Source organism: Triplophysa rosa, unplaced genomic scaffold (assembly GCF_024868665.1).
Source record: "Triplophysa rosa unplaced genomic scaffold, Trosa_1v2 scaffold303_ERROPOS151566+, whole genome shotgun sequence".
Taxonomy (NCBI): Eukaryota; Metazoa; Chordata; class Actinopteri; order Cypriniformes; family Nemacheilidae; genus Triplophysa; species Triplophysa rosa.
In genome coordinates, this window is record NW_026634325.1 from 58,446 (window position 1) to 121,129 (window position 62,684).

General features: G+C 41.0%; 2 protein-coding genes across 10 annotated transcripts; one reads left to right on the plus strand and one right to left on the minus strand.

Moving 5' to 3' along the window:
- Positions 1 to 21,190: 21,190 nt before the first annotated feature.
- LOC130550406 (apical junction molecule-like) lies at positions 21,191 to 27,863 on the plus strand. Of its 3 annotated transcripts, none has more exons than XM_057327862.1 (7): positions 21,191 to 21,911; positions 22,600 to 22,663; positions 22,837 to 23,028; positions 23,589 to 23,788; positions 23,871 to 25,005; positions 25,832 to 25,888; positions 26,007 to 27,863. In XM_057327862.1, exons 2-7 carry the CDS (start codon positions 22,620 to 22,622, stop codon positions 26,032 to 26,034), a joined length of 1,656 nt encoding a protein of 551 aa, XP_057183845.1. In that variant the 5' UTR covers positions 21,191 to 21,911; positions 22,600 to 22,619; the 3' UTR covers positions 26,035 to 27,863. The 3 variants fall into 3 exon arrangements, with proteins under 3 accessions (XP_057183845.1, XP_057183844.1, XP_057183846.1); XM_057327863.1 differs by having other exon boundaries at positions 21,193 to 22,663; positions 22,837 to 22,882; positions 22,967 to 23,028; XM_057327861.1 differs by having other exon boundaries at positions 21,191 to 22,663.
- On the minus strand, positions 24,893 to 60,660 carry LOC130550409 (uncharacterized). Of its 7 annotated transcripts, none has more exons than XR_008962411.1 (8): positions 59,701 to 60,660; positions 57,675 to 57,810; positions 57,406 to 57,505; positions 54,267 to 54,516; positions 54,042 to 54,188; positions 39,396 to 40,276; positions 25,786 to 25,821; positions 24,893 to 25,083 (listed from the first exon to the last, which is right to left on the minus strand). XR_008962411.1 is itself a non-coding variant. In XM_057327865.1 (4 exons), exons 1-4 carry the CDS (start codon positions 40,044 to 40,046, stop codon positions 24,981 to 24,983), a joined length of 720 nt encoding a protein of 239 aa, XP_057183848.1. In that variant the 5' UTR covers positions 40,047 to 40,212; the 3' UTR covers positions 24,893 to 24,980. The 7 variants fall into 7 exon arrangements, 1 of the variants encoding a protein (XP_057183848.1); XR_008962410.1 differs by having other exon boundaries at positions 57,899 to 60,660; XR_008962412.1 differs by having other exon boundaries at positions 39,396 to 40,077; positions 40,140 to 40,276; positions 57,675 to 60,660.
- Positions 60,661 to 62,684: the final 2,024 nt, after the last annotated feature.

Genomic DNA, 62,684 nt, shown 5'->3' on the forward strand with positions numbered 1-62,684 from the left:
GACCTTTAGCTGTTTATATGTTTTCGAAGTTACGAGCACACTACAACATAAACAAACAAATCCAATAACATAGCTTCTGGTGTGTCGGCCCATGACCTTAAGAAAAACATTGATACAATAGACAAGTCAAAGTTCAAAGAGTCAAAGTTCCATTAAGAGATATGTCAGGAGTAGGTGGATCAATTGGGGGTGCTGGACAAGTGGAAAGAGTGTGGTATCTTTTCTTTATACCCCCCTCTGGCTCACTGTCAGAGTCTGAATCGCCATAGATTTGCAATCAACAAATTTAAACTGGATTTTTTTGAGAATGGAGAATGGAACATCAACAAATTGCTTCAAACATAATAAATGGATATATTTAATCAGTCAGACACAAATATTCAAATAGCCTACACTAGTGTGTAAGAGGAATTGTTGATCTGTATTCCTATCTATATTACAGTTAGATAAAATATTTACACTACAAGATGTCTGTTGTGTTCTTCTGTGCATGTTGACCAGTAGGTGGCAGTAGAGGTTGCTGTTATGTGTGTGTATGCGGAGATAGGAGAAGGGAAGTAAGAAGTGTTCCGCCTGCGGCTGCATGCGCTGTACTATTCTGCTACTTAATTTGTTTTAATAAAAGTATTCTTTATTTCCGTATGCCTCCTTATTGCTTCCTACTAAGGACATAACAAATTGGCGACGAGGTACTTTTTTGTTATGAGGATGGTTGCTGTTTCTTCGTTTCCCATGCCGTTTGCCATGTCCTGGAGATCCAGCTATCCCTTTTGACACGTGGCTACGCATGTTCCAGAATTATTTGCTTGTAGTTGGTGCTTCTGGAGATGTGATGGCCGGTTGCACGCAGACGAGCACTGCTTCTACATTGTCTGGGGACTGAAGGCCAGCGATTGTTTTATGCCTTGCCGGATCAAGGTGATTCTATGGAAGATGCGATTGCGGCCTTGAAAGCGCACTGTACTCCTCGACGGAACATAGTGGCTGAGTGCCATGCTTTCAGGAAACGAGTTCAAGCACCGGGAGAATCCATTATTCAGTACGTAGCTGCTCTACGGGACTTAGCGGCTACTTGTGACTTTGCAGCTACGCAGGATGACATGTTGCGTGATCAGCTGGTGGAGAATGTGTACAGTCATCGGATTCGTGAGAGGTTGCTTTTGGAATCTGACTTGACTCTTGAAAAAGCCATTACTATTGCCTCTCAAACAGAAGTTGCTGGTGAACAAGCCAAAGTTTTATCGAGTCATCGTTCTGCACCTGGTTCGTCAGGCCGTGAGTGTTTTCGATGTGGGTCTACGAAACACCTCGCGAATGACCGTAGCTGTCCTCCTGCATCAGCACAGTGGAATCACTGTCAAAAGAGGGGACATTATTCATGGGTGTGTCGTTCGGGACAAGCTCGCTCAGTGTGTGAAATTGACTTGCCTGAAGTGCAGATTCTTTACATGCATGATTCTTTGACGGATAAAATTCGGTGCACTGCTGTCATTACGACCGCGACTACTTCTGTGCCTGTCGAGCTTACTGTGGATACCGGATCGTCTGTTTCTACCTTACCGAAACTTTTGTATGAAACTCACTTCAAGAAAGACGCCCTTCTGCCTCCGTCATTGAAACTGGTGACGTACTCTTGTGATCCGATTCCCGTAATTGGATGCTTACCTGTCACTGTCTCTAAGGATGACATCACCTGCTCCACGTCGTTCTTTGTGGTTGAATCGGGTACAGCTTTGCTTGGGATGGATCTTATTAATGGATTACATCTTCGTTTCGAAGACAATTCAGTTCTGCCAGTGCAGATTTCAACTCCTGTGCTGCGATTGTCTGCTTTGACGCCTTCGGCTGCTGTGGGTTGCGCAAAAGGATTTGTGCACAGAGTAAAGATTTCTTCAGCTGTCACTCCTGTACGTCAGAAACTCCGCCGCTTACCCTTTTCTGTTAGAGATGCCATCACTGAGGAAATTAATTGCCTTCTTGATTTAGGTGTTATCGAGAGCGTGGACGATTCGCCCTGGGTCTCCCCGATAGTAGTAGTGCAGAAAAAGTCGGGTGCTATTCGAATGTGTGTGGATGTGCGAGAACCCAATAAGGCAGTGGTTACAGATAGTTACCCTCTACTTCACATTGATGAACTATTGTCTTTGTTACGGGGAGCGAGTGTATTTTCCACCAATGATTTGGAGAGTGCTTATTTTCAGTTGCCATTGCACGATGAGAGCCGAGATCTGACTGCCTTTATTACTCACAAAGGACTTTTCAGATTTTGCCGTGTACCATATGGCCTCGCTTCAGCACCCTCCACCTTTCAGAAAATGTTGGGAACAGTTTTACAAGGACTTCCGAATGTTGCCAATTACCTTGATGATATCATTGTCTGGGGACGTACACAAATTGAACATGACCACACACTCAAAGCCGTTGTTCAACGCTTACAGGATGCTGGACTGAAATTGAATCAATCGAAGTGTCAGTTCAACAAATCCTGTCTGCGCTTCCTGGGTCATACGGTGAATGCGCAAGGAATTCAACCTGATGAGGATCATCTTTCTGCCATTCTTCATGCACCTGCACCAACAGATGCACCACAACTCCGCTCTTTCCTCGGTCTACTATCCTGGTATAGTAAGTTCATTCCCAATTTCGCCACGTTCGTTGAGCCACTGCGGGCTTGCATCAGACAGGGCTACGATTTCGCCTGGTCAGAGGAGGTGCAGCAATGCTTTGAGGCTGTTAAAAAATCGCTTGTTCACAGCCCTGCTCTCGCATTATTCAACCCAGATTTGCCTACGGTATTATCTACGGATGCCTCTGCCTACGGCCTGGGAGCTGTTCTTGCTCAGGTTCACGAGGATAAGACAGAGCGCATTGTCGCTTTTGCGTCCCGGACATTGTCATCTACTGAACGCAAGTACTTGACCATTGAAAGGGAAGCAATTGCTTGTGTTTGGGCCGTTGAAAAGTGGCGAACATACTTGTGGGGTCATAAATTCCTCCTGCGCACGGATCACCAGGCTTTAACTGTGCTTTTCTCATCCAAAGGAACTGATCGCGCCGGAATGCGTATTGCGTGCTGGGCAGCGTGGTTAATGTGCTTCAACTACGATGTTGTTTATCGGCCTGGAGCTCAAAACAATACGGCCGATTGTCTTTCTCGTCTGCCTTTGCCTGCATCAGCTGACGACAACTTGAATGCTGAACCTCAGTTTGTGGCTTTTCTGTCTTCGGAGATGTCTGCTTTGTCGCCTGCTGAGTTTGCTTCTGCCTCCGCATCATGCTCGGAACTGAGTGCATTATGCGCACAAATAGCTCGCGGGTGGCCTTCTTCTACAACTTCAGTGGATATTCTTCTACGTCCATACTTTCAGCTACGTGACGAACTAAGTGTGCAGCAGGATTATGTGTTCAGGGGACAGCGCCTTGTTGTTCCTGTCGCGCTACGGCACACATTGGTTAAGTTAGCTCACGCAGGTCATCAGGGAATTGTGCGTACCAAACAACGGCTTCGTGAACTGTACTGGTGGCCGGGCATTGATTGCCTAGTTAAAGAGCACATCCAGACCTGTCAACTGTGTCTGTCCTCTGACAAAACTGCCAACACCTCAGCTGCGCCGTTGCAGCCAGTACCTTTTCCGTCTGTTCCGTGGGACAAGTTAGCTATTGATGTGGTGGGCCCGTTTGAAACCGCTGTGGGAGACTGTCGTTATGCGCTGACATTGATTGACTATCACAGTAAGTGGCCTGAAGTTGCTTTCACCGCTTCCGTCACTGCTCAGAATGTTATCGCCTTCTTGTCGTCTGTGTTTAGCAGATATGGCAATCCATGTACTGTCGTGTCGGATAACGGGACTCAATTCACATCTGCTGATTTTTCTAAATTTCTGAAAGAGAGAGACATTCACCACATACGTACTTCTTTGTACCACCCAGCTGCGAATGGAGCTGTGGAATGGTTTCATCACGTGTTAAAAAGCTGCATTCAGTCTGCTGTTCTGGAAGCAAAGCCGTGGAAACCTACAGTCATGGAATTTCTCTAAGTGTATTGTGCTACACCTCATTCTGCTACGGGATTATCCCCGTTTGAGTTGCTTCATGGAAGAAATATGCGAACGCGTCTTAATGTTCTTCATCCTCCCCTTCCGCAGACGGATGCTCCTGCGCTTCTTCAGCGAGTTTCTTTGAAACAACAGAAAATTAAAGCATACACTGATTCTAAACGTGTAGCTCATGCTCCTGGTTTTAAAGTGGGGGATTGGGTGCATGTGCGCATTCCAACTCATGTTCCGAAAGCACATTTGTTTTAATAAAAGTATTTTTTATTTCCATATGCCTCCTCATTGCTTCCTACTAAGGACATAACAATGTCCATTGTTTACTTTGATAATTAAAGTGATAGTTCACCCAAAAATGAAACTTCTGCCATCATTTATTCACCCACTTGTCATTTCAAACCTGTATGACTTTCTTTCTTCTGCAAAACACAAAAGAAGTTATTTTGAAAAACTGCTGGTATAACCAAACAGCATTGGCACCCACTCACTTCTGTTGTATGGACAGTGTCTACACCAAGTGTATTGGTGCCAGTTACCAACATTCTTCTAAATATCTTCTTTTGTGTTCTTTGGAAGAAAGAAAGTCATAAAGGTTTGAAATGACAAGAGGGTAAATGGTGACACGATTTTCATTTTTGGGTGAACTATCAATTTAAAAAGTACACTCAGCATCACAAAAAGTATGCACTACCTAATACAGGGGTGTTCAATGTTGGTCCAACGTCATACATTTTGGGTAAGAGAAAAACCGCAGACTGTGGCTCTGTATGACTAAGGAGTTTGTGGCAAGTCGTAGTTAATAGTGCTTATGTTTTCCAATTACTAAAGTATTACTGTTATTCCTTCAAGCATTTTACAAAGATTCTTGCTGTAGGTGTCAGTGTTTGAAACCTTGGCTTAATTTTTCTTTTTCTGGCAACTTCTTCCTCATCATCTGTTTGCAGCTCCGGTGTATTACAGGTCAGTGATGCCCTCAGTTTCTCTCTTGCTTTAAGATAATCACCTGATCAGACATTACAAAAAATAATTATTTCACATATGCAAACACACATAAAATAATGACTGTGTTTAAAATACATTACTTTAGACAAAGTACACTATTACATCTATTTTGTGGTATACTTCAACCATTTGAGCAATTGACCATAAGCACAAAACATTCTTAAAACTTCTGCAATAAAATCCACCTTTTCTTCACATCTCCACGGAGGGCGCAATGATTTCCAGTTGTATGCTCACTTGCATTTAGTATTTGCTATTAGTTAGAGAATGTTACTAATAATAGTTAATAGTAAAGCTTCAGAAATCAATTTAGCTGTTAAAGGCTTTGACAACAGCTACAGTCAGATCAAAAAAACGTAACAAACATTAGTGTTACAGCCGGTAACACGTTACAGCTTCTCGGTAAACACAGTGTTAGGTTAGCACGTCTTTTATTAGATTCAGCAGCTTTTCCGACCCCTTTAGCGCAAAATGACAAACTTAGCATCTTTTTGAATAAACCTTAGCTTACATTCCATGGGAAAATGTCGGCAGTACTGCCCTGTGAAACAAGGTCTTTGTCGGTGAGGTATTGCCTGGCTCCCTCGGTGTCCACCCTGTGCATTGAGTGGCAGGGAGAAGCAGCATATGGCACCCGACTCGTGAATTAATCTGTAAAAAAAGCGTTTCCAAAACCTGCCACTGTCATCGACTGTTTGGAAATTTAAATGCGGGGCACGCGGTTACAGAATAACGCTTTAGAAAACTCTGGCCCAGTACCAAAACAAACTTGAAGCCAATCAACAGTAAGGGGCGGAAGAGCACTCAGTGCACAGGACGGACATTCGCTGAGCCGAGTTCACTTGTTTGTTTATCTGTAATCGTATTGGAGCTATCTTAAAGGGGCGAGACCCTTTTGGGGTAGGGGCGTGTTTGTTTTGGTGATTTGAAACATTGACAACGGCAACCAGAAATCACTTACCCCGCCTTTAAGCCTGAACACAGTTCGCCTGTTTATAAGCGCATGTCAGACAATGATGCGGTTATAAATCAGAACTGAAAATAGAAACAGAAAATATGTCAATGATAACAGCTTTATTGGGCAATACGCTGCATTAAAAAGAATGTTCAGAGCATACAAGTGCACCTGCAGTGACGTCACAAATATGTTAATTACCGTGTAACTTAATATCCCACAGTTCTGCCACAGTTTTACAAAATCCTAGCGGAAACACTAGATTGATTGAATTTAGTTTCTAAAGCAGATCCTTACCAGTTCTTGTGAGGACTCGAACATCATACTTTTTCCAGCCTGCTCCTGGCTCTTAGAGTTTTTGGACAGCTTTGTTTACACGTTCATCACATTTATAATTCGGCCACCATGTGACACCATTCCAAGTCCAAGTCTGAGCTCACTGGATAGTTGTAGAAATGTTCCAACTGTGTAAAAACTTTAAACACTACATATATTCCCTCGACAGACTGAACAATGTTATGGATAACACAAATGTCTTTGTCTATAGCAAAAACATTGTCACCCGTGGTAACTTTCAATGACCACTGCTCAGTCTGCAGCTGCCTGTACTGTGCTGTAGCTTGAAGGCCATCAGGAACAGGTCCAACATAATGTTGCATTCTTAAAGCTTTACTGGGCAACTCAACAGTACTCCTTTCTTCAGCCTCAGATAACCTTCTAATTATCTGTGCAAGAGGAAATTATGGCGCTCTTAAGAACTTCTTCAGTGTATGGAGGTCATTTTCATATGGAAAAGCAGAACCATGCAGTTGGGCAACAGCCGACAGGTGGACCAAGGCATGCACATTATCCACCAAGGCATCATTTCCATAAAGCTCCCCAAAATGTCTCAGAACTGTTGTGAGTGGCGTGTCTGCATAACTGTTAAACAAGGAACATAGCTGAGGACTGATTAGGATGCTAATACCTGTATACAACAGCATAAAGTTATTATATACATTACAATCTAAATATGGTGCTAGAACAACAGAGCCAGTATACAACAGAAACTGCCTTAGTCCAACGATCTAGCTCTCTCAGAGACCTCGGCTTCCTTGCAAACTCAGCTGGTATGTATGCACGCATTCCAATCAGACTGTGAGAAATCTGATCAACTAGCCAGGATGACAAGCGAAAATTTAAAGGGCCCCTCAGCCAAATATTCAACAACCTACGGGTGACACCTAAACATGCAAGGTGCATGTAATCTAAAGGGAATTTAGACACCATGCCCACATTTAGACCAATAAATCCATGTGGTCCATCGTGATGATGCTCCTCGTCAACTCTGTCTGCAAATGATGAATCAGTCTGCAAAACAAAATCATTTCTGGGGTATGTCATCTTGTTGTTAATATAAACACCTGGCTGGCAACACTTATCACATCCATGGTATCCATTGTGAGCCTTTGTGTTTTTTACAAATGCTCTAGCAGGGGCATCACATATAACCGAAACCAGCGTAATGAAAGCCTTTTTTCCTCTAAAATAGAACCCTTCCTGCAGCTGCTGTAACTCCTGTGTAAAGTCTCTCAAAAATTCATCAGGGGCATTTGGTTTCTTTCTATCACTAAAAAGCCGAATAACAACAGGTTCTTTCATTGGGACACCTAACAAAAGTCCTTAAATGGGCCATAGCTGTAAATTTGAACTCTTAAACAATGCAAGCCATCAATATTTATCTGCAATCTAAAATTAAAGCCATCTGCAACACTTTCAATAAGCTGGTTTAGGGTGTTATGCATAGCTGTCAGAATACCTCTATAATAGTACAAACCACCACATTTTTGTAGGATTTTATATTCAGTTTTTGTTTTAAGGATGGTTCGAGCATCTTTGGGCAGTTCTGGGTGGTACAATCTCAACAAAGTAAGGAGGGCTGTGAGGGCTACTAAAGAAACACCAAACTGTACAGCCCAATTGGCGAAGCTTTCTACAAGGCTAACTGGATCCTTAGCAAGCTCTGAAACATGCTGTCCTTCTGTTACTTCTCCATTATCATCATCGGCAATAGAATGTAAATGCTCATCTATCTGAGGGAGTCTTGAGTCATTGCTGCTGTCTGTGTCATTGATGTTGGAATTCATTTCAGCATTATCAGCTTGAGCTGGTTCTATCAGACAGTCTTCTGCAATGTCATGCATTCGTGTTTCAAGGGCATTACGAGCCCTTCGTCTGACTCCAGAGCTTGTTAAAGTTGGTTCCCTCCTTTTCATCGTCTCTAGAAGTTTAAAAAAAGTTCATAATGACAAAAGATCCTTAGACGGTTTCTTATTTTGTTGAAGGTAACACTGTTAAGAGCTATGGTGCCAAAGAGGAAATAAGAAAATACTGCCACTTAGTAAGTCCTCTAATTTCACAGCAAAACTATATGGTAATACAATATATGAGAGTAAAAATGTTTAGAATGGTGGCTGAATCTATAATAGTTTACAGATTTAAAATCTAGTTATTTAATCCTAACTAAAACACATTTGAATTTAATGTTATTAATCAAGGATGCATTAAATCGATCAAATCAAATGTAACAGTGAAAGCTCGAGGCCAAACACTGATGCACAGTAAAATAATTAGTCATGATCACACTTGACTCATCTGAACAGAATCATCTCGTTGCTGTCAAAATCTCACCAGAGGAGAATTAAACTCCACAACATTATTATTATATCTTCACTTATTAAAAACCACTTTCACTTTATTTCGGACGTGTATAAGAGATCTGAACGGAGGTTTTTACTATAGTTAATATTTTATTGAAAACAAGTTTTGTCATCATTCAGTGTCGATCAGTGTTTGTTTCAGTAGAGCTCTTGACTTTATGATTAAATGAATCTCCTTTTAGCAGTTGCAGTAGTGTTTAAACTCAGAACACTCTACATGACACATGTTAACTATGAGGCTAAGCAATACATTAAATATTTAAAGCAGAAAAAGTATCAAAAGCAAAGTATAGGTACTAGGGGTGTAACGGTTCAAATTACTCAAGGTTCGGTTTGTGTCACGGTCTCAGGGTCACGGTTTCGGTTCGGTTTGTGCTATGTTCAGGGAAAAGGGACTACTGACAAATAAAAGTAAGAACAAATAATCAAGCTACAAGTAACAGCACCAATAAAACAACAGAGCAAAGCAGAAAATAAAATAAGATACTGTATATACACCTTTTAAGGTAGAAATGGATTAAAGTAATCAAATAAAACATAACATTGCATATGTAGAAATTAAATAAAGCTGAATCATAATTGAAGTTACAGAAGCTATTGAGTCACAAGCAGTGAGTGATTTCCTTGACTTTTAACAGACAGCAGGAATGCCGCTGTCGCTTTAAGAGGAATGAAACGGATCCAGTACACTGATACTGTACACATGCGTTGTTTTTCGTCCGTTTCGTCCGTTCACTTAAGACATAACCTACAATGTTTGTTAAGATACTCGACAAGAGGGGCATGTTGACCTACTTCGTGTGTGAATCTGTTTAAGCGCTTCAAAGACAGCTCAATATTTGCGCCATCATGTCTGAGACTTTCCTTATGCGTGCTTCGGATCTTCTCACAGCGCGCAAGCGAGTTTTCTTCTGCATCATCTTGCACTTAAATGTTGAAATGGTCAAGGCTTGAATGAGTGTAGTTTAAACATGTGCTGTTCAGGTCTCACCTGCACTCGCGCGCTCACAACACCCGGGTGATGACAGCAGAAATGACTGTACAGCGTACGTCAATGCTATTGAAATGTGTCTACGTTATTTGATTTGTTGTGCGGTTCAATTTTTTACCGAGTACCGTTACACCACTAATATCTCATTCACACACGACACACAAACATGCATACACACTCACTTGATGCAGAAAGGCATACGCACGCACACCAACACAACGCACATACACACAACCCATACTTTTGAAACAGACACTCAAACCCACACACACCAAGCATAACATAAGGGTCATTCCACGAAATCGGTGCCTTTTGTGAATTACTATAACAACAAATACATTTTTTATTTAAACTGATACCAACACTACATGTTCTTTCATCAATATTACATCAAAATAAAGTCAAATAAATATTATTTAAAATAAATAAAATCGTATTATGCTGGTAAGTGTAAAGTTTTTGGCCTGTCCCTTGCAATGATTTTCGATTTTCAGCAGTACTTTTACCTTGCAAATTAAAGGAAATATGTAAAAAAATATGTACATATTATTCTAAGTGTAGCCTCATTATTAAACAATGTTTTGGAATAAGTATACATTATCAGTTTAAAATATAAACCATTTTATGTATGTCCCTGATTTTATGTCACCACTGTTACTTTCACCAAAAAAAACCTTGTAAAATAATGGTACATTCTAGTGACATCACGTCCAGGAAGTTACATCATCTCCCCAGTGTTATTCCAACAGGAAAAACACAAGTAAATTTGTCTCTCTCTTCAATAATGTTTAATTTTTAATGATTTATGAGGTTTAACTGAGAGGGGACAACATGCAATGTCAACCACCAGAGTGTCCAAATGTTTGTTGGGAATGGTTTCCATTTGATGGCCCCTGTAGTGAAAGAACGATGCTCATTACCACCGTGTTAACTTGTGACTTAAGTTCACTATGTCTCAATTCATTGTAATGTTACATTAAATCTTTACGCTTTTTCTAACCGAAAGGCTGCTTATACAGTCCTGCTCACCATTATTGGCACCCTTGGTAAATATGAGCAAAGAAGGCTGTAAAACTAAATCTGCATTGTTTCTCCTTTTAATCTTTTATTTAAAAAATCTACAAAATTCCAACATTTCATTGAAGGAAAACAATATGAAGTGGGGGGAATATCACATTGAGAAAAAAATGTTTTAATTCCATATATGTTGGCCACAATTATTGGCACCCTTGTATTTAATTCACCCCGCAACCTTAATTTATAAGAAAATCAGCTCTGAGTGTTGTCTTTTCAGTCTGATGAGGTTTGAGATTACATTGAGAGTCATCTGAGTCCATTCCTCCATAAAGAATTTCTCCAGATCCTTCAAATGTTGCTCCTCCCTCTTCTTCAGTTCATATCACTCATTTTCTATAGGGTTCGGGTCAGGGAACTGGGATGGCTATGGCAGGATCTTGATTTTGTGTTCAGCGACCCATTTTTTATTGATGTTGATGTTTATTTTGAACCAATGTAGCAGAGCAAGTCAGGTTTTGATTTTTTTACTTGTTGGTATTTGATATAAAACATGACATGTATCTGAACAAAATGTCCAGAACCTCTGGTATAAAAATAGGTTCACAACAATGAAGATCTGGTGACATATGTAACTGTGGACATGGGGCATTCTTTTATCCGTGTGTGCACAAAACCTATCTTGAGTTATTGCTGCCAAAAAAACTCTTTTTCATGTCATATGGCCATAGACCCCAGTCCTGGTTGAAGGTCCAGTATGGCAGATTAATATGGTGCAGTTTATTTTTGCATGAGAGCAGAAGATTTGTTTCTTGAACAGTGTCCCAAACAACTTGTGCTGATGGAGGTGCAGTTTTCCTTTATTTTTATTAAATGCTTTCTGACCCCAAAATTCAACTGATTACTGCAATTTTCCATCTGAACTCTTTGACGAGTCTTTGGCCACTCAAATTCTTCTCCTAGTTGTGCATTGAGACAATATAAACACACATCCTGTTTATTGAGACAATATAAACACACATCCTGTTTCAAGCTGATTTTCACCATCTCCAGTCCATTTAAAGTTCTTGATCATTGCCCTGATGTTGGAAATGACATTGTTTATTGTTTTAACTATTTCCTTAAAGCCATTTTGTATTTTGTGTAGCTCAACAGAACTATATCGCACATCGGAACTATATTCTTTGGTTTTGTCCATTGTGGTAAATGATTAAGGGGGGTTGGGCTTTGTGTTACTAATATTTATTCTCCTGTGCAACAAGAAGTCATGACTGGACAACATCATGTTTCTATAGTCACCTTGGTGTCACAAGAAAATGTAAATATCAATGGGAATATACTTGGGAGGTATTTTACTCATAAGAATTTCTAGGGGTACCAATAATTGTGGCCAGGGTGTATTAGAGAAAAAAAATTCTCAATGTGATATTCCCCCTACTTCAAATTGTTTTACTTTAATTAAATGTTGGAATATTGTATATTTTTTAAATAAAAGATCAAAAGGATAAACAATGTAGATTTATTTTTACAGCCTTCTTTGCTCATATTTACTCCGGCTTGGAGTCACCTGCTGTCCCTTATAATATTTAGTGGTAAAAAAAACTGTGTTACAAACTGAAATATGTCAGGGAAACGCAGGAAAGAACCCAATTGCAGGCAGCGGGGATGAAGGGGTTAAACAAACAAGCAGTTTATTTAAATAATAAAACACAAAACAAGAACCCACGATGGGGCAAAACACAAACAGGATAAATAATAGTACGGAGACTAACTGACATTAAACTGAATAAACACTTGAAAAACTCAACTAAACTAAACACTTACTAAAGCAGATAAGGAAGCAACAGACGGGAACAAGAATGGGCAAAGACGGTTGACGCTGGACGAATAACAAGACTAACTGGATACAGCACATAGCACACACATACGGATACAATGACAGAGCACAGGACAAAGAAACAAGAGGGTATAAATAGAGAAGACAAAGGAGGAATAACGACATGGGGCAGGTGTGGGACATTAAACACTCAGGGAAAGATAACAAGGAAACGAGAGGAATGGGGCCAATGACAAGACACTGGAGAGAACGTATATTATTGTCAAACGGACAACAATATGTTTCTCTCCACACATAACCAAAGACTTTGTCATGGCTCTGCTACAGGACCAAGAAAAACATGACTAAGGAAGCAGAGCCATGACAGAAATACAGAAAATACCACAAATTAGTGTTGTGGCGAATCGGCCTTCCATCACAGAAAGAAATCTCAGAGACAAGGGTTCCAGATGCCAAGAGTTTAAACTTTACTTGCTAGAGCAAGCAAAGTGAGACACACAGAGTTCATCTGATGATGTCCAAAGAATACATATCTGACTCCATCTTTTATACAGTAACTTCAAGTTGTTTTTCACAGTGTTAACCAATCAATCGTTCACATGATATCACCTTTTTTGTCAGTCCATCCTCTTTCTGAGTCTCTACCATTACATCTTATTTAGGTCTTAACCTGCCACGGTTATATGTCAGGTTTACTATGCTAGGACTTAACCGTGGCGAAACCCTTTTGAAGTTCTTAAAATAAAAGTATACATGTGCTTTTAGCAGGCAAATGTATATCATATTTGTCATTTAATAAAACCTTTCTTGCTTAATGTAGTTTTTATTACCATGAGCTTGTGGTCAAATTGATACTGTGCAACCCAAAAAGATTACTGTTCAAACAAGCTAATACTGAACACATCTGTGTTCGTAACAAGTCAAGCCAAAATGTCTTGACCGAACAATTCAAGATCATGCGAAATCGTCAACAATCAAATCCAGCTAACCCAGTTGCTTAGCGAGGTACGAAGAACCAGGCACATGCAGGGGGGGGGGTTGTGGAGGGCGGCGGTTGGTGCTTGAGCACCTGCCTCTTTGGCTCGTTATGCCTAAAGTGCCCCTTTGTCAAGGCAAAAAATATATATTTTTTGTAATTAAAGGCCATTTTGTGAAGGCCTGCTCAATCAAACTATTAGTAACATTAATGAATAATAATTTAACCCTAAATAAATGACTCACGTGATGACCTTTCACCTGACGACCTCATCTGGGAGGACTCCTCACATTCAGACGCCTTCAATAGATTAGCGCATTTCCAGGATAGCCTACATACTGTTCGCGGCTGCCGGGTAAGTGAGAGGCTACTCGCTGCAGAGCAAATGGGTGGAGCTTATTCGTAGCTCCTCCTCGCTAGACGTCCAACGAGGAGGAGCACACGTCCAGCGAGGAGGGGCTACATCACACAATTTGGAAAGATGGCGGACAGTCACAGACAATTTGAGGTAATGGCAGAATGCAAACACTGAACTTTCAAACATAAAATGAATGTGAATGTCCTTGAATGTGTAATCGTGCATAAGTTGACGCTAGCGTCAAACTCCTAAATACATGTAGGCTAATTTGTGGTTCAGCGAAGCATTTTTAAGTTTTGTTTCCGCTACTGTTAACAGTGTATATTATAACCGATTCATTTCATATTATTTGCATTAACACGTGGACACCACTTATTTTAGCAATGCTTGTTTAACGTAAGGGGTAATTCAGGTCTAAGTGTGCATACAATTATTTTAATGCATGACATAGAGATGAAGAACCACCCGAAGCGAAGCTCACAGATGTGAAAACAGGAGTGTTTAATGCACACCTAGGCACATATTACCCTGCTTATATCATGGTCTTGCCACAATGAATAAGGTTAAAACTGTCATTGATTTTGGAAATACACTGTGAGTATCTATGCAAACTGACTGGAACTACATGTGCAGTAAACGGTTTTAATGCACACCACCTTCCAGCCAATAAGAATCCAGTATTGAGACTGACCATGGTATAATACAGTATCATCAATTTTTTGTTGTGACCGCCCCAGATATATTGTTGTATAATAATTGAATTTATGTTTTATTATAGAAACAGCAGAGAAATGTCATCATATAATACATTCATAGTACACTATATAGCCCACTGTATGTACAATATGATCTTATTCCACTCTTAAATAACAGGGTGCACCACTTCAGCTTCAAGGGAATGACTGTGGAATATTCATGTTGATGGTAGGTGGTCATAATTGCTATACCATTGTTTCTGATCTTATATTAACAAATGCAGTGTTTAGCACACACAGAGTTTTGAGTTTGTATTTTAGTACGTGACCCTTGGAAAGCCCTTCGATTTTTCGGCAGTGAGTTTGATCAATTTTTTGGTTATTTGTTCACAGTATCGGTGCCAATTAGTAAAAGACAATTATTAATGACAATTAATGAGAATTATTCCGATTTTTTACTTGACATATTTGATTAATTAGTTAGACATGCCTGAATCAGGAGGTGGTGGTGCCATCAGTTACTACAGGCATTTCCTCTGGCAAGGTATGATATTGCTAACTATACTTTGAATGAACATATTCATTGTGTGCATTTCTCCGTATAAAGGTCATTTGTAATAAATAATGCACAGTGGAATAAAGTGTACTGTTTTGTTACTTTTTCTATAAAGCCAACAGTCAGTCACCAAACCAATGATCCAACCGGATCTAAACGTTATGGAGGTCACCCCATCTGTGCCAGACGTCATGGAGATCACCCCAGCTACGAGAATCCATGTATGTACAGGGAATGTTTATGTATTGTTTGACTTGTTTATGCAATTACCTTTCCTGTTTCATAAGTGTTTGAGCAACACTTGACATTATTATTCATCTTTATTTATTTGATTATATTATTATCTTTTTGCAGAAAGGACTCGGCTGTGATGAAACAGATTCTGCTCACTGTGACTGGGTGAAGGAGTACCGAACCCACTTTGCTGGGAAAGTTCACCTACCACAGGTCACAAGAATGAAGGAGGTTGATCATTGACCAATAACTGTCTGTCTGGAAAAAAAATAATATCTTGTTCATTCTCTCCTTTGCTGACTCCAGCTTTAATCCTAGTGGAATGGCCTTGTAAACTAACGGTACTGTTTAGCGTGTTGATAAAATGTTTATACTGTATGCTCTCCTACTTGTAAGTCGCTTTGGATAAAAGCGTCTGCCAAATGAATAAATGCAAATGTAAATGTAAATTATTCCTTGTTGGCTATAACAATGCGGGACCTATTTATTGACACCATTTTCTAAGATGGTGGCATGGATCGGGACAAAATCCAGGCTCCCTTCCTTTTCACCTTTGAGAGAATGCAGGACATGTAGTTTTTCATGCAGGAAGTATATGATAAAATAAATATTTGTGTGTCTTGCCTGCACAATCCTGACCTTTAAAAAGCTAACTGGTGGTGTAGATCTGGGTTAATTCTGTAAATGGTTTTGTATTGTCATGGAGTTTTAGGTGTTGTCAAATGTCTTGTTTTTGACCAATTAAAGTTCTGTGGGGGAAAAAGGTCACTTTATCCATGTGATTGAAGGTAATGAGTCCATCCAAGATTATATTCCTTATACATTATATTCACAACTATACTGCTGTGCATGCATTCATTTTTACTTGGCAGCAATTATTTGCAAGTGAAAATAGTGACAGATGATATTTACACTAAGTTTAAATAGCTGTAGGTTCTGTTCACACTAAGTGAATATGGAAGCATTTCTTAGCGATATGCTATTTACACTAACCAAAAATAGCTGTATTTTATTTTGATCAACTGTAAATAGGAGTTAGATGCTATATTGATACTTATAAATAGTGGCAGATACTATTTGCACCTCAGTATTGTTGTGCATTAAACATTATGAAATAATAACCGTGTAAATCATTATATTTAATCATTCAAAGGATGGTACCCAACGTACCCTTAACCTAAACTTTTTGAATAAAAGGTCATTTTAAGTTTAAATTGATTTGATTGGAAACAAATGCCTCCCTGATCTGATATGTAATGGAATTAGGTAAAAGAGCATTTTTGGCTAAAGGTGAATAAGAACCCCTATCTCCAGCGTCAATCCTCTACACACCATACCTTACGCCACTGTGGACGCTGTTTGGAATTACGTCGACAACAAGGTCACCTATTTGTACTCAAATTGACACCCCGTTTTTATTTTTTGAAGTGGAGCTCCTAAATGTTTATTTATAGTATCACTGTAACACTGGTAAAACAGGCTTAGGCCATGTTGTTCAGACATTACTTCTTTTTTCACAAGAAAAAGTTGACAAAGGCGCTTTTTTAGTAAAAAAAACATATATCAGCAGAACGCCATGACTTCGGAGGCACGAAGGCACAATAGTGTCCCAGAGAAACAGAAAGCGCGCAACAGAAGTCTATTCGAATTAGAAACAGAGTTCGTCTTGCAATAACTAATCACATATTTAAAAATTACAATACTTATTTCTCGCTAGAAATGCAATCAGAAGTTGCTGAAAGTGAAAATTAAACTTACATTTATACAAAACTATCCTCCAACGGGCGTTTCGTCCGCCATTTTATTTTTTCGAGTTTGAGCCTTCGCGACCAATCACGTTCCTCGCATGTTGTTATGGAAACGACAGGTCTCTATCATTGGTTTGCTGTGAAAAGGGGGCTTGACGTAGACCGTTTTTTTTTCAGAAAAGTTGAACTTTTTTCAACCTCGAAAGACGCTCTGAGCTGGGAAAGGCGCTCAGGACGTTTTTTGAAAACACCAGTTATTACACAGGATTATAATGTAAAACAGACGCTAGCATGCAGCTTCGAAGTCAAGTCTGAACATGGCCTTATTCTGATTGTCTCATCCTCCGAATTATACTTATCAACGCTTTTTTATTATCATCATTTTAAAAAAATGCAGAAGAGGGTTAGAACAGAATTATATTGCAGTAATCAGGGGTGAGATTATATCGTATTCTGCTAGAACAAATAAGATGAAAAGAATAAAACAAGAGGAGCTCGTTAAAACAATAGCTATGGTGGACTCTCAGTACTTTATCTCTCCCTCCCCTGAATTATATAAAAAGAAGCTGGACCTCCAAACACAATATAATTTGTCATCAACTGAAAAGATGGAACGTCTCCTATTAAAATCACGGGGGTATGTCTATGAGCATGACGACAAACCTGGACGGCTATTAGCACACCAACTTAAGTGCCGCGCCGTGTCTCAACAGATTCCACAAATTCCTAAAGATAATGGTGAACTAACTATGGACCCAGAGGAAATTAACGAAACATTCACCTCATTTTACTCAAATCTGTATACGTCAGAGATAACAAATGACAGCTCTGACATGGAATATTTTTTCAATAACCTCCAAGCTCCTTCTATAAAAGCAAGACATAGGGCTGAGACTGAGCTCCCACTAAAATGTATAGAAATCATTAATGCTATTAAGGCAATGCAAAATCAGCGCCTGGCCCTGATGGGTACCCTATAGAGTTCAATAAAAAGTTCTCTAGTAAATTATCTACAATTTTACTTGATATGTTTAATGATTCTTTATCACGTGGATCTCTTCCACAGACACTAACTGAAGCATCAATTACCCTATTGCTTAAGCCAGGTAAAGATAACACAGAATGCGGCTCATATCGACCCATCTCCCTCCTAAACTGTGACGTGAAGATCTTGGCCAAGGCCCTTGCCTTACGCTTAGAAGCCGCAATGCATGACGTGATCTCTGCTGACCAGACTGGTTTTATTTTGGGGCGTCATTCATTTACAAATATCCGCCGGCGATTAAATATTATTCACTCTCCTGCGCCCAGTGCGGTCCCCGAGGTGGTTATCGCGCTTGATGCAGAGAAAGCCTTTGATGGGGTAGAATGGGGATATTTATTTACATGTTTAAAGAAATTTGGTTATGGTCCTAATTTCATCTCATGGATTAGAATCTTTTATTAAACAGTCAGTTCTGGTCCTTGATTCTGATTGGCTGAGCGGAGTTCATAAAATACCTCAATATATAACGGCTGACCGCACCACATAGCCTAAATATCATTTTATTTACTTTATTTTATGAAACCTTGCTAAGCATATAGAATAACCGTTTTATAAAAGCAATAAGCCCCGTGAAGCAGTGGGTTACAGTGCATTTAATAACAACTGAGGGGGTTTTAATGACTCCGCTTCGCATCGTGCCACAACGCCCTTAGCTGTTATAAAATGCACTGTAACCCACTGCTTCTTGGGGCTTATTGCTTTAATATACCTTACCCAAAGCCTCAGTAAATACAAATGGTAGGCTCTCTCAGTATTTTCAGCTGTCAAGAGGCGCCCGCCAAGGCTGTCCTATCAGTCCACTGCTATTTGCCCTGGCCATAGAGCCCTTGTCTATTACACTCAAATCCTTACCCTCGTTAAGTGGAATCCATAGGGGGGAGAGCATAGAGTATCTCTATACGCAGATGATTTATTACTGTATGTATCGGACCCTGTTCCAAGCGCCCCACATGTCATCCATGCTTTGAGGAGATTTGGTGCTTTTTCTGGGTACAAATTGAATTTTAGTAAAAGTGAATGTTACCCTGTTAATGACCTGGCTCCTCAAATACAAGATAGTGCCCTATCCTTCCAAATGTTTAGGAATGGTTTTAAATATTTAGGCATTAACATTACAAGGGACATGCAGAAGCTCTACCAGGAAAATTTCTGTCTGCTATTTGAGAAAGTCAAATCGGACCTGAACAAATGGAAGACACTTCACCTATCTCTAGCAAGGAAAGGGAATTGTATAAAAATGAATGTGCTCCCCAAATTATTCTATCTGTTTCAGTGTATCCCACTTTATCTCCCTAAATCTTTCTTCAAATCTATTGATAAGGTTTTCATTTCATTTATATGGGGTGGGAAGAAACCTAGAATACGACTAGAACTGTTACAGAGGCCTAAAATGCAGGGTGGCTTAGCTCTTCCAAATCTTTGTTATTATTATTGGGCCTCAAATGTTCAAAAAATTATGCACTGGCTGCACACTCCTGATATAGACTGGTGCCATTTTGAAGCTGCATCTTGCACTCCAACTTCTCTTAGAGCCCTGATCACCTCCAGCTTTCCCATCTCAATCTCTCAATACACCAACAACCCAGTAGTTATAAATACTCTTAAAATATGGTTTCAACTTAGACGTAGCTTCGGGTTTAATAATCTTCTTCATCTAAATCCCATACACAATAACCATCTTTTCCTCCCAGCTAGATTAGACTCTGAATTTAATCTCTGGCAAAGACAAGGCATTTATAAATGTAAAGATATGTATATAAACAGTATTTTCGCTAGCTTTGATGACTTATCACATAAATTTGGCCTCCCACGGTCTAGCCTGTTTCGTTATTTCCAAGTCCGCCACTTTCTCCAGCATCATGATCCCAACTTTCCATATATACTATCACCTTCTGGTTTAGATACTATGTTAGAAACTACTTTCAGCTTTAAAGGACTTATTTCAAGAATCAACAATTGTATATTTTCTTTTTAAAATACAACTCTTGCAAAGATTAAGGCAGACTGGGTTGACGAGCTGGGAGAGGACTTGTAAGAAGACATTTGGGTTAGCGCTTTATTAAGAGTGAATGACAGCACTTCTTGTGCCAAATTAAGTATAATACAATTTAAGATCTTGCATTGCATCTACTACTCCAAAGTCAGACTTGCTAAAATATACCCTAACACAGATGCAAGCTGCGACAGGTGTCGAAACACTCCTGCCGACCTAACCCATATGTTTTGGTCGTGCTCAGCCCTAGCATCCTATTGGTCTGCAATCTTTAAAACAGTTTCAGAAGCTCTTAATATTGACCTACAGCCCAACGCAGTAATGGCCATATTTGGTACTACAGACAGAAGATATTCTACAATAAGGAAAAGATATAAAAACATCATTGCTTTTACAACACTGCTTGCACGCAGAAGAATTTTATTACATTGGAAATCTAAAAACCCACCAAGTGTGTCTATGTGGTTTAATGACCTAACGCAGTTCATACAGTTAGAGAAAATAAAATACACTCTCAGGGGGTCCAGGGACAAATTCTTTTCTGTCTGGGACCCAGTGCTGAAATACTTGGGTAAACTTAAGACTATGCCCACTTCACAGCCCTCTAGCATTGACAGTTGTGTTATTCATCCAGGAGAACTATAGTGTGTAGTACACAACTTTAACAATGGTGAGCCTATGTTGGTATGCGTTTTTTTATTATTATTGTTATCGTTACTATTATTGTCCTTTTTACTTTCTAGATGGGTGTCCTATGTGTTCTGGGGGGGGGGGGGATAATTCATACAAAATAATGATGTAAGCATTGGACCAAAGTTCTTTTGAGTATGTTGTATCTATGTACATACCTTGTACCATCAGTGCTCAATAAAAAAAAATACAGTTAAAAAAAAGAACAGAATTATATTTTTATTATGACAAAACTATTTTTTCTACAACAGCAAAGACAGCAACATCCCCAGCAGCCCCCTCAACATCAGCTAAGATATTTGGAAGAATGTCAGTAACTCGACAGATCTCATTCCCCATTGACTCCCATAGTATTTATTTTCCCTATACCATGGCAGTAAATGGGGGATGAGATCTGTTTGGTTACTGACATTCTTCCAAATATCTTTTGTTGTGTTCAACAGAACAAAAACATTTACACAGGTTTGGAATAATCTGAGGGTCAGTAAATGATGACAGGGTGAACTATCCCTTTAAGGTTTGGACAACTTTATTCACTTAAGTTTCTAATCCCAGCATCATGGCATTTGCTGCTTTATCAATTACAGAAGCATCCGTATTGATACACGTATCAGCAAGGAATGCATCGCGATATACAGTATTGCTGTATTGATGTTTTGAGCACAGCCATATTTAAAGCCTTGTTCCATGTGCCCCTTTTATACGTTGAGCACCTGTCCCTTTAAAGGTCTCTGCTCTGAGCTTGGTACTCTGGTATAGCACTCGACGACGTAACATAATAGAACAGAATACAGCCAATGGCAGACTTCGTAGCAGACGCACTCGCGCAAAAAAGAGATCTTATCAGCCTTAACAATTCTGTCAGTGAAGCAGCTCACTCAACACGCTTGCACCGCTCGCTATTTCACTTTAATACGATTGAGAATCGCTGTTTGTTGTAGGATCTGTGTGAGTCTGAGAGCAGTGCACAGTTTTTAAACTGTATAAGAGCTCAAAGCATCGAGCGATTTCACATTCTGTTCTGAGAACATCTCGCGCGCAGCAGACGCGAAAGCATCAGTGCTTGGTGAGTGATAAACATTCGTTTTGATCTACGTCAGGTGTGTCTGAACTTCATACAAACAAATATAAAGTCTTTTTGTCCCAATATTTGAAGATTAAGTTACTAAAAGATGATTGTGACCGACAGCACAATAGGTACAATGTTTATTTATAGCACGATTAACCGCGTTTGTCGCCAAAAGCACATAACTATAAAAATACTTAACGATAAGCAATAATCAGTCTGTAAATCAGATATATTAAACAATGAGCACACATATGTTGTAAGTGTAGAGTTATACATTGGACACATGTGATATACGCCGGTAAGATCTTAGCAAAAACACGAACGCCTCTATTTGAAAGTCTTGTCTTTGAAACACGAAGCAGACCAGAATCCGCAGTATTCACAATATTGGTATCATTGTGTTAAATTGAGTACAAAATGTCCTCAGTTAAAATCATTTGTTGTTGTGTGTGTGTGAGTGTGTGTTTTGTAATGAATCGTACTGAAAATATGAGTGTAGAAGGCAGAGAGAAGTTTGTAACCGTTGTGTTGTGTTGTGTTGTGTTACTGTTGGTAAAATGTTAAACGTGTGCAGAACCGCCACTATTGCAGGTCTTTCTCACATGTGACACTTCTGGACAGTTTGCCGCTGTTCTTCTTTTCTCTTCTTGTACTGTTTTGCTTATGTTGTGCTTTTCATGTACAGGTACAGATCAGTCTTGTGAGATGATGTCTGAGACGATGAATGCAAGCAGCTCCTTCACTACAGGGTAATATAAGATATTATTCAACATACAGAATCACTTACAACAAGTCTAATGAGACAGGAACTGGATTTTTAGAGACAAAAAAGTTGTAGGTTTAGCCATGTTAACTACAACTCAAATCACGATTTGTATGTTCTAGAAACAGTTTGTAAACAATATGTTGTATGTGTTTATAGAGCTTCATCTCAGCGTCCTGTACCTGATTCTGCTGATACGTCACAGGTTAGATTTATGATCATAAGTACTGCACATTTAAAACATAAAATGAATGGACATGCATTAAATCTTTGTTTGCTATATTTACAGCAGTGTCGTGTGTACAGATACATAGAGATGGGGCCAGTGCAACCAAGCAGATTAACGCGTCCGTGAGTTCAACACTTTCTCATTTAAACATTTGTAAGACATGTATAATGGCTGGAATACACTACAAAACTTGCGTTGCCAGATCTTAGCCAGCAGATAATAAAGTGAATCGAAATTCTTTATATTGAAAAAAAAGACTGAAATATCCTTTGAAAGCCCACTTAATAATAACTTCAATATAGTCTGTAAAGTTCAATAACTAATCAAATCTATGGCAGTATGAGCCTCTGTCAAACAACACGAAGCATTGTAAGAGAGCGCTCGTACAAATATATAAAATAAACAATGTTTCTGCAGACTGTAGTTTTGTGCAAGTTGCAGAATATAATAAAGAGTCTTTTGTGGCAGTAATACTACTTTGGTAAAAACAATGATGACCAGTTTTTTTTTATGTAATCAAACCTGAAGTCAGCAAGTGATGTCGAGTGTTTTCAAATCTGTTCAGAATCAAGTCGTGTAACGCATTCCAGGCATTAGTCATGTTAATAGAAATAATCTAATCAGCTATTGCTTAGTCCTTGAATGTTTTCAGAAACATCACATATTGTTTGTGTGTTTATAGACCTGCGTGTTCGCGTATCTGTCCTGTGGCTGCTAGAGTTGCACCGCGTCTGAGGCGCAAACCTCCTGCTACACGTCCCTCACAGGCACAGGTCAATACAGATGTGTCTGTGGGTAGCACGATGCCATGTCCAGATACATTCTGTGATGTGTCGTCAACATCTCCTCTGTGTCATGATGAGAAGAAAGCAGAGGAGATCTGTAAGTTACTACATTTGTCCATCTCATATTCAGACCATTGCTCATATTCAGACCATGCATTATTTGTATTCTTGTCTGTCAGGTTCAGCCCAGCCTGAGCTTCCCATGGACGATAAGAGCACGCCAGTGGATTTCGAGCCATCGCCTGCTCCGTGCGAGTCTCCTATGGACGTCAAGAACGAGCCAATAGATTTTGAGCGATCGCCCGCTCTGTACACGGCTCCTCAAAGTTCAGCTTATGACGTTTTGCTGGAACCATATGCTGCCCGGGCTTTCCGTGGAGCTCTCCGGCATAAACTTAAGAATCGTTTTTCTCCTAATCCACGGTTTGAAAGAGAAGTGCCAAATGTGGCTCTCTCTTTCAAAACCACAAATGTGATCAATGCCTGGCACTCGACCTCTCAAAATGTGGCTGTCATGGACAATGAGAACAAGCCGATGGATTTTGAGCGATCGCCCGCTCTGTACACGGCTCCTCAAAGTTCAGCTTATGACATTTTGCTGGAACCATATGCTGCCCGGGCTTTCCGTGGAGCTCTCCGTCATAAACATAAGAATCGTTTTTCTCCTTATCCACGGTTTGAAAGAGAAGGGTTGAATGTGGCTCTCTCCTTCAAAAACAAAATAGACAGTGAAAGAAGAGAAAGAGACAGAAGATGCAGAGAAAGAAAAGAAAAAGTAAGAAGAGACCGCGAAAGTAGAGGCGGAGAAAGAAGAGATGGTGAAAGAAGTTACAGAGAGAGAAGCGACGGTGAAAGAAGTCACAGAGAAAGAAGTGACGGAGAGAGAAGCGACGGTGAAAGAAGACACAGAGAAAGAAGTGATGGAGAGCCAAGACACAGAGAAAGAAGTGACAGAGAAAGAAGTGACGGAGAGAGAAGACACAGAGAGAGAAGCGATGGTGAAAGAAGACACGGAGAGAGAAGCGACAGTGAAAGAAGACACAGAGAGAGAAGCGACGGAGAAAGAAGACACGGAGAGAGAAGCGACGGTGAAAGAAGACACAGAGAGAGAAGCGACGGTGAAAGAAGACACGGAGAGAGAAGCGACGGTGAAAGAAGACACGGAGAGAGAAGCGACAGTGAAAGAAGACACAGAGAGAGAAGCGACGGTGAAAGAAGACACAGAGAGAGAAAAGAGAAAACAGTCAACGGTGAAAGAAGAGACGGAGAAAGAAGAGTCAGAGAGTCTGTTAGAGCAGACAGATCTTCAGCTCAGTAAGTATGGTAGACTGTCTCTGTTTTATCTTCAGCATTTCGTTGCTGTCCTTTAAAGACCTTGGATGTCCAAATTTGCTGTTTCAAGAAATGAAAAAAACATTGAGACAGTATTTGTCAGTATTGAATCATTTTAAAAAGTAGTTGATGAGCACTTTTCAATACTTTTTATTGGTTAGATACTTGTAAAATCCAGTGATACATTTAAAGGGTGACTAATAATAATGATTTATGGCAAAAATATCTAGGTACAAGGTTTCAGAAGGACTGCATTGATATGTAATATGGGGCGGTTTCCCAGACAGATATGATCTTAAGCCAGGACTAGGCTTTAGTTAAATTAGGATATTCAAGTTGTTTTTAAAAACATACTTTACAAAAAAACACACTGTATGTATTATTTGTAAGACACATAATGGCTCTGATATATTTTAAGATTTTAAGTTGTTTCAAATCAAGACACTTCTTACATTTAAGTTAGTCTGGGACTACCAACAGCAACCAACAGATCCGTGGCACCATTGACTACCATAATAAAAATGATAGTCAGAGGTGCCCTTGAACTGTTTGCTCTTCTTAAATTCCTCAAAATATCTTTTGTGTTCAAAAAATGAGGATGTGAGTAATTCATGACAGATTTTTCAATTTTGGGTGAACTATGCCCCTTAAGCCCCGTCCGGGAAACCACCCCGTAATGTTAAGATGTAATCATTTCCATAGATGACAGTTTCTTAGTGTTTGAATGTTTGCAGTAATATGTCTTAAAAATATTATTGATACCTTAATTTCAAGACCAGCCCACACCTACACGTTATTCTTCTTACAGGGATTATGATGTGTGGAGACCGGAAGAAAGAAGAGACAGATCATCTATTAGAGCTCAGTAAGTTTACTTTGTTTTATCTTCAGCATTTGTAATATGTTTGGCTGTGATCATTTCAATAGACAGCAGTTTCTTAGTTTTTGAACAGTGTTTGAATATTGTTGTGTGTATTTTTTAGACGTTCATGTCCTTATACCCGGAGCTGATCTACACAGACTACCTGCAAACAGTTACACACTGACCACGACCAGGAGTTGCTGAGAGGTCGATGAGCGGGTAAGTACAAAGACAGGTAAGTATAAATCCTTAGAACACAGGTAACAAGCAGGTAAATTTAATCCATAGAACACGGGTAACAAGCAAGTAAATACAATCCTTAGAACACAGGTAACAAGCAGGTAAATTGAATCCTTAGAACACGGGTAACAAGCAAGTAAATACAATCCTTAGAACAGTCAACAAACAGGTCAATATATTCCTTAGAACACGGGTAAAAAGCAGGTAACTTTAATCCTTAGAACACGTGTAACAAGCAAGTAAATACAATCCTTAGAACACAGTCAACAAACAGGTCAATATATTCTTTAAAACACGGGTAAAAAGCAGGTAACTTTAATCCTTAGAACACAGGTAACAAGCAAGTAAATATAATCCTTAGAACACGGGTAACAAGCAAGTAAATACAATCCTTAGAACACAGTCAACAAACAGGTCAATATAATCCTTAGAACACGGGTAAAAAGCAGGTAACTTTAATCCTTAGAACACGGGTAACAAGCAAATAAATATAATCCTTAGAACACGGGTAAAAAGCAGGTAACTTTAATCCTTAGAACACAGTCAACAAACAGGTCAATATATTCCTTAGAACACGGGTAAAAAGCAGGTAACTTTAATCCTTAGAACACGGGTAACAAGCAAGTACATATAATCCGTAGAACACGGGTAACAAGCATAATCCTTAGAACACGGGTAACAAGCAGGTAAATATAATGGTATAAATATATTAGGGCTATGAAGCGATTAAAAGTTTTAACCTAATTAATTACATGATGCAGCAATTAATTAATCTAATTAATTGCAAACAAATCACACATCACATTTGGGGCCAAAATTTCATTTAAAGCCATTATATAACAATACAGAAAGTAGCTTCAGCTGTTCAGACAGCCATCATTTAGTTTTTTTAGAAGCTGAATTATTATTTGAATATAATTAAAGACCAAAACATACCAACATTCTCAAGAAATATCTTCCTTTCCCCCAAAAAGTAGTACATGATGGTATAAATGTAAATAAGATGAATTTCCTTTTTTGGGCAAACTATCACCAATTTATTAGTAGTATTTTTATTTAACTTTTTTTATTAAAGTTTCATTTTAGTTTTATTTTAATAATTCTTTGAATTATGAAAAACTGCCAGCAGGTGGTGGTAAATCTCATTAATTCATTGGATTCGTTCAAGAATGCAGTAAATGACTCTTTATGAATGAGCCACTGATTCATTGATTCACTCAATTGATTCGTATTCATTTTGAACCAAAACCACGCTGTTTGTTCCTCAGAGATGCAAAACACTTATCCTGAGGTGTTCGAGGTAATATTTTCATTGAAAAAATGAAGAAAACAGACAATATTGTTTTTAAAATATACAATCTGGAAATCCTGAAAAAGTATTGATTTTTAATATGGTGTTTTCAAGGTTTAAAAAATGGAAAATTGGATTTGGGATAAAGGTTGAAACTGCTTGAAATTTTAATTGCTTGGTTTCATATCAAATTAGTATGTGACAATAGTTCACTTTTTAGATAAAATAACTGAAAAGTTCTTATTGCGTTTGCCGTACGCATTAAAAACATTCTGCTCGAGCTTCGCTTGTCATTCTGATTCTGTGTATGTGGCGGGCGGCTACATATGAAGAGTTCAGATGCAAAACCCTCTAAAAGTAACCTCTGTTAAAAATAAGATTCCCTTTCTGTCGGTCTCTCGACGTTGTGTCGAACCGACAGATGGGGTTCGTCCCTGAGAACCAATCGCTTCCGACTTCTTAGAAAAGGCCAATGAAAATTGCCGAATGAAGTTTGCATGCCGGACTCCGCCCCTGGATATCCGGGTATAAAAGGGAGATGGCATGCCTCATTCATTCACCTTTTGTTCTTCGGAGCCTTCGCTCATGATCAACAGACTTCGCTACAAGACTGCCGGCTCTACGACGTGGTGCAGCGTACTGTCCCTTCCTGCAGTGACTTCCCCTGGGCGTCTCGGCGGTTCCAGAAGTGTTCGAGTTTTTTCTCTAAAAGAGCAAATTTCTCCAGCGTGGCATGTCCCGCTGTTCTCGTGGGTGCAACACACTCATCGTGGAGGGGTCGGACACGATGTCTGCTTCCAGTATGCTGGGGCAGATGTTGTGGATACGTCCTGCCCGCACTGTGGGCGGTTGACGATTCAGACGTTGCGTCACGGGTGGCTGTGTTCCCACGGGACTCAGCCACCACCTTGTCTGCTTCCCGTTCCGTGACGGCAGGACTACGGCCCTGCCGCCCCCTACGGTGAGCAGCGAGGGTGATATGAGGATTATTATTGTGAGCGCTATCCGTCAGCCACTGGCTCGCGGACCATTCGCACCTTGTCTTGCTCGTCTGACCATTCCCCGTGAGACGGTCCGCCGTCTTATTCCTCAATCACGTATCGGACACGGTACACGGATGATGAGATGTCTGTTGCAGCATCGGAGGGTGACTTACTGGCATCAGACTCCGACGATTCCTTGAAGCTCCCTCCCTCGGGGGGTCAAGATCAGGAAGAAGCGGACGTCGAAATGTCAGCCATGCTTTCCCGGGCCGCTGGCATTGGGTTGCGGTGCACCGCACTGCCTCTCCCAACGCTCGCGGCTGGATACACGGTACATCGGGCTTGAGAGCGGCTCCAAGCCGCACTCGCCCCCAGTGCCGTGTTCCTCCGGAAGTGCATGAGGAACCTAGTACGACCTGGAACGCCCCCTTCGGCGCGTACACGTCAACTAGTTCCATCACCCTTTCTTCCCTCGATGGTGGGGCAGCTAGAGGATACGTCGATGTCCCCCAAAGCACGTAGGCTTTTCGGCATCTGAGGTGTCGAGAGCTTAGTCTGCTGCGGGCCAAGCTGTCCCCTCTCTCCACGCTATGGCCTTCCTGCAGGCCAATGCGCGGAGAGAGCTCCACGAGGGTAAGACCGACCCAGCGCTTATGCAGGAACTCCGTGGCTTCACCGACCTCGCTCTCGGGCGATACTGTCGAGTTCGACAGTTAGGGAGCAGACAGAGGATATCAAGTTTGTCCTCCCCAGCCGCGACTCGACCGCCCTCTGGCCGCCGAGATCCCATGCACCGTCTGCTTCCCAGCAGCCCTGGTCCTCTTCGAGACATCCTCTTAACCTCAGCAGAGTGCTACGGGCCGAGGTCGCCACCCCTCTGGTGAGGAAGCGATCGTGCTCGTCCCTCTAGCCGAGATGTTCAACGGGTTTTACAGCTCGTACTTCATCTTCCCCAAAAGAGCGGGGGTCGCTAGATCTGCGTACCCTGGACAGGCACCTACTCAAGCTGCCGTTCAGGATGCTCATGCGGAAGCGCATCCTGGCATCTATCAGATGTCAAGATGGATTCATGGCAATCGACCTGAAGGACGCTTACTCTCATGTCTCGATTCTCCCTCGTCATCGCCCGTTCCTACGGTTCGCTTTCGAGGGTCAGGCATATTAGTATAGAGTCCTCCCCTTCGGTCTGTCCCTGTCCCCACGAGTCTTCACGAAGATCGTGGAAGCCGCCCTCACTCCCCTCAGGGAGAGAGGTGTGCGGGTACTAAACTATCTTGACGACTGGCTCATTTGACACACAGGGACCTAGTGCTCCGGCACCTAGATCGATTGGGCCACAGGTCAACCGAAAAAGAGCAAGCTCTCCTCTGTGCGGGGCATCCTCTTTTTTGGTATGGTACTCAACTCTTTCTCCATTACAGCGTGACTGCGCTCAGTCAGTGTTGAACTGCTTGGGTTCAAGCAGTCAGCGGGAAGAGGCTCCTGGGCACATGGCATCCTCGACGGTGGTGATACCCCTCGGGTTGATGCACATGAGATCACTCCAACACTGGCTACAGAGTCGAGTTCCCTGGAGAGCGTGGCACACCGGCAGCAGGCGGATGGTGATTACGCTTTTCTGCCGACGCACCCTAACCCCTTGGTCTTCAATGACCTTTCTACGGACGGGGGTCCCTCTCGGGCAGGTCGAGACGCGTCAGTGTCTCAGACGCCTCCCTGCAGGGTTGGGGTGTTGTGTGCAACGGGTACGCAGTGTCGGGGCGATGGACGGGCCCCTGCCTGCATATCAAATTGCCTAGAGTTGTGGGATGTGCTACCCGCACTGAAGGGGTTACAACCTCTCGTGCAGAACAAGCACGTGCTGGTCCGGTCGGACAGCACAACTGCCGTAGCGTTTAACCGCCAGGGTGGCGTTCGCTTAAGCAGCTAGCACGACTCGCCCGACGCCTCCTCCTGTGGAGTCCGCAGGTGAGCAGATCCCTGCGAGCCACACATATCCTAGGCGACCTGAACCAGACAGCCGATGTGCTCTCTCGTCAGTTGACGCCTCGCGGAGAGTGGCGACTCCTCCCCCGCGCAGCCAGCTCATTGGGTACAGTCCGGGCGGGCTCAGGTAGACCCCTTCGCCTCCCTGGACACCACCCATTTCCCGCTAAGATACTCCCTGCCTCGGCACGGATGCTCTAGCGTACAGCTGGCCGTGGGACAAGCAGAAGTACGTCTTTCCCCCAGTGAGCCTCATTGCACAGACCCTGTGCAAGGTCAGGGAGAGGAGCATCAAGTGTACTAGTTGCGCCATACTGGCCCAACCGGACTTGGTTCTCGGAGCTAATGCTCTTGACGACAGCTCCCTCCTGGCCGATTCCCCTGACGAAGGACCTGCTTTCCCAGGGGAATGGCACGTTATGGCATCACGGGCTAGACCTCTGGAACCTCCATGTCTGGCCCCTGGACGGAACGAGGAGATCCTGAGTGGCCTAACCCCTGCGGCGGTTAAGACCACTACTCAGGCTAGGGCCCTGGCCAATAGGCGACTATACGCCTATAGTGGTGCCTCTTCTCATCCTGGTGCTCTTCTCGATGAGAAGACCCGCGGAGTTGCTTGATCAAGTGGGTGCGGTCCTCCCAGAGACGAGAGAGTAATCTCTCCCCCTTCCACACTGAACGTGTATGTAGCCGCTGTTGCCATTCATCACGACCCAGTTGTTGGTAGTCTCTAGGACAACACAACCTGATCATTTGGTTCCTAAGGGGCGCGGGAAGGTTACCACCTCACCCACGCTCCGTACCCTCTTACGACCTTGATGCGGTCCTGGAGCCCCCTCGGAGATGCCGTTCTTTCTCACTTTCGATGAAGACGGCTCTCGGGAGGACGCTCAAGAGGGTAGTGGACCTACAATCTCCGTGTCCACAGATTGCCTAGTACTCGGGCCCGGTCATTCTCACGCTATCTTGAGACCCCGTCCTGGCTACGTGCCCAAAGTTTCCACCACTCCCCTGAGACACCAGGTGGTGAACTTACAGGCGCTCCCCACCGGGGAGGAAGACCCAACCCCATCCGTGTTGTGTCCAGTACGCGCATGGTGCCTCTGCTTGGACCGCACGCAGAGCCGCAGAAGCTCTGAGCAGCTCTTTGTCTGTTTTGGAGATCAACAGGGAGGGCTGTCTCAAACAGAGGTTGGTGCACTGGATCATGGACACCGTCACATGGCGTACCTGTCCTAAGATCGCCTACGCCCACTGGGTGAGAGCTCTCTCCACACGGAGTACAGCCTCCTCGTGGGCACTGGCTCGAGGCACCTCTCTGGCAGACATCTGCAGAGCTGCGGGTTGGGCTACACCCATCACCTTCGCGAGGTCCTACAGCCTCCGCGTAAAACCGGTATCGGCTCGAGTCTTGCAGGCATCAGGCAAGACCGGCGGCCGGTAGGGTGTACGCCTATGACAGTACCCCCCCCTTTTCTCCTAAGGGGGTAAGCGTACTACTAGCCTCCCTTCTTCCCCCACTGGGTGAAGAACAGGCACTCCATCCATCACTAAGCAAGCACCTTCTGTGGGCAGGCTGGGCAGAGCAGCCCTGCCCCTTAGGCCGGGTATCACCTGAGTTATTCGCAACATAGCTCTAACCGGACCTAGTGCTACCAGACGTTGCAACCCCCCAGCAGGGCGGTTCCGTCTGATGTATCCTCATGCTGGTTCCCACCTTGGTAACCCATGACCTCCCCAGGTGGACCTCCACCTCCACCTTCAGTCCGCATTTCTTCCCATGAGCTCTCCCCTATTGGTGAGACCATGTTGGTATCTCCACTAGACTCATCCCTGTGGTAGGAAGTGGTCTCTGTAGCGCATCCCCCACTTGAGGAAGTAGCGCTTACCCAGTGGCCTTACGGTTCTGGGCGGCTTCTCGCTGTTAGGGAAACAAGGCCGCCGCCTGTGAGGCCGAAGGTAGGGGCCTTCCCACCTTTCTAGAAAGCTCTGGGACCCCCTACCTACCCACTGGTAGGTTACAATTTCGCGGTAGCGCTCACGGCTGACACGCCCAGGCCTGTCACCATCGCTTCGTTGAGATTGTGACAGGGCACAGTGTTATGCCATTTTCCATTGGAACCCCATCTGTCGGTTCGACACAACGTCGAGAGACCGACAGAAAGGGAACGTCTCGGTTACGTTTGTAACCTCGGTTCCTTGATGGAGGGAACGAGATGTTGTGTCCTCTTGCCACAACATGTGCTGTCCTCTGCAGCAGTCGTGAGAGGTCTCAGGCTCCTCAGAACTAAGGTGAATGAATGAGGCACGCCGTCTCCCTTTTATACCCGGATATCCCGGGGCGGAGTCCAGCATGCAAATTTCATTCGCCAATTTTCATTGGCCTTTTCTAAGAAGTCGGAAGCGATTGGTTCTCAGTGACGAACCCCATCTGTCGGTTCGACACAACGTCTCGTTCCCTCCATCAGGGAACCGAGGTTACAAACGTAACCGAGACGTTATGATGTTAAGTAGGGGTGTCCCTGACTAAGGATTTACATAGTCGAATCAGAATTGTCACATTTCGCCTATAGTCGACTGTTAGTCGAATCAGATGTGTGTGTGTGCGCGCGCTGTGGGGACGAAACCAGGTGGTTAACCCTTTAGGCGCCAGGGTTTTTTGGAAAACATGCTGGATTTTGACATCAAGATTTCAAAAGCTTGTGGCTTGAAAGGACTTAAAGATAGAGATCTTCTGTAAATTAGAAAAATGTTGGGCATGACCAAAAGTTTATGTGGGGTGTAAATAATACTCATCTAATTTGCATATTATGACGTCATCCGGGGATGCCAACTTGAATTTCATAATATTCAGGAAATAGTAGATATTGAATTGATGTTTGAACTTATTTGCATGTTTTTTTTACTCTTTGATCCTTATTCCAAATGATCAGGAAAAGAGGAAATCAACAGTAAAACTATTAGTAACTATAGTAAAATTATTACTATATTACTGTGCCATAGTAAAATGCATGTGCCTATATTTTGATCAGTTGACCAGCTATCTGCCCAATCAGCTGCCTCTACCTCTAGCAACAGCTCTCCTATGGACACTACGACCACGTTCACCCTTGCCACCCCCATCTCCGTTAGGCAAAGGGTCGAAATGATCGCTCGTTTGTGCTTCGTGAACATTCGCGCCTTGCACTGCGGCACCATTGCGCTGCACAGCTGTACCGGGAGACGCGCGGTGATTAGACAACCGATCGTAATTTCCAAAAGGCAAATATTCCCCTTCAGAGTCAGAATCGGTGAATAACATTCGCAACACACCCTCGCGGTACAACCTTTTATTAGCAATTTGGCAATATTCTCTCACAAATCTCACAATTTACTCTGACGCTCTGAACTGAACTGCTTCCGCTTCAATGACACATAATAGCTCACTTGCTCTGCTATTTGCTCGAACACTTTGAATGGGAACATGACGTCATTTTGGTCTAGAATCGAAGTACTACATGTCTGCCATCTAGTGGTGTGGAATACAAATGAGATATTACACCGTATTAGGATCTACAGCCTATTTTATGAAGTATGACATCTTGTCGCAATTCTGCGACTTTGGCGCTTAGAGGGTTAAAGGTCTTTGCACATACAGTCTGAAATTTTCATATGCGTTTTTCGTATTTGGCTCTTGTTTGTACGGTGCCTCTGAATTGTTAAAAAAAGGCCACTCAAAATGCTTGACGGATGCGAAAAACGCAGAAAATCAAACCCGGTCCGAATTTTTTATGACGGACGAAAAATATCGGAGGCAGTGTGCAAATGTGATTGACACAATGTGAGGTCGTATTTATTTTTTAACGTGCGGAAATTTCGGACGCAAATTTCGGACTCAATGTGTAATGGGCTTAAGGGTACAGCGCAAAGTGCAGCGCAACATTGATGCACCGAAAAACAATCACACATTAATTTACAGAATTTGTTTAGAACAGAATATACCTTTATAATAATAAAAAAAACGAAATAAGCCAGAATCAAGTCACAATGTGCAAAATAAATGTCTTTAGGCAAAATGTCTGAAATGCAGGGGAGCATAATTTTCAAAACACAAAGCCACAAATAGTAAAATGAATGGACATTTCCATAAACATCACGTTACGTGCCATACAATACTAGACCAGTAACGGTGTACACATTCATTTGCGAGTCATCAGCGTGTGCGTGCGGAACGTGCTGCTTCTCTTTACCAGTCTCAGAGCACAGAAGACGCGGAGAGACACGATCCTGCGCTGGGTCGTAGCCAGACCTCGCTCTCATATGTGCCTGGGGGTTTCGGTAACCAACCCTAAAAATGTCCCATTTATTTACATCATAAATCATATTTTTGGTGGCGCAGTGCGTGCCCATCGGCTATGCCACTGACCATATAACCAAAATGGCTTGATCCCCATTGCATAACACTTCTGCGAAGATTCGACTGTGAGATTGGTAGTCGAATCAGGCTCCTCCTATCGAATCTTCGACGATTCGGGGTTACCCCTAATATTAAGTGAATGCTCTCCACACATAGTATATGTTACTCAAATCATTTCGCTTCAAACCCCACTAAATACCACACTCTGCCCGGTCGGAAATATCTGGTTTTGCTGGAAGTAAAGTTAAATGGAGGAGCCTGATAAAAAATGCTTGTTTATATGAAGTCATCTGATGGACTTTTGCATCTGAATTCTTCATATGGAACAGACAACATGGGAGGATTGAAAACCAAATACAATTTATGATTAAAACGAAGACCAAATTCTCGAGTAACCTTCTCCAAAGTCTGCAAAAAGGAGTTTTTTCTCCATGGGGAGTGAGCGTTTTTGAGCCACGTAAAAAAATGATCACAGCGGGATTGAAGGGATGGCGCATAATTTATATAATTGCGGCAAGTGTAGCTTTAATAATGCAAGAAATTTCTGCACAAGTGTATTTGCTTCATCTTGAGTCAAACAATGATGTAAGTCTACAGACACGAACAAGATGAAAATAGTGTCTTCATTTTAGAATTTAGTTCCAGTCTCAGCGCTGGCCTTCTCTGTTTTTCGTTGAGCCCTGTTCCTCAGCGGCATATACAAATCCTTATTCTTTAAAATATAAGTCACATGTACTCAGCGCTCTCAGTCTATTGCAGGATTAGGCCTCCTCTCAAATAATATTAGCCAATATATTATTATGTTGCCAACATACTGTTCTTGTACTTAAACTTATTAGTGATGCTTTGAAAAAGCATAACTATTGTTATTCGAACATACATACTTCTTATAATTATTCTTGTTCCGCCAAAAGTTTGGCACGCTACTTGTCCCGCAGCAGCTTTTGACGTAGACCCATGAATGAATACATCGCATCGACGGGCCTATTCGGGAATGGTGTGCTATGACTTTTATAAGCGATCGGGTGGGGGGGGGCGATAGGGGGGCGAAAAACCACCCGAAAAATCCCATTGACTTAACATTGCGCCCAACTTTGAGGGGTCGTAGCTCTGAGTGAGGATATTGTAGAAACATGATAATAATACGCGATTTGAAGAGGCTATCAGGCTCTGCAAGAACATACATCACAATGGGGTGTAAGTTGCACCCCTGGGGTGTGAGAGCATCCCAAAATTTCCCATCGACAGGAAGCATGCTCATATAAGGCGTAAAACCGTCCCGTGTTGAATATCTTCGCAATACAACCACTTAGAGACAAGGGGGTGGGCTCATTTGACTCAGGCTACCAATCAGTGTCCCAGGAAGTTTCAATTAAATTTTATTTATATAGCGCTTTTCACAATGTGCATTGTTCCAAAGCAGCTTTACAGGAGAAAATAAGAAAAACTGAAAAACACAAAAAAGGTAAAACACAGCACTGTGCATGGTGTTTATAGAACAATCAAGATTATTCTAGTAAATAATATCTAATAAATGCCGTCCCCCGGTGGTTTATTTAGCATATTTTGCATTAAGTGAATGCTTGGCTGAAAGATGTGTCTTTAATCTAGATTTAAATTGGGAGAGTGTTTCTGACCCTAGAATAGTATCGGGAAGGCTATTCCAGAGTTTAGGGGGCTAAGTATGAGAAAGCTCCGCCCCCTTTGGTGGATTTAGTTATTCTAGGTGTTATCAAAAATCTGGAGTTTTGAGATCTTAAGAGAGCGTGATGGGTTGTAGTGTGGTAGAAGCTCTGTTATGTAGGTAGGGGCTAAACCGTTTAAGGCTTTATAAGTGATTATAAGAACTTTAAAGTCAATACGATACTTAATAGGTAACCAGTGAAGGGTTGATAACATTGGGGTTATGTGATGGTATTTTCTGGACCTGGTTAGAACTCTGGCAGCTGCATTCTGAACTAACTGTAGTTTGTTTATTGATGATGCAGGACAACCACTAAGTAGTGCATTACAGTAGTCAAGTCTTGAGGTCACAAATGCATGAATAAGCTTCTCTGCGTCAGCAACACATAAAATATTTCGTAATTTGGCAACATTTCTAAGGTGGAAGAAGGCTGTTTTTGTGACATTTGAGATGTGATTTTTAAATGACAGGTTGCTGTCTAATATAACGCCAAGGTCTTTAACTGTATTTGTTGGAGTAACAGTGCAGCCTTCAATTTGCAGGTCATAATCCGAAATATTCTGCTCACGTGTCTTTGGTCCGATAAGTAATATTTCTGTTTTATTAGAATTTAAAAGAAGGAAATTACAAGTCATCCAATGCTTTATATCGTCGATGCACTCTGCCAATTTGGATAGTTGGAAGGAATCATCTGGTCTTGATGAGATATATAGCTGAGTATCATCTGCATAACAGTGGAAGCTAATTCCATGTTTTCTAATAATGTTTCCAAGGGGCAGCATGTATATGGAGAATAGCAAGGGTCCTAAAACCGATCCCTGAGGTAATCCATAATTTACTTGCGTTAGATTTGATGATTCCCCATTTAAATGGACAAATTGATGTCTGTCTGATAAGTAAGATCTGAACCATTGTAGTGCCTGTCCCTGAATACCGGTATAATTGTGTAAGCGATCTAGAAGTATTTTATGGTCTACAGTATCGAACGCAGCACTAAGGTCGAGCAGGACTAGGAGTGAGATGTTACCTTTATCTGATGCTATAAGCAGGTCGTTTGTAATTTTAACGAGCGCAGTTTCAGTACTATGATGCGGTCTAAAGCCTGACTGGAATTTTTCGTGTATGTCATTATTTTGTAAGAAAGAGCACAACTGAGTGGACACTACTTTTTCTAGTATTTTAGACAGGTAAGGGAGATTTGAAATCGGTCTATAGTTTCCTAGTTCATTGGGGTCTAAGTTTGGTTTCTTGATAAGAGGCTTAATGACGGCCAGTTTAAAGGCTCCTGGGACATGGCCTAGATTAATTGACGAGTTGATAATGTTATAAATGGGCTCAATTGCAACGGGTAATAACTCTTTTAATAATTTAGTTGGTATGGGGTCTAATAAGCAAGTTGTAGGTTTAGATGTTGCAATAAGTTTAATTAAATCTTCCTGTTTTATAGGTGAAAAACACTGTAGCCTTTCTTTTGGGGCGATGGTTGGTACTAATTTATAGGACAGACTTGGAGGTTGAGTTTTTACTATTTTGTCTCGTATGTTTTCGATTTTCTCTGTAAAAAAATTCATGAAATCATTGCTACAAAGGTGCGGCGGAATACCCAGGTCAGGTGAAGTCTGTTTATTTGTTAGTTTAGCAACTGTACTAAATAAAAACCTTGGATTGTTTTTGTTAGTTTCTATGAGGTTACGGAGGTGCTCAGCCTTTGCTGCTTTTAGTGCCTTTTTATAACAGTTTGCACTCTCTTTCCACGCAATTTTAAAGACCTCTAATTGGGTTTGTTTCCATTTGCGCTCCAGTTTACGTGTTTCTCTTTTAAGGGCGCGAGTGGTGCTATTGTACCATGGTGCTGCATTTTTCTCATTAATCGTTTTTGACTTCATAGGTGCGACAGCTTCTAATGTATTAGAGAAAATAGTGCACAATTTGCTGGTCATGTCATCGAGCGATTCTGTATTTATTGGTATGGTTATTAAAGGAGTCAGATCTGGCAAACTCTTTGCGAAACTATCTTTAGTATTAGAGGTAATTGTTCTACCCTGTCGATAACGAGTTAAACGGCTGATTTCTGCAGTGCGCAGTGTACATGTTATAAGATAGTGATCAGTGACATCGTCGCTTTGAGGTATAATATCTATATTGGTTAGATCGGCTCCGTGAGATATAATCAAGTCTAGTGTATGATTAAATCGATGAGTGGGTCCATTGATGTGTTGTGTTACTCCAAAAGAGTGTAATAGCTCTGTAAACGCCACTGCTAATGCATCGTTAGCACTATCTACGTGGATATTAAAGTCTCCGACAATTAGTACTTTATCAACGTTAACCAATAGGTCCGATAGGAAGTCCGCAAACTCTTTCAGAAAATCAGTGTAGGGACCAGGGGGTCTATACACAGTAGCCAACGTACAAGAAAGAAATGTTTTTTTACTGTCAATTGGAACAATTATGTTCAACGCAAGTACTTCAAATTATTTAAATTTATGCTCCGTTCTCTGAGTTACAGTAAGAAAGTCTCTAAAGATTGTTGCGACACCACCACCTCGACCAACTGGACGTGGCTCATGCATATAACAGTAGCTTGGTGGTGTACACTCATTTAGACCGTAATAATCATTTGGTTTAAGCCAGGTTTCGGTAAGGCAAAGTATATCAAAACTGTTGTCTGTGATCATTTCATTTACAATAACTGCTTTTGAATTTAGCGGTCTAATATTAAGTAGGCCGAACTTTATGAGTTTGTTTTGGTCGTTTATTACATTGTCTTTAGGTTTAATCACGATCAGATTTTTTCTCTGGGTTTTGCCTAAATTATTATTTTGTAGTATTATTCGAGGGACAGATACGGTCTCTATGCATTTGGAAGCAGTAACATTTATAACAGTTGAGTGGGAGGAACACAGACTATGGTTGAAGTTTTGACTTACCGCTGGGAGACATAGTCAAGCGGTGCGTAGCGTCTTTGAGATGTTGTCAGACAGAAGAACCGCTCCGATGCTGCTGGGGTGCAGGCCGTCAGGGCGGAAGAGCCTAGGTCGCTCCCAGAACAGATCAAAATTCTTAACAAAAAGCAGCTTCTGTTCAATACACCATGACATCAACCATTTATTTAGAGCAAATAGTCTACTGAACTTTTCATTCCCTCGTCGGTAGGTAGGAAGCGGCCCTGATACGATGATCCTCGCCGTGGGCAATGCGTTGCGTACCGTCTCGATCAGACTCCTGAAGTCCCTCTTCGGGATCTCTGACTGCCGCATCCTGATGTCGTTCACCCCCGCGTGCAGCACGGCAGCTCCGACGTTAGCATCGTCCTTCAGGATCGCAGGTACCTGCGCAGAGACATCAAGAACACGGGCGCCAGGAAAACAATGAGTGCGCACCTTACCTTTAGTGGAGGAAGCGCGTACGTTCCGGACGATTGAGTCTCTGATGACCACAGCGTTGCATTCTGTCTCGTGGAGGGCGGCAAAACGGTTCCTGGTCGGGATCTCGAAGACTGGTGGCGGCTGTTGGGTCATCGCTCCAGTCCTGGCTCGCGCCTTTCGCTGTGGGTGTGCCGGTGCAGGAGTGAAGTTCATTTGGGCTGACCGTGTTCTCGAAGCCTGGGCTCTGTGCAGAGAAACACGCGGAGTAGAAGTGGAAGGAGTATTAAAATTGCGTTGAAAACTTACCGCGGATTTGCGAGCGTCAGCTCGGGATGTTTCCAGCGCCGTTTTACGTTCTCGCAGCCATGTCTGCTTCTCTAGTAGATCCTAGATCTGCTTCTCCACAGCCTCCAGTTCCGACTGAAGTGCGATCGTTTCCTCATCTGCACACAGAGGTACAAACACATCTGAAGCATTAGCCAGTGAGCAGGCAGGCTGGGAATGCTAACAGCCTGAGGCTAATAGCGAGTGATCTGATAAAAATCATTTATCAGTGCGTTTAAGGACGATTTTGGTATGTACTTAAGGATAAGTTTTACCCTCGATGATTAACAATTTAAAACACAAGTCTTAAGATATAATCATTATGAAGCTATGAATCCACGCCCATAGCAACCATTTACAGCAACCTAGCAACCGTTCCCATAGACTCCCATTATAAAAAGTCCAGGTGGATATCTTTGAAACACAGTGTCGTAGAAACAAGGGGGTGGGCTCATTTTACTCAGGCAACCAATCAGTATCCCAGGAAGTTCATTAAGCTACGAAGCCACGCCCATAGCAACAAAACACATTAGCCTAGCAACCGTTTATCTCTGTATCAGAACATCTTAGACTCATGGGGGTTGGTTAGATTCATTAGTACTTAAAGTGTCATCACCCTAGTGCTGAGTTCCACGGTTTGCCACGAAAGCATCACTAACAGTTTCTTTAGAAAATGTACTATCTAGTTATTATTCTTGTTATCCCCAAAATTTCTGACTGCTACTCCTCCTAGAGCTGTCAAACTACATCCACCAAACTTTCCACAAACCTTCAGTCTGGTCTGACTTGAGTTGCTATATCTTTTCTAACTGAGCCAGGTTCTGGTTTTCGAAAACCGGACTCTCAAAACCACCTAATTTCCCATAGACTTAACATTGCGACAAACTTTGACGGCTCATAACTCTCAACTCAACTTTATTTATATAGCGCTTTTTACAGTTTTCATTGTTACAAAGCAGCTGTACATAAGACATATTGACTATAAGCAAAACAATTAAAGTTGTACCTGCAAAAACAAGAAAAAGGTGAAAACACAGAAGACAGACATACCCACATACAAAACACTCCACACACACAATATGCACATGTACTAACACACAGACATACACACACGGACGCACACACACATACACAGACAATTACGCGCACACACACAGACACGCACACACGCGCACAGTGGGAGCACACATGTAAGATAAAGGAGAGAGAAGCACAGGTCAAATATAACAGACTATAAATTCCTATATGCAATATTAATTAAGTAAAACTTTAAAATTCTAAAGCAGCCCCCCCGGCCAGGCAAATAGTGCAAAAAACAGCATGCAAACGGTGGCGAGGAACCCAAAACTCTAATCGAGAAAAAAACCCTCAGGAGAACCCAGGCCCAACCAGGGGATTCCAGTTCCCCTCTGGCAAAAGCTGCTGCCTCTGCACAAGCTCCAGAGAACTTGCACAACAAGGCTAAATAAAATAAATAAACTTAATAATAAAATAAATTATAGTTTAAGATTATCATTAATAATCTAATAGCATTTGAAATTTTGTGGTGAAGACATGTCAAGAGACCGCGTCCTTCTTTATCCAGCTCTATCATCTCAGCTCTTGTCAGGTCCCCACTTCCCATTCTCCGCTCTACCATCAGGTCAGGCCATGAACTGCATCCTGCTCGCTGTGGTAACCTTGGAACAATGAGACAAGACTGGCTGAGAGTAGAGTACTGTTCTGTACTCTTTGATGCAACAAGTACATCAGTTGTGTTTTTGGTTCCGGTTGATCTAACTAATGCAGCCTAAACCCTCTGAAGATTTATATTATGGAAGAGTAGTGTATGCAAGATTAAAAAGATGCGTCTTTAGTCTAGATTTAAACTGACAGAGTGTGTCTGCCTCCCGGACAGTGCAGGGAAGACTATTCCAAAGTTTAGGCGCTAGATAGGAAAAGGATCTACCACCTGCACTTGATTTTGAAATTCTAGGTATTACCAACTGACAGGACGCCTGAGAGCGTAATGCACGTGAAGGACTGTAATACAAAAGGAGTTCATTCAAGTACTGAGGAGCTAAACCATGTAAGGCTTTATAGGTAATAAGCAAGATTTTAAAGTTAACGCGATGCTTTATAGGTAACCAGTGCAAGGTTGACAGAACCGGGCTAATATGTTCATACTTTTTTGTACGTGTAAGAACTCGAGCTGCCGCGTTTTGGACCAATTGGAGTTTTTGTAATAAGCCTGCAGGGCAACCACCTAACAGTGCATTACAGTAATCTAGTCTTGATGTCATGAATGCATGAATTAACTTCTCTGCATCTGAGATTGACAGCATATGACGTAGTTTAGATATATTCTTAAGATGGAAAAACGCAATTTTACAGGTGTTGGCGACGTGGCTCTCAAATGACAGATTACTATCGAATAGAACGCCAAGATTCTTTGCTGACGACGAGGGTTTTATGGAACATCCGTCAATAGTTAAACAGTATTCTTGGTTGTTACTTATAGCAGTTTTCGGTCCAATAAGTAACACTTCCGTTTTGTCCGAGTTCAGTAATAAAAAGTTGTTACTCATCCAGTTTTTTATATCGACTATGCATTCCATTATTCGATGGAACTGCTGTGTTTCATGAGGCTTCGAGGAAATATAAAGTTGAGTATCATCAGCATAACAGTGAAAGCTAACTCCGTGTCGCTTTATTATATCTCCTAGAGGTAGCATGTATAATGCGAAGAGCAGAGGCCCTAAGACTGAGCCCTGTGGTACACCGTACTGGACTTGCGATTTGCGTGACACCTCATTGTTTATTGCTACAAATTGAAAACGGTCGGATAAATAAGATTTAAACCATTTCAAAGCTATTCCCTTAATGCCGACATAATTTTCGAGTCTATGTAGGAGTGTGCTGTGGTCAATGGTATCGAATGCAGCACTAAGGTCTAGCAGCACCAATAACGAGATACAACCTCGGTCAGACGCCAATAGCAGATCATTTGTAACTCTGATCAAAGCAGTCTCTGTACTGTGACATGCTCTAAATCCAGACTGGAATTCTTCATTGATGTCATTCCTTTGGAGGAAGGAGCATAATTGAGTTGAAACTACTTTTTCCAGAACTTTAGATATGAAAGGTAGATTCGATATAGGCCTGTAGTTCCTTAGTTCTCTAGGGTCGAGTTGGGGTTTTTTGACAAGGGGCCTTATAACAGCCACCTTATATGCTTTAGGCACATGTCCTAATGTCAGAGATGAGTTAATAATACCAAGAAGAGGATCTATAATTTCTGGGAGCATCTCTTTCAGTAGATTTGTAGGTATAGGGTCTAGTATGCATGTTGTTGATTTAGATGATCTAATAATTTTAGACAGCTCATCTTGATCTACGGTATAAAATAATTGCATTTTCTCCTTAAGGGCGCTGTAGTTAGTTTGTTCAGCGGGTTTCACTTCTGATTGCATTGTTATAATTTTTTCTCTAATATCTTGGATTTTATATGTGAAGTAGTTCATAAATTCATCACTGCTATGCTGATATACAGGATCAGAAGTCACTGACGATTTATTTTTTGTTAATTTAGCCACCGTGTTAAATAAAAACCTAGGGTTGTGCTGGTTTTCTTCTATTAGTGATGAAAAGTAGGCGGATCTAGACGTTTTTAGGGCTTTCCTGTATTTTCGAATACTATCCTTCCATGCTGTACGAAATACTTCTAATTTAATTTTCTTAAAGTTGCGCTCCATTTTTCGGGCCGCTTTCTTTAGAGCCTGAGTGTGTTCATTATACCACGGTGTGGGGCTGCCATTTTTAATCTTCTTTAAACGTAGTGGAGCAACTTTGTCTAGCGTGACCGAGAAGGTGGAATTAAAATTTTCAGTGGTAATGTCAAGATCTTCAACGTTATTTCTCATGCTAGCGATTTGAGACAATTTGGGCAGATTATCGAGAAACGCATCTGTAGCGAGGAAGGCGGGACGAGAGCCGTGGGGCAGGAAGGCGGGGCCGGTGGCGTGAGTGATAATGAGTATCAGCTGTACGCGCACCGGTCCCGCATGCCTCACGGGGAGCTAGGCAGCATAAGAGGACGAGCGACGGGACTGCCGAGGAGAGAGGACCGGGCCCGGAAATGTTACGTTTTATTTATGTTTGTGTGGCCGGCAGTCGACCGTGAGGTGGCTGCCGGCCTTTTACTTCCGTGTTATTGTTTGTTTATTTTTGATTAAAGTTTATTGTTTAAATGTTCGCCGGTTCCCGCCTCCTTCCTTCCTACTCTGTGTTATTCTTGTTACAGCATCTTTGGTAGTTGAAGTTATTGTTCTACCATATTTGTAACAATGAGTTTTATTTGTAGCCGTAGGCCAGTGAAGCAAACATAATACCAGATAATGATCCGAAATGTCTTCACTCTGCTGAAGGATGTTAACGTCGTCCACATTTATACCGTAAGACAGTATTAAATCTAAAGTATGATTACGAAGGTGAGTGGGTCCTGACACATGTTGACTAACGCCCATGGAGTGTCTTTGAAAGCCATTCCTAAGGCATCTGTATCGTTATCTACATGGATGTTAAAGTCACCAACGACAAGGACTCTATCTGCGGCCAGTACTAGTTCTGATAAGAACCCACCAAATTCATTAATAAAATCTGTGTGGTGCCCTGGAGGCCTATATACAATAGCTAGAATATATTTTAAAAATGTTTTATCCATTTTTAAATGTATGTAGTATTAGGTGTTGAAACATGAAGTACCATGACTTCAAAAGAATTATATTTAGAGTTCGACTTCTGGGAAATGCTAAAAGAGTTATTGTAAAGTGCTGCAACACCTCCTAATATTTCTAATTTTCTAAGAGATCTAATATTTAGCAATCCGAGTCGTAGCAGTTGATTATCTGTATTTTGTTCTTGTTTAATTTGTTTAACGTTTATTAAATTACTTTTAAGAGGTTTACGCATTATTTTATGTTTGCTAATCCGGGGGACAGACACAGTCTCTATTTTATGGGAGAAGGGATTATTACATGTTGTACATTTTGTGTATTCTGCGACGCGAGTCGGCAAGCAAACAGTTGGTTAAGCCATTCTGTCTGCTCCCTGACCTGGGCCCCAGTGAGTGAAGATTTAGCATTAGCATTAAGACTTTTTGCCATATTTCTAGACAGGATAGAAGCCCCAGCTCAGGAGGGATGGAGACCATCTCGTTTCAACAGGTCAGGTCTGCCCTCAAAACTCTTCCAGTTATTTATAAAAAATATAATATCATTCTGCAGGCACCACTCAGACAACTCAAAAAATAACTCAAAGTGAGGATGTCGTAGAAACTTGCGAGTTACCACGTTTGAAGAAGCTGGCAGGTTCTGTAAGAACTTACCTCACAATGGGGTGTAAGTTGTACCCCCGGGAGGTAAGAGACCTCCAAAATTACCCATTGACTTATAATGGGACAGGAAACATGCCCATATAAGGCGTCATAACTGTCCCATGTTGAATAACTTCGCAGTACAACCACTTAGAGACAATGGGGTGGGCTCATTTTACTCAGGCAACCAATCAGTCTTTCAAGATCATCAGGACGCTCTGAAGCCACGCCCATAGCAACCATTTACAGCAACCGATCCCATAGACTCCCATTATAAAAAGTCCAGATGGATATCTTTGCAACACAGTGTCGGTGACAAGGGGGTGGGCTCATTTGACTCAGGCAACCAATCAGTATCCCAGGAACTTCATTAAGCTACGAAGCCACGCCCAAAGCAACAAAACATCTTAACTTAGCAACCATTTAACAAGACCTATAACTCTACATCAGAACATCGTAGAGACATGGGGTTTGGTTTGTTTCACTTGGGACTTGAAGCATCATCAATTGATTTCTACTAAGCCACGCCCATAGCAACCAAACAGGTTAGCCTAGCAACCGTTTAGCAAAACCTATATCTCTTTATCAGAACATCGTAGAGACACAGGAGTTGGTTCGTTTCACTCATAGCTTAGAGCATCATCAATTGCATATACCAAACCACGCCCATATCAACCAAACAGGTTAGCCTAGCAACCATTTAGCAACACCTATATCTCTGCATCAGAACATCATAGAGACACGGGGGTTGGTTCGCTTCACTCATAGCTTAGAGTATTATCAATTGCAGATTCCAAGCCACGCCCATCTTTCGTTATAATCAGGGCTCTAGAGTGCGACTAATTTGGTCGCACATGCGACCTAATTTCTCAATGGTGCGACTAAAAAAATTCTGAGGTCGCACCGGTGCGACCAGCCGTTGGAGGGAAAAAAGTCTCTGCGAAAGTCTCCCTGTGGTTCAACAACAGACACATTAGGCCCATATCGTGGTCTAAACCAATCAGAGATAGTGAAGGGCGGACCCCCCTCTGATTGGCCGTGGTCCAGATATTCCTGTACATGTGTGTACGTTTGAAAATGCTGTGCTGCAGTCGGACAGAGAGGTGAGTAGCCTAGGCCCGTCAGATAAACAGAGTGGATGTAGCCGCGGATGATGAGAGAAGATGAAAAGAACGATTGACAACTTTTTCGTTAAGAATGTTAAGTTAAGGCCTGATCCGTCCGAAAATCATAACCAATGCTCTGACACGCTAGACTGCGACTAAATGGTCTCATTTTGCGACAAATTTTCCTGCCAGTGCGACAAGTTTTTCTTAATGGTCGCACCGGTGCGACTGTCAAACTGATCAATATATAATTTTTGCGTATTATAAATTTAATGCGCAGAAATGTTATATTGCGCAAGCGGCGCATTCAGTCACTCATTTTCGTCTCCCCTCCTTCAACCATTCACTTATCTATCAGTGCCCCGCCCCCAAAGACGTAATTCGCGGGTTACGGGTAAGAGGCGAAGGACCGAAAGAGCAGACGAGTGAAGCGCTCAATCTTGCAACTTAAATAAATATGCAGAACACAAGAATTTCCCCTGCTAAGGTACAAAACAGCAAAGATAACGAAATGTGTTGCAAGTATTGTATGCATGTGAAGCTAATGCAGGAAACACGTGTTTAAACTTTAAGCACTGAACTATTGTATAAAGATCTCTAACAATACTGCAAAGCATACAAAACGTTATACATCACGCTAAATACTATTTATTTGTGAGTCGCTATTGATAGAAGCCAAACGTGTATCAATGCAGCTTTCATGAAGAATAATCACTAAAAGCCTTCAGGTCTCGCGGGTTGTTTGAGATATGCGCACGCCCAGAGAGTCAGAGCACAAAATACTAAACGGAGTTCTCTTTCACGCCTTCTTACTCTGAAACGGACATATTAACACAAAATAACCTAAAAATTCCCATATTAACAAGAAACCTTGTAAAGGTATTCAGTTTGTTTCGTGACCAAACAGTTGGGAAACAAAACACGTGTTCCAGTATATTGCGCGAGCTCTTAAAGGGGCAGCAGCATAATACAGATCTCTGTTTATAATGTTCATCAAACAACAACGGACGGGCCCAAAAACACTCACTGATATTAAAGGAATTGTGTTCTCTTATAGGAGTCGTTCACAACAAATAAAGGAAGAAAGTAGCTTTAAGAAAGATGTGCTTTAAATATGGTAAAGTGTTGAAAGAGAGTTTACATATACAATAAAAATAATTCAATCATAAACAATGATTTGTATTAATTTCTAATTGATTTATTAATGTATTAAACACATTTTAATGAAGTTTTAGTGATTCTTTTTTCTTACCTCACCCCACGACTCTGGTGCTATCAAATTAAGGGCTGGTGCCACCAACTGAATAACTTGGTAGCACCAGTGCCACCTCTCTCGAGTGTTAGTCTAGAGCCCTGCTTTCTTGTAGAATTGTGCTTCAAATAAAGAACTTTATGTTGACCAGATTATTAGTTAATCATTTACAAGTCAATATTGCCTATATGGACAGCGATTTAAAAAAAAAAGTGAACTTGTAAAACTGCGGTGTTAAATGCGATGCGGTCGAAAATTTGGGTGCACCTAACTTTCGTGCTGGTGCACCTGAGAAAAAAAGTTAGGCGCACCAGTGCAACCAGTGCAAAAAGTTAGTCTAGAGCCCTGATAATCATGCTAGTAACATGCTAATCATGCTAACAACATACTAAGCCCGGTTTTAACACACCGGGGTCACATTATTTTTTCCATCATGTTAGAAAAAGTTTAACGATAAAACCTTTCAAACTACTTCAAACTCTTCAGGACAGGCTTTGACAAGCCAACATAAAGTTTGTACTCGAACTTTACTATCTAGTTCTATTATGTTCTTGTTTACTTTACAGCTCGAACAACTGATGATGTGTTACGTCGGTACCACAAAGTTCTTAAGGCCTACAAAAATCAGGGAAGCATGACTATGGCCTTCAAAACTGTAGGAGTGGATCGCAACACACTGGCTCTGTCTGCCCCCCTGGCAGAAATTTCTATTGCTTGTCCAAAATTCTTAAAGAGCCTTCCACCTTTTAACATCAAAAAGGATAAGCTTTTAGAATACTCTAAGCGTTGTGCAGAGTCGATGACTCCGGAGGTCACTACCAAAATTGAAGACCTTAAAGCTAAAGGCAAGCTCCTGCCAATCAAGTACAAATACAGATAAGCCCCTAAGTAACTTGTTTAAGTATACAATATTGTTATATAGTTTAGGGCTATTTTGTATATTTTACATATTTCTTTATTTATTTTGGTTTTTCTTTGTTTCTGTTTTTGGTTCCACACTTACATACGCATTTAAAAAAGAATGATCCAGATAATGTTTGGATTAACGTTTTAAAAGCCTTATGGTGTTCCATTGTATTGAAGCTTAACAATAAAGGTTTAAAATTGTAAAAATCTGCTGACATCATATTAATTTCTGATCTGAATTAAAGGGATAGTTCACACAAAAATAAAAATTATGTCATCATTTACTCACCCTCGAGTTGTTTCAAATCTTTATAAATGTCTTTGTTCTGATGAACACAGTGAAATATATTTGTTAGAATGCTTATAACCAAACAGTTCTTGCACCCCATTGACTACCATAGTAGGAAAAAATAATTATCTTTGTTCAACCAAAGAACTAAACTTCGTTTGGAACAACTAGAAAGCGAGTACTTCATGACATAATTTTCATTTTTGGGTGAACTATCCCTTTAATTACATCAATTATACTTTATACTTCAGTTAATATTTTTTGCTATTTATTGCTGTCCAATATACTGCAATACCAATGCACTTAATAAGCCATTACATTTGAACTAGTGAGTTATTTCATACTAAAGTACAGATGGCTAGGGTATGTAGATACACGAACAGTACAGTAAAGTACAGTCTTGGTGAACTTTATTTTACGTAGCTTCATCCTGTGTAACAATCTGTAAATCAAATGTAATTAGGAAGCAACTACATGTATTTCGGCTGTAAACAAGTTATTAGAAACTAAGGTACAGATGGGTAAGGTGGGTAGATACCAAGGTACACTTAAGTACATATTGCAGAAGCAATTGGTGCAGAAGTTTCTTCTATATGTTGACAGAGAAGAGAGGCAAACCAATAAACGCACACAAGCACACGCTATTCCATAGACATAATGCTTTTTATACTGTACAAACTGTATATTCTATCCTGTAACCTTACCCCTGAACCTACCCATCACAGAAAACCTCCTGCATTTTTAGATTTTCAATAAACATCATTTTGAATGATTTGTAAGTTGCTTTCCTCGTGGGGACCTGAAACAGTGTCCCCACAAGGTGAAATTTACTGGTATCACTACCTTTGGTCCTCATAAGGTAAGGAATACTAGGACCACACACACACAATGACAAAGTACTGCACTTCTAAACAAATATTTTAAACTATAATGTAGGTCATGAAACCTAACACTAAATGTACTATTCATTTACTCGGTTATTCTGTTTTTTAATGTAATGTTTTATCCACTTGGAACAAAGTGAACAGACAAAATAATTGACAAATACAATTTATGAGGAAGGGAAGCCAATTGTACCCGTTGAGATCATGCAGAATCCATGTGAGCAGCAATGATTTTTTTTCCAATAATTATGCTCTTGTCTTTATAGCAGTGGATGGTGAAAATAAATAAATGTAAAAAAATAAACAAATAGAAATCTGATCTGGCTCTCCGTGTTACAGCTGCAGCTGAGTAACCGACTTGGCACGTTACCAACTGTAGTCGTCTACCGAACGTAAGTGATCATGTGAAAAAACAGGTTTTTCTACATTTAAATACTTGTGGTTACATTGTGTAAAACTACTATAAGTAATATAATTACATTGTACGAGGTTTGTAACAATATCCATCCGTACCTGTGTAACAGGCTTGGCCGATAACATGTGTAACAGTAGCTGCCTGTTACATGTGTATAATTACAACCTATAAGTACAGATTGTTGCATAATGTAGTTATATAGTAAGTACACTTTGTTACATGATATTACACTAGATACTACATAGTATTTAATTAAGTAATTACTCTGTACCACGGGCACCGTAAAATAAAGTGTTACCCAGTTTTTTTAATAGGACTAATTTTCTCTGTAATTAATGAGCAAATAGTCTTGTTTCAGGATGTTACAGGGTAAGTGGTGTTTGTTACCCACTTGTTCTGTGTAGTTACAGGGTAAGTGTAACTCCTGCGGACTGTAAATTGGAGTGGTGCTTCTTACCCCCTTGTTCCATGTAGTTACAGGGTAAGTGGTGCTTGTTACCCCTTTTTCTGTGTAGTTACAGGGTATGTGGTGCTTGTTACCCCCTTGTTTCTTTGTAGTTACAAGTTAAATACAATATTAAACATGTATGCTGAAAAACATAAACTTAGCTTTAGTATTAGCTGTGTTTCACAATGTTATCAACAAAATTCTAAATTACTACTTGTAAAAGCATAGTTGCGCAATTAAGCACAATTTAAGCCTGAAAGTGTTATGAAAACAACAATTTTACAAAATTAATTTTAAAAATAGAACAATAACACATTTAAGTAAGAAAAACACTGTAAAAACTACAAAGAACAACACTGTAAAAACTGTACAAAGAACAACAGCACCGTAAAAACTGTACAAAGAACAAAAAGAATCACCAATAAAACAGAGAAAAAAACACAGACTTAAATTAATTAGTCAATAATAAATCAACTCCTAAACTTTTTTATAGGCAACAGCTTGTTGCTTCTTAATTTCTTCAATTTTGTTTTGAAGCTGGGGACAGGAGGCCACAAACTGCTGCAATTTTTTGCCATACGACTGCAGAGTTGTCCCTGCGAGAAAACTCTTCCCCCTGTGATGCAATTGTCACCTGTGATAACAAGTACAGAAATATAGTTTGTTGAATGTCAAAAAGGTGTTGCACTGGTCAACCTTATACAGAATCACTCTAAAACAATAGTCTTGCAAAATCCTCCTTCATGAAGGTGCTACTAAACATTTATTCCAGACTGTTTTGGAGAGGTATTGATTCACTAGAGCTGTAGTTTATGCTGCTGTTGAACTCCACTGCAATAAAGAAGGTTTTTATCTGTTATTTTGCCTAGGTTCAGCGATATAGATAGGGTGGACAAAAACAACAGAAAAGCCTGTCAGCATAACCCTATAATTGAACAGGACCAGTATATATTGCAAATATGATTATACAGGTTAATCACTAAATAATCTTAACAACCCCTAAAAAAAAACTTTTCACGTACACACGACTGGGTTATCAAAATGATCTGCATTTACACGGATCCTTGAAATCAAATAAAAAAGATGTTAGGCATGCCAGGCCAGTGGATGGCGATGTTGTGCTGCAAAGACTACTGTAATGCACTGTTAGGTGGTTGCCCTGCAGGCTTATTACAAAAACTCCAACTGGTCCAAAACGCGGCAGCTCGAGTTCTTACACGTACAAAAAAAGTATGAACATATTAGCCCGGTTCTGTCAACCTTGCACTGGTTACCTATAAAGCATCGCGTTAACTTTAAAATCTTGCTTATTACCTATAAAGCCCTACATGGTTTAGCTCCTCAATACTTGAATGAACTCCTCTTGTATTACAGTCCTTCATGTGCATTACGCTCTCAGGTGTCCTGTCAGTTGGTAATACCTAGAATTTCAAAATCAAGTGCAGGTGGTAGATCCTTTTCCTATCTAGCGCCTAAACTTTGGAATAGTCTTCCCTGCACTGTCCGGGAGGCAGACACACTCTGTCAGTTTAAATCTAGACTAAAGACGCATCTTTTTAATCTTGCATACACTACTCTTCCATAATATAAATCTTCAGAGGGTTTAGGCTGCATTAGTTAGATCAACCGGAACCAAAAACACAACTGATGTACTTGTTGCATCAAAGAGTACAGAACAGTACTCTACTCTCAGCCAGTCTTGTCTCATTGTTCCAAGGTTACCACAGCGAGCAGGATGCAGTTCATGGCCTGACCTGATGGTAGAGCGGAGAATGGGAAGTGGGGACCTGACAAGAGCTGAGATGATAGAGCTGGATAAAGAAGGACGCGGTCTCTTGACATGTCTTCACCACAAAACTTCAAATGCTATTAGATTATTAATGATAATCTTAAACTATAATTTATTTTATTATTAAGTTTATTTATTTTATTTAGCCTTGTTGTGCAAGTTCTCTGGAGCTTGTGCAGAGGCAGCAGCTTTTGCCAGAGGGGAACTGGAATCCCCTGGTTGGGCCTGGGTTCTCCTGAGGTTTTTTTTCTCGATTAGAGTTTTGGGTTCCTCGCCACCGTTTGCATACTGTTTTTGCACTATCTGCCTGGCCGGGGGGGCTGCTTTAGAATTTTAAAGTTTTACTTAATTAATATTGCATATAGGAATTTATAGTCTGTTATATTTGACCTGTGCGTGTGTGTGTGTGTGTGTGTGTGCGTCCGTGTGTGTGTGCGTCCGTGTGTGTGTGTGTCTATGTCTATGTGTGTTAGTATGTGTGCATATTGTGTGTGTGGAGTGTTTTGTATGTGGGTATGTCTGTCTTCTGTGTTTTCAACTTTTTCTTGTTTTTACAGGTACAACTTTAATTGTTTTGCATATAGTCAATATGTCTCATGTACAGCTGCTTTGTAACAATGAAAATTGTAAAAAGCGCTATATAAATAAAGTTGAGTTGAGTAAAGAAACAATACGTGCCTTCGCACATATGCATATACTGTTTTAATCTAAAAGTGCTTTTAATACACTTTGTCGCCCTGTATGTGCGTTTATAGCAGTGTGCATATAAATACTATGTATCCACTGGTTGTAGTGGTGCAGTAAATGTACTTTTTGCTGGAGAAATGATCAAAAATATGTCACACGGTACAAACATGAAGCATGGAGGCCGCCATTATTGTTTGGGGAATACTCGCACATGCCAACAGACTGAACTTGTAATACGTATGCTTATGTTGTCATCTTTTTCTAATTCTTGCGTTTTTCAGGGTTTACACGGAAGCGAGAACAGCATCGTTTTCAAAATCTTGCACTTTGAAACCCATTTACAAAAGTGCGTTTTCAGTCCCATAAAAGCCATTTTCGTGTAGACGGACAGCCAAAGCACATAATTATTTTGCAGTCTCGTGTAAACGGCCTCTGGAATCTCAACACACTTTGGCCAAAATGCCACAATACGATTTTATTACAGTGATGAGTTTTACTGTTATGCTTTATAACAATAAAAACTATTATTTCCATTGTGATATTTGCAGCCCCGAGCTTAGCATACAACCATTTTCCAAAAGGCTCATCCACTTTAGATTCAAGGGAAAATATGTGGTGAGAAATTATTATTACATGACAGTTGTTCAACTGGAATCATTTCAGATTTGGAGAATTATTTAAAAATTACCATTAGGTGCTATGTCTTTGATACTGCAGGAAGCTTAATATTGAAATGTTTTAAATTTACAACTTACTTCTTTTCCCAAAGGATCTTGGATTGGATTTTTTCTTCTTAAATTCTCTCTCAGGTGAAGATGAGGAGGAAGATGAGGAGGAGGTGGATGAAGAGGAAGTGGAGGTTGAAGAGGATGTCACCCTCCTCCTCTTCTTTTCTGGTTTCTCTAAAAGAACATAAACGTACTTTAAATGTCTCTGCAAAAGGAAAACAACTTAAGAATTAAAAACACTTGACAACTTACTGTAGAGATATGAGTAGGGGCAGGCACAGTCACTGGAGCAGGCGCTGAGGCAACAACTGAATCAAACAGCCGATACAGTTCTGTTCTCAGCTGATCTCTCTGGTCCATCAAGTCCCTCTTCTCTTTCAGCAGTTTATTAAGGGTAGTGGAGGCAGTTGGAGCTAGGTTTCCCCCTTCATCAGAGGCAACAGCTGGGTGGGGTGGGCTGAGGATGTCTTCTGTACCACTGTCTCCCATGGTGTTAAATCTACTAAAAGAAAAGAGTGCAAGACAAGCTAATCACTAACCACGTAGCCTTACCTAATTAAGGTAATTACATTAACCCCTGGTTTCAAAGTTTAAGCCTAGTCCCAGACAAGTTGAGCTGGCATAATGGAAAATAATGTTCATCTGTCTTAAAATGTATCAATGCCATTGTTTTTACTCAAGATGCACACTAGTAGATTTAGATTTAGATTTTTAGATTTAGATTCAATTTATTGTCATTGCACATGTACGAAGGTACAAGGCAACGAAATGTGACCTCTGCATTTAACCCATCCAGAGAGTAGTGAACACACGTACCCCCGGAGCAGTGGGCAGCTATCACTGCAGCGCCCGGGGAGCAAGTAGGGGTAAGGTGCCTTGCTCAAGTGCACCTCAGTTGTTACCCGCCGGCCCTGGGAATCGAAGCGGCAACCTTCTGGTCACGAGTCCGACTCTCTAACCATTAGGCCACAACTGCCCATGTTTTACTAAAGCATTTTTACAACTTTTTTTTAACCGGGCCCTATATAGTATGTTAAAATCTTGTAATCAGCCTGCATTGGCTAAGTTTTTATCATAACTGTGAGGTACAACAACACATATTATATGAACACTAGAGAATGGGAACATGACGCCAGCAACACAATGCATTTTGGAACTTTAGAACACCGACACTGCAGTAGAGCAAATACTGGATGTAGATGTTTAAATGTTTATTATACCTTTAAAACACATTAGAATACAGAACGCTTTCTGTGTCATGAACTGCTATATCTGCTCTCATGACCGGAGTGGAAAACGGATCTGAAATGAATTTGCCGCTTTGCAAATTTCACAATGGTGAAAGTTCAACTTGTAAATATATATAAAATATATAATCATAATCATCAAATGTCAAAGTCTGGAAATACAGCCATTGAGCTCTCGCACAATCGTTTCTCTTTATGTCCTTGTTATCAGTCCTAATTATAAGGGTGTTCATAACAAAACCGGAATGAAGAAACATTCGTATTTTACAATTATGTCTTCAAATGTTATCTCATGTGAAGGACACCACTAATTAATGATGTGATTTTAATGAGGTGTTAATGATCAGTCTAAATGCTGTAAACATTTAAATGCTGCAGAGACCTTCTTGGGCTTTAAAATAATTATAATAATATTAATGATTAATAATTATAACAATTATTAATCAGTGAATCTCATGTGTGGCCATTTGTGATTTCGTTACGGAGATAAAGGATGGGATCAGGATTTTTTGGCAGTTTTACATCATTTTTTGTTATTTTTCTATGGCTGTGAATGTTTTTATGTATAAAACTGTGCGTAGGATCCTTATTAAAAGTGTATGTGCGCCCGAAAGCACTAAATAGCGTATGGCTGGATGGCAGGCAGTACTGTCCTGCCTGCCATCCAGCCGGCGCCATGTCCAGCCGACCTTCCAGCTGGCGCCATGTACTGTCCTGCCGGCCATCCAGCCGGCGCCATGTATTGTCCAGCCGGCCTTCCAGCTGGCACCATGTACTGTCCAGCCGGCGCCATGTCCTATCCAGACGGCTGTCCAGTCGGCCTTCCAGCCGGCACCATGTGCTGTCCAGCCAGCCTTCCAGCCAGCGCCATGTCTTTGTTTGGACTTTTTTTATGTATCATGTTTTTTGGTAATGTCTTGTATAGTTATGTTTTTTTGTCACAGTCTGTCTAGTCTTGTTTGTTCCTTAGGGAGCGTCAGGATGCCGCCTCTGTTCCCACCATTTCGTCTCCTTAATTGCTTGTTATTGGTTTCATGCCCCACACCTGTTCCCTCTTGATTTGTCTCCTTATTTAATGCCCCTGTGTCCTCTGTCTTGTACTGGATCATTGTACTGTTGTGTCGTGTTTGTGGCATGTGGGTGAGTTCCTGTCTTTTAGTTAGTCTAGTTTATTGTAGTTTAATGTCAAGTGTTAGTATTAGTCCAGTCTAGTTAGTCCTTGTTCCTGTTTCCATGTTTTGTTATGTTACCCCCCACCACTCCATCCCCCCCAAGTCTTGCTTAACCCCTTACCTCCTGTCTGCACTTGGGTCCTCGGTCTCTCACCTCACCCGAGAACCATGACAGTTACCAGTACCTGGTTTAAGGACCATGGTTTCCCTGTTCTTAATTGGCCAGCAAACTCACCTGACCTTAACCCCATAGAAAATCTATGGGGTATTGTGAAGAGGAAGATGTGATATGCCAGACCCAACAATGCAGAAGAGCTGAAGGCCACTATCAGAGCAACCTGGGCTCTCATAACACCTGAGCAGTGCCACAGACTGATCCACTCCATGCCACGCCGCATTGCTGCAGTAATTCAGGCAAAAGGAGCCCCAACCAAGTATTGAGTGCTGTACATGCTCATACTTTTCAGTTGGCCAAGATTTCTAAAAATCCTTTCTTTGTATTGGTCTTAAGTAATATTCTAATTTTCTGAGATACTGAATTTGGGATTTTCATTAGCTGTCAGTTATAATCATCAAATTAAAAGAAATAAACATTTGAAATATATCAGTCTGTGTGTAATGAATGAATATAATATACAAGTTTCACTTTTTGAATGGAATTAGTGAAATAAATCAACTTTTTGATAATATTCTAATTATATGACCAGCACCTGTATTTACACACAATTCTACATATGAGTACAAGTTGGTAGATCCCACACTTTGTGAAACTGTTCTTACACACTCACTACGCACACATCTGTGCGTACACACTGTTGATAATTGAGGCCCCAGGAGCCTGTGGGTGAATAAATGATTTGGAGATGGAAACTGGTGGTAAATAAGGAATGGGACTGCAGGCTCATTCCATAGCTTCAAGTCTGGGCGGAGTTTTAGCCATTGTTAAAAAGTGTAGATGTGACCCACGCTGACCTTAGGGGGTTGTCGTCATTTCGGTTGGCACTGGCTCAGAGGCATCCATAGAAGGAAGGGGAGGTGCCACGACAGTAGGAGCATCACAGGCTGTATCATCCTAAAGAAGAAAATCAGAAAATAAAATATAACAATTATGAAGTTCTTTGTGTCTCTAAAGTTTGCATATATAACACTAAAAATGCAATCTACACTAATATGCATGCTAGTTACACCAAAAAATGTAAGCTAATAAATTAAGATGCTGTGGTGCAGAGATCACAACTCACATTGGCAGAAGGAGAAGGTCTGGCTCTCCTCGAGGTGGAAGGAGAAGGGCTGTCTCTGATGGAAAATCAGAGACAGCAGAAAAGCAGAAGAACAAGGGCTGGCACCCATAGAGGCAGTAAGGGAATTGCTGGTGCTCTTGAAGAATGTAGAAATGCATATCACATACAGTATGAATGTAACAAATGTAATCAGACAACAAAACACAAAGATCTTCTCGAATTACCTGAAACCTTGGTATATTTATGTTAGGTCTGGCTGCGGCACCGCGAGACCCCCCAAATCATGGATTTCGTCGCTGTCGGGCGGAAACCTCCTATGTCCAAATTTGGTCAATTTAATATTTTTTCACAAATCGATGCTATTGGTCAGTCCCCATGTGGGTCTGTTATTTTTACAAATTATTAACCAATCTAAAGTGTTGAAAATAGCTTGAGAGCAAATCTCTTAACTCCATTGGACACTTAAACTGTCTGAGAAGTCTCGTAACTCCACCTCTTCTTCACTCCGTGGGAGCTTCTCGGCATTACGTCTCCTGATTGAAAGTTTTTTAGACAATAACGAGTGAAAATAGTTAGGTTAGATACATTTGAGTAGGCCTGTTTTGTTAAAAATCGATAGCTGTAATGCTTCGGTGCAGAAGGAAGCCCGTGAGCCACGAAGGTAAGTTTGCGAGCAGATTCAGCTAATTTCCGCCTATTAGACAGCCTAGTCAGCTCATCGTTTTTTGTATTACATCACTTATAGTTCTTAAACCTTTAAAATAGAGTTTAGGAAGATGTATGTAACCACAGTCGTTAGCTTTGGTTAACGATTGAAGCCTTTTCTCTTGTCAAGAGACTCAACGCGACCGCCGACTTTATTTGCGTGCAGATTAATTTCTGCCTATATTAGGGAGCCTGTTTAACGTTTTATTTTGGTATTGCATCACTCATAGCTCTAACGTTTAAAATAGAGTTTAGGAAGATGTATGTAACCACAATCATTAGCTTTCATTAGCTCTTAAAGCCTCGTCTCTTGTCAAAAGGCTCAACGCGACCGCAGACTTTGATGAACACTGCTGGCAGCAGCGACGTCTGTGTCCGTACTATTCTTACCAATGACAGCGTAATCTCGTATCTCCCTGCTCCCAAGTTATAAACCTTGTATCTCCGATTAAACATGGTTTTGGGGAAATGTTGTGTTAATGTTGGTACACAACAGTATATGATAGCAATATAAGGTATAATACCAACTTTAATTATACAATGTTTAATAACTAAAAAAAATGCAGTTTTTTTAATTTCCTGAAAAATAATGGTTTTGGAGATGCGAGGATTCCGCCCGACAGCGACGATTTGTAAACTAACAGACGTGGGAACAGAGAAGAACGTCACATAAATGCATCCATATATTTATCCATACAGGCCCGGGTGCCTAATTGCTACAGCCTTTAACTCACAAGCCTCTTTACACCAAGTATAGAGTGGGAAAATATGTGTCATGAACACTGAAAAATTGAAAAAATCATACTGATTTCCTTAAAGGAACAGTTCACCCAAAAAATTCTATCATCATTTACTCCCCTTCGAGTTATTCCAAATCTGTATAAATTCCTTTGTTCTGTTGAACACAAAAGAAGATATTTTGAAGAATGTAGGACAGCAACCGGTTCTGGAGCACTTTTCACTACCGTTGTCATTTTTCCTACTATGTAGTCAATGGGGTAGAAGCATTCTTCCAAATATATTTCTGTGTTCAACCAAACAAAGACATTTATACAGGTTTGGATGGAACAACTAAAGAGTGAGAAATTCTTGAAAGAATATTTGTTTTTAGGTAAACTATCCCTTTAATAACAAACCTATTTGTATGACTTATGAGTATTATGAGTATGTATGAGTATGACGTCCACAAAGACAACACTGTGGTTCACCAAATAGTGATGCCTGTCCACATACTTGCATTGAACATTGTACTCATCTGTAACAATAAAATTATTATGTTAATTTACAGGCAATTAAAGATTTTTTTTAAATGACTTCATACAAGATTTCCTATTGGCAATTACTCCATCTGAAACATGTCTTCCCACTTCTTCTGGCAAGGAGCAGGTCTGTCAGGTCAGGATGGGACATCCACTCTTCATTACGTTTTATGTGATTTTGCCTAGTCAACACAGCCTAGACACTACAAAGAAAAATCTGACAACATCACGTGTAAGAGTCATAATTAGGGATGCACGATGTTTATCAGACCAATAAATTATCGGCCGATATGGGTGAAAATGACGTCATTTTTATTGCTCCGATAAATAAATAAAATCTGATAACAACATCCGATAAAGTACGCTTGCCGGTAAATCAGTAAATCAGTCTGATTCATCCACTTTCCGAGTGGAAGTGACTGCAGATTTAAACTTTGTCGCGCTCATTACGTCCTCATCCTGTGACCATGTCTTCGCTGGTCTGGAAGTTTTGCTATTTGCAAAACATGTTCTGCAAAGATTGCGAGAGGAGGAAAAAAGGCGTCAAGTTTTAACACAACAAATCTGATATCGTACTTGAAAGGTCGTCATCATGGTGTTAAAAGAATATGGAGATGCCGCAGCAGCAGTAGCTGCAGCTAAAGTTCCTAGCAACAAGCCTACAACTATTGTGCATAATTCTGATCATTTTGTGCATATATGCACTTTTGGGCTCTGTTGTACACCCCACTTATAAGAAGTATTCATAGGAATGATATTTCCATAGATGTGTTAATAATCAGACCAATGATTGAGTGTTACAAGTGAATATATGAAGATGATTTGATGATTTAATGACATAATCAGCATACTTAAGCATTGATTGAGTGTTGTTTGAACTATAAGTATATTTTTAATCATTTTAACCAATTATAGACCAGATTTCAGCAATATAAAATTCAGTGATGTCTTTGAGATCTGTTTAAGGCCTGACCTAGATAAAGTTCAGAAGGTTGAACATGTTGTTCACTTTGTGGCCTGAAAACTGGTACCAACTGGAANAAAGGTGAATGAATGAGCACGCCGGCTTCCCTCTTATACCCGGACATCCGGGGAGGAGCCCGGCATGCAAATTTCATTCGCCAATTTTCATTGGCCTTTTCTAAATACTCAGAAGATGATAGGTTCTCAAGACAAACCCCATTCTGTCGGTTCGACACAACGTCGAGAGACCGACAGAAAGGGAACAGGTATCACGCCGAAGCCTGTAATAGACATGCTGGTCCCCTCGAAAATGTGTCAGTGTCACGCTTTGCTACCTCTAGGCGTGAAAATGACATGCTCAGGGCTTTGCATTTGTAAAACTGAAACTATTTTATATTATATTATATTATATATTATTTATATTATTATTTGTACTGGTATATAAAATATTAGATATTTTAGAGCACTTAACTCCTATCTTACTTAAGTTTTTTTAGAGCACTCCTATCTTACTTAAGTTTTCATTGCGCATGTGTAACTGGTTCTACTCAACCCAGGTCTCGAACCAGCGTCAGCCCGGAATGGGAGACGGGCGCTCTAACGAGGATGCTAAAGACTGCAGCCTCTAGCGTATGTCACTAGAACACCTCTTGAGGTCGGGGAGTGAGGTTTACTTGCACAGCTCTCTCTCGTTGGCCTCTGTTACACATGTATTCAACTGACCTGCAAGCCACCTTTTGCCAGAGCACTAAGTCCACACAAAATGGTCACAATGCAGATTGCCAACTCCACTACCAGAAATAGAACCAAGGTGGCCAAGAAACCATCAATCAGGAGCTAAGGCCATGAAAAAGAGAAAAAGAGAAAAGGATTAAACATTTTAGGGCAGTTTCCCAGACAGGGTTAAAGTCCAGTCGCAGACTAACTTAAGTGTGACCCAGCCTGTAATTTCGCAGAATGTAGTTTTTAGGGAATCAAAGTTGTTATAGCCATAAAAAATAACAAAAACATGTCATTTGTATTTATTGCTGTTCAAGATATATTATTCAAAATTGTATTTATGACATGATAAACGCGAGAAAATAATGCTTTTATTGACACTACATTTTATTATTTAGACCAAAAAACACCTGATGATTTTTGCATCATTCCTTTTAGAAACTACCTTTTTACATATAGAAAGTTAAAGGTCCAATGTATGATCTTTAGCGGCATCTAATGGTGAGGTTGGGTGGAGGTACATAAACCAGCCGGGTGGAGGTACATAAACCAGCCAGCCGGAGGGAGGAGCCATGGTGGAGATGGGAGAGGTAACTTTCATTTAGAAATGAAACCACTGTGTAAAGCGAACAGGCTGCTGTGTTTGCGTGTGCGTCTCTATGAAGGTAAGACTGCTTTGGTATTTATAGTGCTGGTTAGGTGATTACTGTGATTGAAAGCCAGCCGGGTAAATTATCTGCATGTGCTCCTCCCAAACTTTGTTAATAAAACATAATTTAATAAATCCACAAAGTCAATCAGGAACAGAACCACACATTAAACACAAACAATAGCAAACAAAAAACTGAGGATAACGCAGGGTTTAAAGGGGTCATATGGCGCAAACACGTGTTTTTCTGTGTCTTCCACCCCTCTGGTGAGGAAGCGATCGTGCTCATCCTTCTAGCCGAGATGTTCAACGGGTTTTCTCAAACTGAAGAAAACTCAAACTGAAGTTACCCTGTTTCCTGCTTCCTGTTTCCTGCATCACTGCCGGCGGCTTGTTTGTATCAGTGCGCTTACCACTTCGCTCTAATATTAGTGTATTTTATTATCGTTAATTATTATTGTCGTTGCTAACTTATCCTGATATCTCAATATCAAATCTCAAATATCCCCTGTTTCTGTTATTTACTTGGAAGAGTCTAAACCAAAAGTGATAGTTAACTTAACGCCGTTAGCATAGCAATAGCGTGTTAGCTTGCTTTCTGTTCACACTGTGGAATATCATCTTGCCTCTGGTTTGTCTTGTGTGCTAACTGTTTCTCTTTTTAAGCGAGTATACTACGATCCATCGAGCAACCTTGGTAAGTTGGAATTGCAC

What these genes read in the sequence shown, in the direction of transcription:
- LOC130550406 (XM_057327861.1), top strand. Translation starts at nt 22,578, where the DNA reads ATGTTGTGCTTTTCATGTACAGGTACAGATCAGTCTTGTGAGATGATG. An exon ending in AGCAGCTCCTTCACTACAGG is followed by an intron (nt 22,664 to 22,836) that starts GTAATATAAGAT and finishes ATGTGTTTATAG; the next exon opens with AGCTTCATCTCAGCGTCCTG. An exon ending in GAAGAAAGCAGAGGAGATCT is followed by an intron (nt 23,789 to 23,870) that starts GTAAGTTACTAC and finishes CTTGTCTGTCAG; the next exon opens with GTTCAGCCCAGCCTGAGCTT.
- LOC130550409 (XM_057327865.1), bottom strand. Translation starts at nt 40,046, where the DNA reads ATGAACTTCACTCCTGCACCGGCACACCCACAGCGAAAGGCGCGAGCC. An exon ending in CTTGACTATGTCTCCCAGCG is followed by an intron (nt 25,825 to 39,395) that starts GTAAGTCAAAAC and finishes AATCCCTGTAAG; the next exon opens with AAGAATAACGTGTAGGTGTG. An exon ending in GGGCTGGTCTTGAAATTAAG is followed by an intron (nt 25,084 to 25,785) that starts GTATCAATAATA and finishes TTCTTGAAACAG; the next exon opens with CAAATTTGGACATCCAAGGT.